This window comes from Oncorhynchus tshawytscha, linkage group LG25, assembly GCF_018296145.1.
Source record: "Oncorhynchus tshawytscha isolate Ot180627B linkage group LG25, Otsh_v2.0, whole genome shotgun sequence".
NCBI lineage: Eukaryota > Metazoa > Chordata > Actinopteri > Salmoniformes > Salmonidae > Oncorhynchus > Oncorhynchus tshawytscha.
The window spans coordinates 6,135,124-6,207,212 of NC_056453.1; the positions used below are offsets into that span (position 1 = coordinate 6,135,124).

Genomic DNA, 72,089 nt, shown 5'->3' on the forward strand with positions numbered 1-72,089 from the left:
AACAAATCAGTTCGTCAAATTTCTGCACTGCTTGAGCTGCCCCTGTTAACTGTAAATGCTGTTATTGTGTATTGGAAATGTCTAGGAGCAACAACGGCTCAGCCGCAAAGTGGTAGGCCACACAAACTCACAGTACAGGACTGCCGAGCACGTAAAAATGGTCTGTCCTTGGTTGCAACACTCACTACTGAGTTTCAAACTGCCTCTGGAAGCAACATCAGTGCAAGTCCATGGCTGGGCAGCCATACACAAGCCTAAGATCACCACGCGCAATGCCAAGCGTCAGCTGGAGGGGTGTACAACTCGCCGCCATTGAACTCTGGAGCAGTGGAAACGCATTCTCTGGACTGATGATTCACACTTCACCATCTGGCAGTCCGACGGACTAATCTGGGTTTGGCGGATGCCAGGAGAACGCTACCAGCCCGAATGCATAGTGCCAACTGTAAAGTTCGGTGGAGGAGGAGTAATGGTCTGGGGTTGTTTTTCATGGTTCTGGCTAGGCCACTTAATTCCAGTGAATGGAAATCTTTCAACTGTGCTTCCAACTTCGTGGCAACAGTTTGGGGAAGGCCCTTTCCTGTTTCAGCATGACAATGCCCCCAATGCACAAAGCAAGGTCCATACAGAAATGGTTTGTCGAGATCGGTGTGGAAGAACTTGACTGGCCTGCACAGAGCCCTGACCTCACGCCTAATCAGTGCCCAACCTCACTAATGCTCTTGTGGCTGAATGGAAGCAAGTCCCTGCAGCAATGTTTCAACATACTGTATATTGGAAAGCCTTCCCAGAAGAGTGTAGGCTGTTATAGCAGCAAAGGGGGAACCAACTCCATATTAATGCCCATGATTTTGGAATGAGATGCTCAACGAGCAGGTGTCCACATACTTTTGGTCATGAAGTGTAATAGAGGGTAAATGCTTTTTACATGTGAAGCCCTTCAATTCTCATTGAGTTCAGACATACTTTCATCAAACCCGTTCTCTTTGTAGAATTATGCAATGATGATTGGATTGCATCATCTCCATTGAGTTTCTGTCTCCTGATAACATTAATGATGTGCATAGATTTGTTGTAAAGAGAATAATCAAAATAATGATGAAATGTAATGATATTTTCCATATCAGCAACTTAGTAGTTTCAAACTTCATTGAGGTCAGAATAATCCTGTGTTATTTTAATGTTTTAAGCAAGGGGTATCAAAATGAACAATAAAATGTATTGCCCGTTCTAAAATTAATTTATTGCATTAGTATAGGGCCTACTCTTAAGTTCTGCTTATAGTGCAAATGATATCTATTCATCACAACGGGTTAAAATTAAGTCCACGTTGTGAAACTATGTTGTGCATCAGTGGCTTGTGGATGGTTAGATCATTTAGCATGGCTCATTGCTTCTGAATGTTGCAGTGCACTTTTACAGGAATTTTCAATGTGTCATCGAACTCATTTCCAGCGATTGTGAATTCCAGCAATATGGGAAGCTTATATGTAGCTTTAAACTGTAACGCTGCCATTTGTGCCCAATAGCAACTTGAAATAGCTAAAAATCCTTTTTTAAGATGTTTTTTAAAATAATACTCCACATGAAACATAACTTATCTAAGCAATAATATTTACACCTAGGTCCTGAATATTAGGTATTGTCATTATACCTGTTCGATGCATCATTAAACACTCTCAACTCAAATGAAAAATGAAGATTCAAGTTTCCATGAAGGAATAATGTCCTTCGCTGGCCTTTTCCTTTTGTTGTGGTCCTGTGGACATTCTTTACCACAGTTTTGCATGCTGCATACGTTTGCTAGCATCCACTTTTTCCAGTGTCCCGCTTGCCCTTTCACTGTCCCCTCATTTACTTGACATCCTATTACAGTAGACAGCTTTTCCTATGGCACTGCGCATTGTTCTGCATTTTTACCCTTGGAAGGAAAGACAATGTATCGAAGTTGACCCCAGGTAGTGCAGAGGTCATATCTCCGACTCCCTGCGGTACGACCTTTGGTCCAGTCCCCTGGTGGTCTGTAGCCGCTCAAACTCATGTCGATTGTTCCGGTCCGGACTGTTCAGGTTGGCCAACGCTCTGAACGAACCACTGCCCATGCCCATGCCCACCACCTCCTCTTCCTCATCCTCATCCCGGCTGAGAAAGGCCAGCTCGTTCTCGTAACAGAAGGAGTTGGAGGTGGGCACCAGGAACTTGTTCTCCACCATGTCCTTGGCACTGCAGCACGGGGTGGACGGTACCTCGTAGGTCTTGTGAAAGTGAGAGTAATCCACCTTGTACAGGTTCTTCTCCTCGAAGAGCACTGGCTCGAACCGGTAACCCCACAGTACCTCCGTGGCCAGGTAGGAGCTGCGGGCCTGCGTGGTCATGGCGGTTGCCTCGACCATCCCTTCCAGTATGACCACGATCTCAAAATCCGCCGTATCCAGGTCATTTTTCCTGATCCCATAGAGTGGACTATCCTCATTGATCTCATGGATAATCGTAATGGGAGAAACCAAGAAAATCCTGTCCAGGCCTTTGTCAAAGCCCACATTGATGTCTACTTGGTCCAGGGGGATGTACTCCCCTTCGTCAGTGATCCGTGGTTTGATGAGCTGAGCTCTGACATGGGCCTCTACGATGTGACTCTTCCTTAGGTTCCCCACCCTCCACATGAGGCACAGCTTGCTGTCGCGCAAAGAGATCACTGCGTTGTGGCTGAACAGTAGTGTCCGCGCACGTTTCTTGGGCCTTGCCATCTTGGCCATGATGGCGCCGATCATGAAGCAGTCGATGATGCAGCTAATGATGGACTGGAAGACCACCATGAACACGGCGACCGGACACTCCTCTGTCACACAGCGGTAGCCGTAGCCGATGGTTGACTGGGTCTCGATGGAGAACAGGAAGGCGGCCACGAAGCCGTTGACCTGCAGGACGCAAGGTGTGAAGTTGTCGTCTCCGGCCGGGTTGTCCAGGTCGCCGTGGAGCAATGCTATAACCCAGAAGGCCAGGCCAAAGGCCAGCCAGGACAGCACGAACACCAGTGTGAACAGCACCAGCATGTAGCGCCAACGGATGTCCACGCACGTGGTGAAAAGGTCAGCCATGTAGCGAGATGACTTGTCCTCCATGTTGGCGAACTGCACGTTGCACTGGCCATTCTTCTTGACAAAGCGGTTGCGGACCTTACGGCGTGTGTGGATCTTGCCGTTGCCGAAGCCGTTCATGCCGCCACCGCTGCTGCTGTGCATATTGGTGAGGCGCAGTGCCTCCTCCTCGGACGACACGATGCTGTAACGGTTGATCCGCCCAACGCTCATGCTGGCCACGTAGGCCGGGCTGCAGTGTCGGAGTAAGTGGGAAATCCTTGAGTCCCAATGTGTGATCACTCAAAGGCCCTTCCCAGGTGTATCACTGCCAGAGCCCCATCTCAGAAGGTGAAGGTGGAGGTGTGCTTTTGGGTGTTGTACTCTTGGCAGACCCCTGCCTGAGGAAAGAGGAAAGGGATACGGATGTCAGTATATCACAGCATGTCAGTATCAACATACCCCACCATGAAGACTCTGGGAAACTACACTACAAAGGCTACGTTAAGACAGGCAGACAAATTCTGATATTTTTTCCACTAATTGGTCTTTTGACAAATCACATCAGATCTTTTCACATCAGATCTTTTCGGAGCTTATATGATTGGTCAAAAGTCCAATTAATGAAAAGTCTTCACAAGTATGTAGTACATTTGAACAAAAATCTAAACAGATCATCAAAATTGCTAATTTATCAATACTCTAAGTACATTTTCAATTGACTGAGGATAACAAACAAATTTGTTCACTGCACAAAATCACTCTTTCAATTTGGATACATGTTCAATCTAGTATCTGCTTTTAAAAATAAAATATTCACCTTACTTTTGATTAGATTTTCTTGTCATTTGTTAACAATACAATTAATTATCACTTAATCAAACTTCTCAAAACCCGAAAACTACTGAACCAAAATTGTGGAGTGCCTAGTAAATGTATATAGTTTGATAACCACGGAACACTGTAAAATACTATATTATTACCTCATAAATGTATCAATTTGACATAAATGTATGTTTATGTGCTGTGAATACTACGTCAATATTCTCCATCAGTCAGTGTTCTTCAATAGGATAACGTGGTAAGACTCACTCTATATGTGCTACCATTTAGAATAATAGTGTAGAGTAAAATGCACTGCTGAAATACTTGGATTGTTTATAACAATATATTCCGCTCATTATATGAATTTCGTTGATACACTGTAAGCTGATGAATTTTGAAGCAGAGAGACAGGCGATACTGTATCACTTGACATGTCACGTAGAAATGGGGATCTTGTTACGTTTTTACAATAACCAACTGCTTTACAATACAACGCGGAGTGCTTGGCCATATACCACAAACCCCTGAGGTGCCTTATTGCTACTATAAACTGGCTACCAATGTAATTAGAGCACTAAAATGAAATATTTTGTCATACCTGTGGTATACTGTCTGAAACACCAAGGTGGTCAGCCAATCAGCATTCAGGGCTCGAACCACCCAGTTTATAAAAGTAAATTATCCAGTTCAAACTATATGTTTATAAAACATGCACCTGTAGGCTTCCCCCAAAAAAAAAAAAAGAGTAAGAAATACATACAGTAAGAAATACATACAGAGTTTAAGTGATATTATAAACTGGGTGGTTGGAGCGCTGAATGCTGATTGGCTGACAGCCATGGTATATCAGACCGTACCACGGGTATGACTTTGGTCAGGTGATAGGATGGTATTGGTCAGGTGATGAGCGGTGCCTGGTTTCCTCCAGACGTGACACTTGGCATTCAGGTCAAAGAGTTCAATCTCAGTTTCATCAGGCCAGAGAATCTTGTTCTCTTGGTCTGAGAGTACTTTAGGTGCCTTCTGGCAAACTCCAAGTGGGCTGTCATGTGCCTTTTACTGAGGAGTGGCATCCGTCTGGCCACTCTGCCATAAAGGCCTGATTGGTGGAGGACTGCAGAGATGGTTGTCCATCTCCACATAGACTCTGGAGCTCTGTCAGAGTGACCATTTGGTTCTTGGTCACCTCCCTGACCAAGGTCCTTCTCCCCCGATTGCTCAGTTTGGCTGTGCAGACAGCTCCAGGAAGAGTCTTGGTGGTTCCAAACTTCTTCCATTTAAGAATGATAGAGGCCACTGTGTTCTTGGGGACCTTCAGTGCTTTAGTAACCTTCCTCAGATTTTTGCCTCGACACAATCCTGTCTCGTAGCTCTACGGACAATTCCTTCGACCTCATAGCTTGGTTTTTGCTCTGACATGCACTGTCAACTGTGCGACCTTATATAGATAGCGTGTGTTCCAAATCATGTCCAATCAATTTAATTTACCACAGGTGGACTGCAATCAAGTTGTAGAAACATTTCAAGGATGCTCAATGGAAACAGGATGCACCCGAGCTCAATTTCAAGTTTCATCACAAAGGGTCTGAATACTTATGTAAATAAGGTAAATCAGTTTTTTATTTGGAATACATTTGCAAAAATATCAAAAAACCTATTTTCACTTTGTCATTATGGTGTATTGTGTGTAAATTGATGAGGGTAAAAAAAATGATTTAATCCATTTTAGAATAAGGCTGTAGCATAACAAAATGTAGAAAAAGGCAGGGGTTTGAATAATGATGTAAATAAGGTATTTATATTTGCCATTTTTTTATCCATTTGCAAACATTTCTAAAAACCTGTTTCAATTTGTCATGATGGTGTATTGTGTGTAGATGGATGAAGAAAAATAAATAATTTAATCCGTTTTAGAATAAGGCTGTAACATAACAAAATGTGTAAAAAGTCAGGGGTCTGAATACTTTCCAAATGCACTATATACACTTTATTCTCGACATAGCTCATTCTAATATGTATATTGCTGTACATTTCATTCCTAGTATATCTTGTGAAATTAATTCTGTGTAGATGCATATAGATTGCATTTGGTTGGTATTTGGATTTGTTCTGACATTTCTTTTACTATTTAGATTATGTGTGTATGTTTTTGCACCGTTGGAGCTAGAAACACAAACATCTGCAAATCTATGTACAGTACGTGACAAATAAACTTGCAGTAGATTTGATTTGGATATTGATGTATGCATGATAGCTTCAGAAGCTTGTGCATTCACCACATTTTTCGTGCTTGTTTGGAGATGTATTCTTCAGACTTAAAAGGAAACAATTGTTGATATCTTGAAAATGATGTGTTCTAGCTAAGATTCTCTTAGAAAATATATTATAAAATGCATTTATCATACATTACATTGCAGTACTGTTGTTTAGAAAGAAAGATGAGAGGAGTGTTGATCAACAATGTATGAATTGTCCAGTAGTGTCTTTTTCCAATGAAAGCCCCCCAAAATATAGTGACTTCATGCAGTGTCCAGAAAAGCGGAGCGGGCATGTGTATATAGCCTAATTTACACATTTTGTTACATGTTACAATGTTTCAGAAAAGTTGTAATACAAAAAAGCCATTATATTTGTCTTGTAATGATATTTATAACGATTGTTTTTTAAATACCCTATTAGGGTGAGGTGCTTGTATACTATTCAGGCTGTAAATATGCAATCCTAAGGTACTATGCCTTCTGCAGAATTTTTAAAAACAGATTTTAATAGATTTTGATCAAGAAACCTTTAAGATTTCACTGTATATTTCAGACTCTGTAACATCCTTTAAAGGAGGGTGTAAAAACCATTATGGCTCTCTAAAGTAAAAATGGAAATTAGAATATTTTCAAAATTATAATTTTTGTATTCAGCCCAGCCTTTCCCTGCATTTTCCTACTGCAACCTACGGTATATAGGTATACTGCATTTTCCCACTGCACCCTACGGTATATAGGTATACTGCATTTTCCCACTGCACCCTACGGTATATAGGTATACTGCATTTTCCCACTGCACCCTACGGTATATAGGTATACTGCATTTTCCCACTGCACCCTACAGTATATAGGTATACTGCATTTTCCCACTGCACCCTACAGTATATAGGTATACTGCATTTTCCCACTGCACCCTACGGTATATAGGTATACTGCATTTTCCCACTGCACCCTACGGTATATAGGTATACTGCATTTTCCCACTGCACCCTACGGTATATAGGTATACTGCATTTTCCCACTGCACCCTACGGTATATAGGTATACTGCATTTTCCCACTGCACCCTACGGTATATAGGTATACTGCATTTTCCCACTGCACCCTACGGTATATAGGTATACTGCATTTTCCCACTGCACCCTACAGTATATAGGTATACTGCATTTTCCCACTGCACCCTACGGTATATAGGTATACTGCATTTTCCCACTGCACCCTACGGTATATAGGTATACTGCATTTTCCCACTGCACCCTACGGTATATAGGTATACTGCATTTTCCCACTGCACCCTACGGTATATAGGTATACTGCATTTTCCCACTGCACCCTACGGTATATAGGTATACTGTCACGAACCTCGCTGAAGAGGGTGCCTCTTCCTGTTCGGGCGGGGCTCGGCGGTCGTCGTCACCGGCCTATTAGCTGCCATCGATTCCTTTTTCCGTTTGTGTTGGTTATTGGTTAATTGGGTACACCTGTTTTGTATTAGGGTTTGTTTGTAGGGTATTTAAGGGCACTAGGCCCGCTGGGTATTTGTGCGGGCTTGTTAATTGTTACTCTATGTTTGATGGTGTGATTTGTTTTCTTATCTTTATTCTCCGGTCTATTTTTGTCCTGTTGTTTTGGACTGGCAACTTATATACGCCCTGTGTGTTGGCGTGATCGTTTTGGTTGCACCGGTGAAATAAATTTGATAAACGACAGAACCCTGCTCTCTGCGCCTGATTCCACCCACCACTCATAGTTATTCGTAACATATACTGCATTTTCCCACTGCACCCTACGGTATATAGGTATACTGCATTTTCCCACTGCACCCTACGGTATATAGGTATACTGCATTTTCCCACTGCACCCTACAGTATATAGGTATACTGCATTTTCCCACTGCACCCTACAGTATATAGGTATACTGCATTTTCCCACTGCACCCTACGGTATATAGGTATACTGCATTTTCCCACTGCACCCTACGGTATATAGGTTTACTGCATTTTCCCACTGCACCCTACGGTATATAGGTATACTGCATTTTCCCACTGCACCCTACGGTATATAGGTATACTGCATTTTCCCACTGCACCCTACGGTATATAGGTATACTGCATTTTCCCACTGCAACCTACGGTATATAGGTATACAGTATTTTCCCACTGCACCCTACGGTATATAGGTATACTGCATTTTCCCACTGCACCCTACGGTATATAGGTATACTGCATTTTCCCACTGCAACCTACGGTATATAGGTATACAGCATTTTTCCATTCTCTGCTTGTGTGCATGTCCAATACTAGAGTGAAACCTTTCTGGTTAAGGGATCAATCATTCATATTTCATTTGTATATATCGTTCAAAAGTTTGGGGTCACTTAGAAATGTCCTTGTTTTTTGAAAGACAAGCTAATTTCTTGTCCATCAAAATATCATCACATTGATCAGAAATACAGTGTAGACATTGGTAATGTTGTAAATGACTATTGTAGTTGGAAATGGCAGATTTTTAATGGAATGTCTACATAGGCGTACAGAGGCCCACTATCAGCAATCATCACTCCTGTGTTCCAATGGCACGTTGTGTAAGCTAGTCCAAGTTTATAATTTTAAAAGGCTAATTGATCATTAGAAAACCCTTTTGCAATTATGTTAGTACAGCTGAAAACTGTTGTGCTGATTAAAGAAGCAGATTGGTTGAAGAGAATGCACTTAGTTTTGCTAGCGCTTAAGAGCAGTTGGAGGCCATGGAAGGAGTGTTGTATGGCATTGAAGCTCGTTTGGAGGTTTGTTAACACAGTGTCCAAAGAAGGGCCAGAAGTATACAGAATGGTGTCGTCTGCGTAGAGGTGGATCAAGGAATCACCCGCAGCAAAAGGGACATTGTTGATATATACAGAGAAAAGAGTCGGCAGAGAATTGAACCCTGTGGTACCCCCATAGAGACTGCCAGAGGTCCGGACAACAGGCCCTCCGATTTGACACACTGAACTATCTGAGAAGTAGTTGGTGAACCAGGCGAGGCAGTCATTTGAGAAATCACGGCTGTTGAGTCTGCCGATAAGAATACGGTCATTGACAGGTTCGGAAGCTTTGGCCAGGTCGGCTGCACAGTACTCTCTTTTATTGATGGTGGCTATGATATCGTTTAATACCTTGAGCGTGGCTGAGGTGCACCTGTGACCAGCTCGGAAACCGGATTGCACAGTGGAGAAAGTATGGTGGATTCAAAATGGACATACTTTGGTGGCGCCTCTGGACTGGGGACCCTCGCTGCAGGCCCCGGACTGGGGACCCTCGCTGCAGACCCCGGACTGGGGATCCTCGCTGCAGGCAGGCCCCGGACTGGGGATCCTCGCTGCAGGCCCCGGGGAACTGGGGACTCTCGCTGCAGGCCCCGGACTGGGGACCCTCGCTGCAGGCCCCGGACTGGGGACCCTCGCTGCAGGCCCCAGACTGGGGACCCTCTCTGCAGGCCCCGGACATGGGACCCTTGTTGCAGGCCCCTGGCTGGGGACCCTCGCTGCAGGCCCCGGACTGGGGATTGTTGCTGGAGGCTCCGGACTGGGGATTGTCGCTGGAGTCTTCGTTCCATGGATCATCACTGGAGGCTTCATGCCATGGATCATCACTGGAGTGAGGAGACGTATGGGCAGCCTTGTGCGTGGAGCTGCCACAGGGCTAGGGAGACATACAGGAGGCCTGGTTCTGGGAGCAGGCACAGGACTCACCAGGCTGGGGAGACATACAGGAGGCCTGGTTCTTGGAGCAGGCACAGGACTCACCAGTCTGGGGAGACATACTGGAGGCTTGGTTCTTGGCATAGGCACCGGATACACTGGGCCGTGGAGACGCACTGGAGGTCTCCAGCATAGAGCTGGCACAACCCGTCCTGGCTGGATGGTTATTTTCGCCCGGAAAATGCGGGGCGCTGGCACAGGACTGTGCAGACGCACCGGAGACACAGTGCGCAGAGCCGGCGCAGGATATCCTGGGCCGTAGAGATGCACTGGCGGCCAGATGCGCTGAGCCGGCACAATCCGTCCTGGCTGGATGCCCACTTTAGCCCTGCCAATGCAGGGAGCTGGAATGTAGCGCACCGGGCTGTGAACGCGCACTGTCGTCATCAGGGTGGAAATGACTGGACCAAGGTGCAGCGTGTTGAGACTACTTTTTTTTTTAGCGTCGCCAACAAAAACAAGGAATAAGGGAACTGCTGTGATGCTTACTAGGGCCATACAGGGCACTAACAAAGTCAACTACCCACAACTAAGGTGGCAAAACATGCTGCCTAAGTATGATTCCCAATCAGAGACAACGATAGACGGCTGTCCCTGATTGAGAACCATACCCGGCCAAAACATAGAAACAGAAAACATAGGAATAAAGAAACTAGAATGCCCACCCTAGTCACGCCCTGGCCATAGAGAGGCTTTTATTCTCTATTTTTGTTAGGCCAGGGTGTGACTAGGGTGACACGTACCCTCAGTGCAGTGGGCAGCTGGGAGGAGGTGCTCTTATTCTCCATGGACTTTACAGTGTCCCAAAACTGTTTGGAGTTAGAACTACAAGATGCACATTTCTGTTTGACAAAGCTAGCCTTTGACTATGCAGTCAGTATCGCTGGGACTATTCGATGCTAGTGCAGTCTGCCACAGGATTTTTTTGTGCTGGTCGAGGACATCAGATCTGGAGTGAACCAAGGGCTATATCTGTTCTTAGTTCTACATTTTTTGAAAGGGGCATGCTTATTTAAGATGGTGAGGAAATTACTTTTAAAGAACGACCAGGCATCCTCTACTGACGGGTGCCAATGTTTACGGATTTAGGGTTGTACCTGGTGGGTTCCTTGATAATTTGTGTGATATTAAGGGCATCTAGCTTAGATTGTAGGACTGCTGGGGTGTTAAGCATATCCAGGTTTAGGTCACCTAACAGAACAAACTCTGAAGATAGATGTGGGGGCAATCAATTCACATATGGTGTCCAGGGCACAGCTGGGAGCTGAGGGGGGTCTATAACAGGTGGCAACAGTGAGAGACTTATACATTTTTTAAATTAGAAGCTCGAACTGTTTGGGCATGGACCTGGAAAGTATGACAGAACATTGCAGGCTATCTCTGCAGTAGATTGCAATTCCTCCCCCTTCGGCAGTTCTATCTTGACGGAAACTGTTGTAGTTGGGGATGGACATCTTTTAATTTTTGGTGGCCTTCCTAAGCCAGGATTCAGACACGGCAAAGACTTCAGGGTTGGAGGAGTGTGCTAAAGCAGTGAGTAAAACAAACTTAAGGAGGCGGCTTCTGATGTTAACATGCATGAGACCAAGGCTTTTACGGTTACAGAAGTCAACATATGAGAGCGCCTGGGGACACACAGGGCCTGGGTTAACCTCTACATCACCCGAGGAACAGAGGAGGTGTAGGATGTGGGTACGGCTAAAGGCTATCAAAACTGGTCGTCTAGTGCGTTGGGGACAGAGAATAAAAGGAGCAGATTTCTGGGCGTGGTAGGATAGATTTAGGGCATAATGTACAGACATGGGTATGGTAGGGTGCGGGTACAGTGGAGGTAACCTAGGCATTGAGTGACGATAAGAGAGGTTGCATCTCTGGACGCACTAGTTATGCTGGTTGAGGTCACCGCATGTGTGGGTGGTGGGACAAAAGAGGTATCTGAGGCATGTTGAGTGGGACTAGGGGCTCCGCAGTAAACTAAAACAATTATAACTATCCTAAACAACAGTATACAAGGCATGTTGCAATCACAGGTGTTGATTGGGAGAGCTAGCTAAGACAACAATGGGTAAGACAACAACAGCGAATCAGCTAAGACAACAACAACAGAGATGAGTTAGCTTATACACTAACTTTCACACATCTAGATGGCTGGGCGAGATGGGTGTGGAGCCAGAGACAGCAGGGTTTCAAACTGTAGAACCCAGTTCCTACATTTAAAATTATTATTATTATTTTTTATTTTACCCCATTTTCTCCCCAATTTCGTGGTATCCAATTGTTTAGTAGCTACTATCTTGTCTCCCGTATGGGCTTGGGAGAGACGAAGGATGAAAATCATGCGTCCTCCGATACACAACCCAACCAAGCCGCACTGCTTCTTAACACAGCGCGCATCCAACCCGGAAGCCAGCCGCACCAATGTGTCGGAGGAAAGACCGTGCAGCTGGCAACCTTGGTTAGTGCGCACTGCGCCCGGCCTGCCACAGGAGTCGCTTGTGTCCGATGAGACAAGGATATCCCTACCAGCCAACCCCTCCCTAACCCGGACGACGCTAGTCCAATTGTGCGCCGCCCCACAGACCTCCCGGTCGTGTTCGGTTACGACAGAGCCGTCGCCCTTAACCACTGCGCCACCCGGGAGGCCTCAGTTCCTACATTTGAATATAAAACTAGATTTTATCAAACAAAACTGTGCTACATTTTATCTCTGAGACCCTCAGGATGACAAGTCAGAGCAAGATAACTGAATGTCAGTACATTATTTACCTTCAGAGGTGAATGTATCAAACCAGTTTCCGTGTTGTTGTGCACTCTCCTCAAGCAATAGCATGGTATTTTTTCACTGTAATAGCTACTATATTTGGACAGTGCAGTTAGATTAACAAACATTGAAGCTTTCTGCCCATAGAAGACATGTCTATGTCTTGGAAAGTTTGCTGTTACTTACAATGTCATTCTAGCCACATTAGCACATGTTAGCATCAACCGTCCCGGTATAGGGACACCAATCCCGTAGAGGTTTTAAAGTGATAAGCAGTAATTAGCAGTCACTACCATCATGGGACTTGTATTATTATTTACTACTTTGAACAATTGACACAGAACATTTCACAAAAACACATTTAATTGAAAAACTGTGCAGATGCAAAGTTTGGTTGCAGAATAAAATCTCCCTCAGTTTTTTATGTGACCACATTTTCCAAAAACGATTGGAGATTCAAGGATGTCATGTGCCCCTGATCTGTACTATACAGAAATGCATAATTATGGATTTGAATATCATTCTCTTCATGGTGGTGTAACCTGAATACACAAAGGTAACAATATGCAATATCCTTCTTTTGCATATTTGGGTATAATTCTAAACTCGGGCTATTATTGTAATGAGCTCCACCACTAAACAATACCTATGAAATAATCATAAACGTCAATGGTTCACAAGTTTGGACATCACAGTACAGCACAGTAGAGCAGAGTAGATTTGCCTTGATCTATAATAGGTCGGACAAAACCAAACATGGCGGTGTTTACTTTAGCGATCTCACTGGAATAAAGACTTCCTCCATTCCTGTCATAAATGAAAGAGTTTGTGATAACACCTCAAATCTCGAAATGGGACTACTAAATGTTAAATCGCTCACTTCCAAGGCAGTCATAATCAATTAACTAATTACTGATCATTAACTTGATATGATTGGCCTGACTGAATCCTGGCTTAAGCCAGAAGAATTTATTGCTCTAAATGAGGCCTCTCCTTCTGGTTACACAGGTGACCTTTTCACTTGAAGCAAACTGAAATCCCACCCAATGGGCCAATGGATGCCGAGACTGCCCTCGGAAACCCCGCCTACCTATAATACTGGGCTATTCACAACTGTACGTTCCCTTTGAGTCGGTCACTCTGTATAACATACTATGGGGACATACAATCACGCCCCAATCACGCCCCAAAAAATGGATTACAGAAGCCACCTTTTTCCCTAATACTTACCTGAGAAGCCTGAACTGTCACAGCCTCATGAGGCCTGAACTGTCACAGCCCCACATAGGGAACCAGAACCTGCTGCAACTTGGCTATGCGTACTGAACCGACAAGAGTTGTTGAACCATGGCAGCCTGAGGCTCAAACCTACAGAAAACCTGCAGTAACACGGAAACGGTGTACTCGCACGCTGCCACACATCAAAGCAGCCCAAGGCTCAAACACACAGGAAAACTGTGGTACTCTGGACAAAAAGCTGGGTAATATTGTCAACGGCAGGCCTAGTCCGTAGATCCTACTGGTTTCAAAAAGGCTAACATAGAGTACTGAGGAGTCTGGAATGCCAGAACTCACACAAGGAACCGCAAGTCCAAAACAACAGGGCATCTGCTGTGACTTGATAATGTGCATTCACGTGCAGCCTCATCAACGAACCACAGCAGTCCAAGGCTCAAACCAGCAGGGTAACTGTGGTAACCTGGATAAATGCACAATATGCAGGGCAGTCTTTTAGGAAAGGACCTTCAGGTCCACAGACTCCAATGTTTCAAACAGAGGCTCACACAGAGCGTCCAGGACCAAAGCCTGAGCAACAGAAAATGTGCATTGCTCCATACGAGCAGATAACGGGCCAGGTTAAGGAGAGTTAGAGACGATATCCCACCCTGTCTGTTGGTGCATACCACCACCATCCTGTCGTCGACAATCACCCAGCGCTGAAACAGACACATCAACAAAAGTCACAGAGGCACCACAGCTTTCATAAACTCAGCAAAAATAGAAACGTCCTCTCACTGTAAACTGCGTTTATTTTCAGCAAATTTAACATGTGTAAATATTTGTATGAACATAACAAGATTCAACAACTGAGACATAAAATGAACAAGTTCCACAGACATGTGACTAACAGAAATGGAATAATGTGTTCCTGAACAAAGGGGGGAAGGGGGGGGTCAAAATCAAAAGTAACAGTCAGTATTTGGTGTGGCCACCAGCTGCATTAAGTACTGCAGTGCATCTCCTCCTCATGGACTGCACCAGATGTGCCAGTTCTTGCAGTGAGATGTTACCCTACTCTTCCACCAAGGCACCTGCAATTTCCCAGACATTTCTGGGGGGAATGGCCCTAGCCCTCACTCCAACAGGTCCCAGATGTGCTCAATGGGGTTGAGATCCGGGCTCTTTGCTTGCCATGTCAGAACACTGACAATCCTGTCTTGCAGGAAATCACGCACAGAAAGAGCAGTATGGCTGGTGGCATTGTCATACTGGAGGGTCATGTCACGATGAGTGAATACGCTGAGCCGGAGTCAAACAACTTTTCTTGTGATTCACTATGAACCCCAGAGAAAACCAGAGTGGCAGTGTGGAGCTCCACCTGTTCCCTCGACTCCGCTATGACCAGTCAATCATCCAGATAAATAAAATACTCTGATCCCCTGACACTGCACCGGTGCCAAAACTGCCTCCACCACCATAGAATATGTGCGGGCAATAGGGAGATGGGGAGGATGTATAGCACTTGAAAATATGCATCCTTCAGATCTATGAATGTGAACCAATCGCTGGAGCGCACAGACTGCAAAAGCTGGTGAAGGGTGAGTAAGACCAGGATGGAACCCAACTTTCCATCGCTCTCGGGTAACTAAGAAGTACAGGCTTTACCAACCGCTCTGTACCTCTGACACGGGATCCACACGAACAGCCTGCGTTTGAAGGAGAGAGGAAATCTCCTCTCAAAAGACAGGTGCTAGGACCTCGGGGACCATTGATGTAATGAAGCCAAAAAAGGAGGAGGATGCAGAGCGATTTGTAGACTGTACCCTCTCGCCACCGTCGTCATCACCCATGGTGAGACTGCCAGTCTCCCATAAATTATCTCCTGAAGGGGCAGCGCTCTACCCTGAGGACTGGGATAATTATTGTTTTCATATCCACCACTCTTGACAACCGTGTGTCTGAACGTGGAGAAGGAACTGTGCGTTCTGATATCCAGTCCACACCAGGTTCGGGGACTTCGGCAACCAGTAACTTGACCCCATTGAACAAGCCACTTGGGAGAACTGTTGCCACAGTAAATGCTTGGGGAGGAGGTTCCAGACCCACACAATCTTGCGGAAGAATTTGGCTCATCCAAATACATCCACCTGCCCCTCTCAGGAATCCCGAGAACCTGCGCTGTTTATTCGGAGGCGGTGTGCAAGGATTAGCCCCCTTGTTATCAAATTAAATAAAATGTTATTGGTCACATACACATGGCTAGCAGATGCTATTGTGAGTGTTGCTTCTAGATCCAACGGTGCAGCAGTATCCAACAGGTAATATCCAACAACTCCAGAAACAAAATCTAATTTCAAACAAATTCTACAACAAAACCTAACACACAATCTAGTAAAGTAATGGGATAAGAATATAGAAGTATAAAATATATGGATGAGCAGTGTCAGAGTGGCTAAGATGCAATAGATAGTAAAGAATAGATAGGGAAGGACAAAGTATACAGTATATACACAATCTCAATCGCACTACACACTGCCCTTTCTCACCTTGACAAAAGGAACACCTATTTGAGAATGCTGTTAATAGACTACAGCTCAGCATTCAACACCATAGTGCCCACGAAGCTCATCACTAAGCTAAGGACTATGGGACTAAACACTCCCTCTGCAACTGGATCCTGGACTTCCTGACGGGCCCACCCAGGTGGTAAGAGTAGGCAACAACATGTCTGCCACGCTGATCCTTAACACTGGGTGTGTACTTAGTCCCCTCCTGTATTCCCTATTCACCCACGACTGCGTGGCCAAACACGACTCCAACACCATCATCAAGTTTGCTGACAACACAACAGCCTGATCACTGACAACAATGAGACGGCCTATAGGGAAGAGGTCAAAGAACTGGCTGTGTGGTGCCAGAACAACAACCTCTCCCTCAATGTGAGCAAGACAAAGGAGCTGATCGTGGACTACAGGAAAAGGCGAGCCAAACAGGCCTCATTAACATCGACGGGGCTGTAGTGGAGCGGGTCGAGAGTTCCAAGTTCCTTGGTGTCCACATCACCAATGAACTATCATGGTCCAAACATACCAAGACAGGGCACGACAAAACCTTTTCCCCCCTCAGGAGACTGAAAAGATTTTGCACTGTCTCCAGATCCTCAAAAGGTCATACAAGTGCACCATCGAGAGCATCCTGACCGGTTGCATCACCGCCTAGTATGACAACTGCTCGGCATCTGGAATGACGGCCGTGTGGTCCCATGGTGTTTATACTTGCATACTATTGTTTGTACAAATGAACGTGGTACCTTCAGGCGTTTGGAAATTTCTCCCAAGGATGAAACAGATTTGTGAAGATCTACAATTTATTTTCTGTGGTCTTGACTGATTTTATTTTGATTTTCCCATGATGCCAAGCAAAGAGGCACTGAGTTTGAAGGTAGGCCTTGAAATGCATCCACAGGTACACCTCCAATTGACTCAAATGATGTCAATTAGCCATTTAGCTCATAAAGTCATGACAGCATTTTCTGGTATTTTTAAACTTTTTAAAGGCACAGTCAACTTAGTGTATGTAAACATCTGACCCACTGGAATTGTGATACAGTGAACTGTAAGTAAAATAATCTGTATGTAAACAATTGTTGGAAAAATGACTGGTGTCATGCACAAAGTAGATGTCCTAACCGACTTGTCAAAACTATAGTTTGTTAACAAGAAATTTGTGGAGTGGGTTAGGGTTAGGGTTAGCGTTAGAGAAAAGCTAATCCTTGCTTTTGTCACTTCAAGATTAGACTACTGCTATTGTCTACTCTCCGGCTACCCGGATAAGGCACTAAATAAACTTCAGCTAGTGCAAAATACGGCTACTAGAATCTTGACTAGAACCCTTCAAAATTATCATATTACTCCAGTGCTAGCCTCTATTGGCTTCCTGTTAAGGCTAGGGCTGATTTGAAGATTTACTGTAAACCTACAAAGCATTACATGGACTTGCTTCTACGTATCGCTCGAATATGGTTCTGCCATATATACCCACACATACGCTATGGTCACAAGACGCAGGCCTCCTAATTGTTCCTAGAATTTCTAAGTAAACAGCTGGAGTCAGGGCTTTCTCCTATAGAGCTCCATTTTTATGGAATGGTCTGCCGATCCATGTGAGAGATGCTGACTCGGTGTCAACCTTTAAGTTTTTACTGAAAACTCATCTCTTCACGTCCTATCATAGTACGTCCTATGATTGAGTGTAGTCTGGCCCAGTGGTGCAAAGGTGAACGGCAAGGCACTGAAGTGAGGAATCACCCTTGATGTCTTTTCCCTGGCCGGCTCCACTCTCTCCACTGGGATTCTCTGCCACCGACCCTATTACAGGGACTGAGTCACTAGCTTGATCACGCTCTCCCATGCTGTCCCTAGGAGGGGTGCATCACGTCATTCCAGGATTTTTTCACTATTCTCGACTTGAGTGGGTTGAGTCACAGATGTGATCTTCCTGTCCAGTTTTGCGCCCCCTTGTACGGTGGGGAAGATCTGTGTGCACTATACTGGACCTTGTCTCAGGGTAGTAAGTTAGTGGTCTGTTGATATTCCTTTGGTGGTGTGGGGGCTGTGCTTTGGCAAAATGGGTGGGGTTATATCCTAACTGGTTGGCCCTGCCTGGGTGTAAATTTGGGTGGGGCCACAGGGTCACCCACGTCCCCTCTCTCAGTCCCCAGTATCTATGCTGCAATAATCTATGTGCCGGTGGGCTATTGTCAGACCCTGCTGGTCATTTATGAACATTTGAAGAATGATCTGTACCTTAATTGCCATGTACTCTTATAATCTCCACTGGCACAGCCAGAAGAGGACTGGTCACCCCTCAGAGCCTGGTTCCTCTCTATGTTTCTTCCTAGGTTCCTGTCTTTCTAGGGAGTTTTTCCTAGCCACAGTGCTTCTACTCTGCATTGTTTGTTCTTTGGGGTTTTAGGCTGAGTATCTGTATAAGCACTTTTGACATCTGCTGATGTAAAAATGGCTTCATTGATTGATAGAGAACAGAACAGCACAGAAATGTGGAAGTAGAATTTAGTACAGTACAGTAGAGTAGATATGTTCAGTACAGTACAATACAATACATTAAACTGTACTTTACTCTACTGTGCTAAACTGTACTGTTCCGTGTTGTCCAAACTTGTGAAACATACAGTAGATGTCTATGATTGACACAAATCTGGTCCTACCAGGGCGTGACTGACCAAATTTCAACTACTTTTCAACATCCATGAACGTCTGATGTTGGTCGGTGCTCAGTGGTTGAGGATGCTTGTTACAAGCAAAGAGGGTAGGTGGTAGATGTCATGGTAGGTATCAGTAAGATCCGGGAAAGGTAACATTAACTGGAGAGAGAGAGAGAGAGCAGCAGAGAGAGAGAGCGAGAGGGAGAGGGAGGGGTTGTCCAGACTGTTTTCACAGTCTTGCTTTCACTAACAGACAACAGAAAGATTTTTAACAAGTCTTATGAGCTGAACATAACAGTATGCAAGTGGAAGGGAGGACAGTAGCAAGTGACCCACCTGTGGTTTGTGGCTACTATGATTTCCCATTGTAGCCTATTCAATTGCAGTAATTCTGTTACAGAGGTTTCTGTAATTACGTTACCAATTAATACACTATAACTAACTGGTAGGTGTAACGTTACTTGCTGCTTCTGTAATCTTTCATTACTGTCCCTCACGAGGGTGAGGAATCCTAAAACGTATTAAAGACATGGGTTTTTGGTCACAGAATTACAAGTCACAAGTTTCTTCAACTTACAGAAGGCAAATCATTTCTCCAAAACAAAGTATAAGTGTTGATATTAGTTGGCAAGGGTCTTTACTTCAAAATTATTGTGTTTTGATGTATTTCTAATAACTTTTAAGACTTTTTCTGGTAGATGTTGTCTAAGACCCCTTTTCCATCTGTTTGGCCAGAAATCAAAGCCTTTGCGTATTCCCAATTTTTAGGATGGAAAATGGTTGAATAATATATGTATGCCTTCATTTAAAATAAATATAGACTCTTAGCTTTCATTTGATATCCAATTTGGCATGCTCCTATAAACTTCACATGTTGTTGTTCATGTGTCCTTTTAGATGGAAATGATCTCCCACTGATCAACACTCGGAAGGCTTGACTGATGGTGTACAACCGCCCACTGACGTGCTCTATCAAATACCTCTGGTCCTTCCCTCTCTCTACCACAGCCTCTTAGTCTCGTTCCATTCACTATGAACACACAGTAGTCTGCTGTGCTCTACAGCCATGTCCAACAGAGCCCTTTCTCAGTTGCTATAATATATTATGACCGCCATGTCCTCTTCCAAAGGATTTAATTGTCCCCTGATAATGTCTCACACTTCCCCACTAGTGTTACTGCAGAAATACAATACAGTGCATTCGAAAAGTATTCAGACCCCTTGATTTTTCCCACATTATCTTACGTTACAGCCTTATTCTAAAACTACACACAATACCCCATAATGACAAAGCAAAGCCTTGGTGGTTTCAAACTTCTTCCATTTACAAATGATTTAGGCCACTGTGTTCTTGGGGACTTTCAATGCTGCAGAAATGTTTTTGCCTCGACACAATCCTGTCTCGGAGCTCTACGGACAATTCCATTCGACCTCATGGCTTGGTTTTTGCTCTGACATGCACTGTCAACTGTAAGACCTCATGTAGACAGGTGTGCCTTTCCAAATCATGTCCAATCAATTGAATTTACCACAGGTGGACTCCAATCAAGTTGTAGAAACCTCTCAAGGATGATCAATGGAAACAGGACGCACCTGAGCACAATTTCGAGTCTCATAGCAAAGGGTCTGAATACTTATGTAAATAAGGTCTTTCTGTTTTTTATTTTTAATACATTTGCAAAAAAATGCTAAATACATTTTTTTCGCTTTGTCATAATGGGGTATTGTGTGTAGATTGATGAGGAATTTAAAAAAAAATCCATTTTAGGCTGTTACGTAACAAAATGTGGAAAAGGGCAAGAGGTCTGAATACTTTCCGAATGCACTGTAAATCACTTGAACCAATCACAAATATCACAAAAAATGCATAGTATACAGATGGTTTCAGCATTTCAGTATGTTTTTACCCTGTGTCATCTTTTGCAGTACATGCACGACCAGGCTGGCCTCTTATCCCCTTTAGACTACCAACGCCCATATCATACTGTAGTAGTATATCAGGTAACACATGAATTGTTCAAATGAAAGTAAAACTGCCTGTGTGTGTTTCAAGTCATTAGATAAGTGCCTCCAGGTCTCTGCTAAAGAAAGCATTTAGCAACGTGCTGCATGAATAGGTTGTCAGGCAATGGACTTTGATTTGGAATTCGCTCAGAAATATCAGAGAATGTATGCCTTGTTAAAATGCCAAGGTTTTTCAGAATCGACAGTTTTTGTGACGTCTTTATAACACAGCTGAGAATAGAGTAGATTAGGCCTATGAAGTATATTGTCACCAATCCCCTTGTCTTATGTTGTAAATGGAACACATGCATGAGTAGACAAACTATTAGTTATGACTTTGGCCCTATTTGTCGCATATTTATGTGTTATAGCTGTTATTGAGATATTGACGTTAAAATTCAGTGTTTCGGTTTGTGTGGGGGGGTATGACGGTGTGTGTGAGTGAGGTTCCCTTATGTTTCTGTTTGTGTGGGGGGTAGTGTGTGTGTGAGGTTCCCTTATGTTTCTGTTTGTGTGGGGGTATGAGGTTCCCTTATGTTTCTGTTTGTGTGGGGGTGTGTGTGTGAGTTTCTGTTTGTGTGGTTCCCTTATGTTTCTGTTTGTGGGGGGGTATGACAGTGTGTGTGAGTGAGATTCCCTTATGTTTCTGTTTGTGTGTGTGTGAGTGAGATTCCCTTATGTTTCTGTTTGTGTGGGGGGGTATGACGTTGTGTGTGAGTGAGAATTAACAGGTCTGCAGAGGCAATGCCAAAAATACCACGGCACGTGACGGAAGTCGCACCTTGTGTGACACCATTTTGCTGCATTTCTATTTACGGTAAGTTGTTCATTGTCATTCCTTTCCCTTTAAAATAACTTGACTTCGGGATGACTTTGTTGCGTCTGAAATAACAACCAAATGATAGAACTCATGAGGGCGTCTATATAGAACGTATGATGTTGGGTATTACTCACATATAACTTTCGTACAGTTGCTTCCAGGAGCACACACACACGCGCCAAGTATGGAGGTGAATTGAGGGTGCAGGTAAGGTGTATTGCTTTGAATGATCCTAAGAAGTTTAGGCCTAGGGGAAAGGGGGGCACTCCATCTCAAGGAGGTAGGAAATTGAACCGGCGACTGCGATCGAGGCCACTATCCACATCCATTGTCGAGGATGAGATCAGGTTCAGATGTCAGTGTATTTTCCTATACACCCTCTTCACTAGTGTAGTCTCAAGTGACCTACAGGTACTTTCCTATAGAGTAGCTCCCATCTTAACCGTGGTACAGTACAGTACAGTATCTGCCATGGGCAGTAAACATGGGAAGTTTGTTACCACATTGTATGCTTTGGACAATATAATAATGTCGTGAACATAAAAATAGAAATACTATTATTCATTCTATTTCTATCACAGTGATCCTTATTCAACATGAACAGTTTGACAGGATTTGACCAAGGCAATGGAAAGGTCACCTCTGATAAAGTCTGTTCTTTTCTTTCTCGGTATGTGTCTCTCCAGATAAAAGACAGGTTGATGAGTCACACTCTATCGTCCCGTGGACTGGGATAACATTTTGTGTTTCAGACGCCATCTGAAGTTACTGTTCAGCTGGAACCAAAGAGATAAGCGTGCGTGTGTTTGTGTGAGCATTTGCATGTTTGTGTTTGTGCATTTTGTATCATAGTCATTCATTGCTTCAGGACAGATCTGTGTTCTTTTTTGTCACTGTTTAATTTGATTTAATGATCCTCCATCGTCTCTTCTATTTATGTATTACTGGACAAGACAAGCTGGCTGAATATCTCCTGTGGTCCGTTTTTCATCCACCTCTTGATCAATTAAGTGATGACAGGTCAATCCCACTAGGGGGCACTTGCACGTAGTATTTTACTTACTGTTCTACTCACAGAGAACCACTGAGTACTTTTTAAAATATACATTTTATTGTGCATCTTCTCTCATATAGATGTACATCTGTATTGCACTTAGTGCAACATGCTGCGCAGGTCAGGAGAAATAATAGAACTCTGAAATGTCCTGAAGTATTCTGCATTTAAGTGCCATTTAAAATGAGTTTTTAATATCTGAACACATGTTCAAATATGAGTTCAAGTATGTATAATGACTTCATTCTTTTAATACATTTTAATGGCGTCATGTATGAATGCAACATGAAGATAATGTTTGTGGTGTGCTGGTGTGCTATTGAGATAACAGGCAGGCAGGATGTGGTCATTTATCCATCTGGGAAACAGAGCACGACTGTACATCAACTTGAATCCTCTTGGTATTTTAAACTCTTTAGTTGTATCTTGAGTACAGTACTTTTGGGAGATGCACTCAGATCATACAGCATTCCTATGGATTTAATTCATGACAGCTGTCAGCTGGACAAAGCTCTATACATTATCAAGGGTACAATGTATGTATCCAAAATATCCAAAATGAAATGCTTTCATTTTCGTAATTATACAAATGTCTGTCTTATATTCAGTGTAACATTCAAGTATACAATTGAAGTCGGAAATTTACATACACCTTAGCCAAATACATCAAAACTCAGTTTTTCAGAATTCCTGTCACAATTGTCCTGTCTTAGGTCAGTTAGGATCACCACTTTATTTTAAGAATGTGAAATGTCAGTATAATAGTAGAGAGAATGATTTATTTCAGCTTTTATTTCTTTCATCACATTCGCCGTGGGTCAGACGTTTACATACACTCAATTAGTATTTGGTAGCATTGCCTTTACATTGTTTAACTTGGGTCAATTGTTTCGGGTAGCCTTCCACAAGCTTCCCACAATAAGTTGGATGCATTTTGGCCCATTCCTCCTGACAGAGCTGGTGTAACTGAGTCAGGTTTGTAGGCCTCCTTGTTCGCACACGCTTTTTCAGTTCTGCCCATACATGTTCTACTGATTGAGGTCAGGACTTTGTGATGGCCACTCCAATACCTTGACTTTGTTGTCCTTAAGCCATTTTGCCACAACTTTGGAAGTATGCTTGGGGTCATTGTCCATTTGGAAGATCCATTTGCGACCAAGCTTTAACTTCCTGACTGACGTCTTGAGATGTTGCTTCAATATATCCACATCATTTTCTTACCTCATGATGCCATCTATTTTGTGAATTGCACCAGTCCCTCCTGCAGCAAAGCACCCCCACAACATGATACGCTCACCTCCGTGCTTCACGGTTGGGATGGTGTTCCTCGGCTTGCAAGCCTCCCCCTTATTTTCTCCAAACATAACGATGGTCATTATGGCCAAACAGTTCTATTTTTGTTTCATCCGACTAGAGGACATTTCTCCAAAAAGTACGATCTTTGTCCCCATGTGCATTTGCAAACCGTAGTCTGGCTTTTTTATGCGGTTTTGGAACCGTGGCTTCTTCCTTGCTGAGCAGCTTTTCAGGTTACGTCGATATAGGACTCGTTTTACTGTGGATATAGATACTTTTGTACATGTTTCCTCCAGCATCTTCACAAGGTCCTTTGCTGTTGTTCTAGGATTGATTTGCCCTTTTCGCACCAAAGTACGTTCCTCTCTAGACAGAACGCATCTCCTTCCTGAGCGGTATGACGGCTGCGTGGACCCATGGTGTTTATACCTGCATACTATTGTTTGTACAGATGAACGTGGTACTTTCAGGCATTTGGAAATTGCTCCCAAGGATGAACCAGACTTGTGGAGGTCTACAATTTTTTTTCTGAGGTCTTGGCTGATTTCTTTTGATTGTCTCATGATGTCAAGCCAAGAGGCACTGAGTTTGAAGGTAGGCCTTGAAATACATCCACAGGTACACTTCCAATTGACTAAAATGATCAGAAGCTTCTAAAGCCATGACATCATTTTCTAGAATTTTCCAAGCTGTTTAAAGGCACAGTCAACTTAGTGTATGTAAACTTCTGACCCACTGGAATTGTGAAACAATACATTTTAAGTGAAATAATCTGCCTGTAAACAATTGTTGGAAAAATGACTTGTGTCATGCACAAAGAAGATGTCCTAACCGACATTCCAAAACTATAGTTTGTTGACAAGAAATTTGTGGAGTGGTTGAAAAACAAGTTATAATGACTCCAACATAAGTGTATGTAAACTTCCGACTTCAACTCTATCTACTTTTATCCGTTCAGAAAATCTGAAGTGCAAATCATGCCAAAAACTACTGTCACAAATGCAACTAGTGGTCCTCAATCATTATGTTCTGTTAATGGATTTACCTCAGAGAATTATGTATAGTCAGTGGACTTAGACATTTACTTATAATTATGAGTGTAGAATGTGTATCATGTTTGAGACTACAACATATTTTTTTTATGTAGTACTGTCTGGAACAGGTACAAGCTAAGCATCATACAGTCCTATCTCATACCAGCTGAAGGTGTGAAGTGATACTGTATGCAAGTGTCAGGAGGATCATATACACAACTCATATTCTGTGATGTTAATGAGGAAAGCGTCACTATATCGACTCGAAGAGTTGCCTTCTCTCTTACAGAGCAACATACCTGTACTATATGAACTTAGATTGGAGAAGATAAGGGACATTGTATTTACAATTACACTAAACCCAATAACGCTATTGCTGTTCCAACCAATATTACAGCAATGATGAGGAAAAGGATTTGTTAAAAGAGCAGCATCAAACTTGATGTGAAGTTTGATTAGTTCCTTTCTTACCTTATATAATCCGCCTGGTCTTTTCTTCCCCCACTTTGGAGCTGAAATACAGTATCCTCTTAGCTCATATACCAGCTAGCCAAACTGAAGCATCATTCTTCCCTCTGAGTTTAAGCCACCAGAGCTGGTCTCTCTCTCTCTCTGTGATTCCTAAGGGTAGAACCACTCCATCCTTTTGAGCCACAGGCACAGAAACCCTTTGAATTTCTTCATTGTTGATCTCTATTTCTGCTTTCTATCCTTCCTCTGTTGGTTTCAGTCAGGGAGTTTCCCCGACATACATCACACATACAATAAATGCACCAGGTGTCAGTCAGTCCCCACAAAGATAAAAACTATGAAAAACTGGTGACTTTTCTTTTTCTGCCTGAATCACTCCGTCCTCAGTTTGTCCTCTGCTGCTGGGCGTAAAAAAGGTATCTGAGAACTTCCAAATGTGAAAAAAGGCTTTGTATCCCCATCTTGTGAACTCCTTCAGCACTTCTATTCAGTCACAATATTTAGACACATTTAAGTCCCTTGTCACATTTCCCATAAAACTGGAGAATTAAAGAGAGAAAATTAACTCTGCTTATTAGCTGAACAGCCCCTCTATCAATCTTTGCAATCTGATCTAGTTCTCCTGGCTGCAGTTCTCTCTCTTTTTCTCTCACTCTCTCACTGTTTCTTGCTCACTCACTCGCTCCCTGCCTCTCTTCTCTCACTCCCCCTCTTCTGTTGTGTCACAGATGCTGCCATTTGCAGCCACGATGTGGTCTCCTCACCTCCCTCCCTCCCTCCCTCCCTCCCCCTCTCTCTCTCTCCCTTCCTCCCACAGCACGGCACAGTCAGTGGACAGCAACTTGATGTATATATGCATCATTCAAATGCCCAGAACAGTGTAGTAGTGTACAGTCGTGGCCAAATGTTTTGAGAATGACACAAATATTAATTTTCACAAAGTCTGCTGCCTCAGTTTGTATGATGGCAACTTGCATATACTCCAGAATGTTATGAAGAGTGATCAGATGAATTGCAATTCATTGCAACGACCCTCTTTGCCATACAAATGAACTGAATCGCCCCCCCCACCCCAAACATTTATACTGCATTTCAGCCCTGCCACAAAAGGACATCATGTCAGTAATTCTCTCGTTAACACAGGTGTGAGTGTTGATGAGCACAAGGCTGGAGATCACTCTGTCATGCTGAATGAGTTCAAATAACAGACTGGAAGCTTCAAAAGGAGGGTGGTGCTTGGAATCATTGTTCTTCCTCTGTCAACCATGGTTACCTGCAAGGAAACACGTGCCATCGTCATTGCTTTGCACAAAAAGGGCTTCACGGGAAAAGATATTGCTGCCGATAAGATTGCACCTAAATCAACCATTTATCGGATCATCAAGAACTTCAAGGAGAGCGGTTCAATTGTTGTGAAGAAGGTTTCAGGGCGCCCAAGAAAGTCCAGCAAATGCCAGGACCGTCTCCTAAAGTTGATTCAGCTGCGGGATCGGGGCACCACCAGAACAGAGCTTGCTCAGGAATGGCAGCAGGCAGGTGTGAGTGCATCTGCATGCACAGTGAGGCTAAGACTTTTGGAGGATGGCCTTGTGTCAAGGTGTTCCATCATGCTGGAAAAGGCATTGTTCATCACCAAACTGTTCCTGGATGGTTGGGAGAAGTTGCACTCGGAGGAAGTATTGGTATGATTCTTGAGTCATGGCTGTGTTCTTAGGCAAAATTGTGAGCCCACTCCCTTGGCTGAGAAGCAACCCCACACATGAATGGTCTCAGGAAGGTTTACAGTTGGCATGGCACAGGACTGATGGTAGCGCTCACCTTGTCTTCTCCGGACAAGCTTTTTTCCGGATGCCCCAAACAATCAGAAAGGGGATTCATCAGAGAAAATGACTTTTCCAATCCATGTACCTTTTGCAGATTGTCAGTCTGTCCCTGGTGTTTTTCCTGGAGAGAAGTGGCTTCTTTGCTGCCCTTCTTGACATAAGGCAAAAGTAATAACTAAGTGGCTCGGGGAACAAAACATTGATATTTTGGGTCCATGGCCAGGAAACTCTCCAGACCTTAATCCCATTGAGAATTTGTGTTCAATCCTCAAGAGGCGGGTGGACAAACAAAAAAAAACAAAAAAAACAAACCCAAACCCAAATTCTGACAAACTCCAAGCATTGACTATGCAAGAATGGGCTGCCATCAGTCAGGATGTGGCCCAGAAGTTAATTGACAGCATGCCAGGGCGGATTGCAGAGGTCTTGAAAAATAAGGGTCAACACTGCAAATATTGACTCTTTTGCATCATTCATGTAATTGTCAATAAATGCATTTGACACTTGTGAAATGCTTGTAATTATACTTCAGTATTCCAGAGTAACATCTGACAAAAATGTTGTGTCATTCTCAAAACTTTTGGCCACGGCTGTTTACATAATTGTTTCTGATCATTTTTTTAAATAATCTGATCATTTTTGGTGGGGTAAATGACAGAACTGTAAACAGAGTGTTACTGTCAGAGCACTCACATTGCTACACACTGACTGTCCAATCCACATTACAGTACCAACTTATAGTAACAACCTCTTGCCTCTTTATGTCCTCTCAATGGCCTAATTTCAAGACTAACTACAACATCATCATATCAGATACAGGCAACTGCCAAAATGAAGGTATCAGTTGAGTAAACGAGGGATACAAAGTATATTGAAAGCCGATGCCTCCACACAGGTTTGGTTCCTGAGTTAATTGAGCAGTTAACATCCCGTCATACTTAGAGTCATGCATAAAAATGCCCAGCTGTCTATTATTTTGACTATGGCTAAAAGAAGAGATCTTGGTGACTTTAAAACAGGGGTCCCAAAGGAGCATAAGGGGTTAAGGGGGTGTGTGTATATGTGTGTCAGTGGAGGCTGCTGAGGGGAGGATGGCTCATAATAATGGCCAGAATGAAGTGTAATGGGTGGAATGGAGTGAATGGAATGGTATCAAAGATGAATGAATGGAATGGTATCAAGCACAAACACTCCATTCTGGCCATTATTATGAACCGCCTCCACTGCTGTGTGTGTGTTTGTCTCAGTCGTCAGATCTCAACCCAATTGAACACTTATGGGAGATTCTGGAGCAACATCTGCGACAGGATTTTCCACCACAGTCAATAAAACACCAAATTCTGGAATTTCTTGTGGAAGGATGGTGTCGCATCCCTCCAATAGAGTTCCAGACACTTGTAAGATCTATTCCAAGGCGCATTGATGCTGTTCTTGCGGCTCGTGGTTGCCTAACTCCCTATTGACGTTATATGTTGGTGTTTCCTTTATTTTGGCAGTTACCTGTAGGTCTACATTCATCATGGTCATATCAGTTTAGTTTATTTTGATGCTTTATGACAGTTGTATATTTTTGTGTGTGAAGGGTTGAGGAGGGTGAGGATGTTGACTGTTTTCAACATGCATGCCTGCCTTAAATATATCTCATGCATTATTTGGTGCTCTGTGGGAGTATGTCGCTCTGCCGATGGACTGGATACAGTATATTGATAGACCACGTTGCTGAGCTGGGTGACTTAGTGTGGAGAGACACCATTCACACTTTTATGCTGCAGTAGTTTATGTGTCGGGGGGCTAGGGTCAGTTTGTTATATCTGGAGTACTTCTCCTTGTAACTGGATTCTTCCTGTGAAGGAGAGGCAGACCAAAATTCAACGTGGTTATAATTCATGGTTCTTTAATAGTGAAACTATACATGAATAAACTACAAAACAAGAAATGTGAAAACCCGAAACAGTCCCGTGTGGTACAAACACTGACACAGGAGACAACCACCCACAAAACCCAACACAAGACAGGCTACCTAAATATGGCTCCCAATCAGAGACAATGACTAACACTTGCCTCTGATTGAGAACCATATCAGGCCCAAACACAGAAACAGACAAACAAGACATCCAACATAGAATGCCCACTCAGATCACACCCTGACCAAACAAAACATAGAAACATACAAAGCAAACTATGGTCAGGGTGTGACACTCCTGTCCTATCCGGTGTCCTGTGTGAATTTAAGTATGCTCTCTCTAATTCTCTCTTTCTCTCTTTCTTTCTCTCTCTCGGAGGACCTGAGCCCTAGGACCTTGCCTCAGGACTACCTGACATGATGACTCCTTGCTGTCCCCAGTCCACCTGACTGTGCTGCTGCTCCAGTTTCAACTGTTCTGCCTGTGATTATTATTATTTGACCATGCTGGTCATTTATGAACATTTGAACATCTTGGCCATGTTCTGTTATAATCTCCACCCGGCACAGCCAGAAGAGGACTGGCCACCCCACATAGCCTGGTTCCTCTCTATGTTTCCTCCTAGGTTTTGGCCTTTCTAGGGAGTTTTTCCTAGCCACCGTGCTTCTACACCTGCATTGCTTGCTGTTTGGGGTTTTAGGCTGGGTTTCTGTACAGCACTTTGAGATATCAGCTGATGTACGAAGGGCTTTATAAATAAATTTGATTTGATTTTGATGATCCAGTGTGTAATCAGTATTGACCCGGGGTGTGTGTGTGTGTGTGTGTGTGTGTGTGTGTGTGTGTGTGTGTGTGTGTGTGTGTGTGTGTGTGTGTGTGTGTGTGTGTGTGTTTGTGTGTGTTTTTTGCGGACAGCATGAAGGTTTTTGCATCCTCGCAACAGGTATGGCATCCTAGCTGTACCAGTACTCTCCTGAAAGTGGAATTTAAGAAAAAACATGTCAGTCATTTCCTTCTGTGTTGAACTCTATTTATTATGTTTTACAAGGAGATCAATAGGTAGCCTAATTTCCTGTTTGCTTCTCTTCTGTATCCAGAATAAAGAAAAACATTGAGTCATCAGTAAGAGCCTTTCAATTTCAAATGCCTCTATCAAAGTACTCTTTCTGAGGTCTGTCTGGAGGTTACATACTTTACCATAAATCATTTTCTATCCTTAATCGAAATCTGAAGAATGAAGCATCGCCTTGTTTGCCTCAAGGTGTGAACCATTTCAACAAATGACGTAATGCAGTTTGTGGGGCCACCCGCAAGGTCCCCATGGGGCTGAGAGAAAAATGTGCACTATTATAGCAAATCTCATGCTATTTCACACATTTTGCGATGAGGTTGAGAGAAAATGTTGTTGATTTAGAACTCATGGATTCTTGAAAGACGGGACAATCTCAACTTTTTTTCCCACAAATATTTGTCTTAATTATAACAAATTTGAAATATTTATTTTCAAATTTATCAGCTATCACACCATGTAAAGGAAAACCATTTTAATCGCCATAAAAGGCCTTTCATACAGTTATTGGCCAACAAATGCCAACAAATGTCTTGATTGTTTAATTCTAACAAGAGATTATTCAAATATGTGTACTTCTTTTTGTTTTGTTTTACATACTGTAATTATTAAATGCTCCAGGGCTAATTTCATTAGCATATAGCACAGCAAATATTTCAATTGTTTAAGCATATGTTGCAGAACAGGGATTAGAATATTGACAAAAAAAGATTGACTCCATCAGTGACTGAGTTGACAAGCCACTGACGGAGTTCAGAAAATTAAATTACATTTTTGCCTCTAAAAATATTCAAGTTCAAAACAAATATGGGAAATTACTAATTTGAAAATCCACAACAAAACACAACCATTTTGTCAGATCTTACAGCACTCTGATGGAGTTGACAAAAATGTTTATTTTTCATTCAAGTGTTATTGTCACGACTTCTGCCGAAGTCGGTCCCTCTCCTTGTCTGGCGGTGTTCGGCGGTCGACGTCACCGACCTTCTAGCCATCACTGATCCATTTTTCATTTTCCATTGTTTTTTTCCCCTTCACACCTGGTTCCAATCCCAACAATTACATATTGTGTATTTAACCCTCTGTTTCCCCTCATGTCCTTGTCGGAGATTGTTTTATTGTATGTGATTGTGCTAGTATGTGTTGGTGTGCGACAGGTTTTGTACCCACTTTGTTATTTTTATACATTTTGGTTTTTGGAGTTTTGTCAGCACTTATTAAGCGACTCCATTTATACCAAGTTCGTTCTCCTGCGCCTGTTCGTACTTCCCTGCCACCAACACGCATCCATTACAGAATCTCTGACCACAAATATGGAGTCAGCAGGAGAAGGTACCCCGGCCATTGAGGTGGAGGAGCGCGTCCAGGAGCATGCAGTTATGCTTCAACATCTTGGCGTCACCATGGATCGCGTTGTCAGACAATGGACCGCTGGGAGAGACAGGGTGTTCTTCCAGCACCTCCACCAGCACAACCGGGGTCTGTCTTGAGCGCCCCTTTCCCGCCTGAACCCAGTGGGATCCGTCTCGCCTTGCCCCAGGAGTACGACGGGAGGGCTGCAAACTGCCAGGGATTCTTGTTACAATTGAACCTTTATCTGGCCACCGTCCACCCGGCTCCATCTGGACCGTGAGAGGGTGTCCGCATCGGGACCATGAGAGGGTGTCCACACTCGTCTCGTGCCTCACCGGGATATCCCTGGAGTGGGCCAACACCGTGTGGAGAGAGGGAGATGCGGCGTAAGGGGTACATTCGGTCCTCCACTTCACCCGCCTCCTCAAGTTGATTTTTTTGTGAAGAAGAAGGGAGGTCTACGCCCGTGTATTGACTATCGGGGTCTGAATCAGATCATTGTGAGGTATAGCTACCCGCTACCGCTCATAGCCACAGCGATACAGTAAATGCACGGGCGTGCTTCTTCACTAAACTAGATCTCAGGAGTGCTTACAATCTGGTGCGTATCCGAGAGAGAGATGAGTGGAAGACGGCTTTCAGGACCACCTCTGGGCACTATGAGTACCTTGTCATGCCGTACGGGTTGATGAATGTGCCATCAGTCTTCCAATCCTTTGTAGATGAGATTTTCAGGGACCTGCATGGGCAGGGTGTAGTGGTGTATATTGATGACATTTTGATATACTTCGCTACACGCGCTGAGCATGTGTCCCTGGCACGCAGAGTGCTTGGTCGCCTGTTGGAGCATGACCTGTACGTCAAGGCTGAGAAATGCCTATTCTTTCAACAGTCCGTCTCCTTTCTAGGGTATTGCATTTTCACTTTAGGGGTGAAGATGTAGAGTCACCGCATTGCAGCCGTGTGTAATTGGCCGACTCCCACCACGGTAAAGGAGGTGCAGCGGTTCTTAGGGTTTGCCAACTCCTACCGGAGGTTTAACCTGGGGTTTTGGTCAAGTGGAGGCTCCCATTACCTCACTGCTGAAGGGGGGCCCGGTACGCTTGCAGTGGTCAGCTGAGGCAGACAGGGCTTTCAGTCACCTGAGGGCTCTATTTACCTCGGTTCCCATGTTGGCCCATCAGGATCCCTCTTTGGCGTTCATAGTGGAGGTGGACGCGTCCGTGGCTGGGATAGAAGCGGTGCTCTCTCAGCACCCCCTGAGGTGGGGGACCGGGAGCTGTTGGCTGTCGTCAAGGCCTTGAAGGTGTGGAGACATTGGCTTGAGGGGGCTAAACACCCTTTTCTCATCTGGACTGACCACCGCAATCTGGAGTACTTCCGGGAAGCATCCGAGACTGAACCCTCGCCAGGCAAGGTGGGCCATGTTTTTCATCCGTTTTGTGTTTACCCTTTCCTAACGACCAGGCTCTCAGAATGTTAGGGCAGGCGCATTGTCCCAGCTATATGACACAGAGGAGTGGCCCACGGATCCCACTCCCATACTCCCAACCTTTTGCCTGGTGGCACCGGTAGTGTGGGAGCTGGACGCGGACATTGAGCAGGCGTTGCATACCGAGCCCGCTCCCCTTCAGTGTCCGGCTGGGCGTCTACGTTCCGTGTGCTGTCCTCGACCGGCTGATCCATTGGGCCCATACGTCACCCTCCTCTGGTCATCCTGGTATCGGTCGGACAGTGCACTGTCTTAGTGGGAAGTACTGGTGGCCCACTTTAGCTAAGGACGTGAGGGTTTGTGTTTCCTCGTGCTCGGTGTGCGCCCAGTGCAAGGCTCCTAGACACCTGCCCAGAGGTAAGTTACAACCCTTACCCGTTCCACAACGGCCATGGATGCACCTGTCGGTGGATTTCCTGACTGATCTTCCTCCCTTACAGGGTAACACCACGATCCTGGTCATTGTGGATTGTTTTTCGTCCTGTCGTCTCCTCCTGTTGCTCGGTCTCCCAAAGGCCCTACGGACTGCGGAGGCCGTATTTACACACGTCTTCCAGCATCTCCGGGCACGTCTTTTAGGAATCACAATTTTGAGAGAAATATTCTCACAGAGGGCTATTGCAAGAAACTACATTATATCATTTTTCTGTTGATATCCATTATTGCCCGTCTTTAGAATTCTAAACACTTTTTTGGAGAGTTTGAAATTGAGATCATTTTCTCTGGACAAGGGAATGTCCAGGCATAGAGCCGAGATGGAAATTAATAATGTTGAAAGAATTTGGAAAATTCCCCCCCCAAAATCTTTTCACTTCTAGAATTCGGCTAAACCATAAAAATCAAGTTTCAGCAGTGTCCTACTTTCAGGATCTAAGAGCTAATTTCCTGTAATGCATTTATTTCATGGCTCATGATTTGTTTATGTACTATCTTGGGGGGCTCCAAAGCTCGTGCCCACCCCCCTTGAAGGGGCTGCAGGGGGTGGGTGTGCTATGCCAACGGTTTCAACCTGTAGCTCTTCTGGCTACTGATGTTGTGAAATATATTTCTTGCTTACCCTTGACAACTCCAAGCAGGGACATTATTATCTTTGATGATACTCTGCAAGACTAGCACGCTCTCACATTGATCAGTCAAATACTAAAGGAGATGACAATTACTCAGGGGGAGGAGAGTGAGAAGATTCTGAATACAGCCTGACTGGGCTCCCGCCCACCTTTATCACTTATGAATCATCAGCACAGTGACACTTTTTTTGGGTGCTCGTTCACTCTCTTTTCTTTATTTAAAAAAAATGTTTCTCTTTTTTGGGGGTGCTCTTTCTTTTCCCCCAAACTCGTTGTTGTCAGGAAAAGCCTGCTTCTTCTTAATGGTCATCTAGTGTCATTGCATTGAGATTATGCTGTAAATTAGCTAGAGGTCTAGAGGACATAGGGTTCTTCAATGTGCCGTTGCGTTAGTTTGCATTAGACTTCACAGTATTGTTGCTTCAATGCCTCAGTATGAAGTGTGAGTAAAGAAACAAGAAAAACAGCAATAAAAGACAGGTGGTATATCCACTCCTCACACATCCTTTGCATGATGGGGTTTGGTGTCCTAAGGAGAGGTGTGAGTATATATATATAAGCCATGTTATTCTTCCTGGTGTCAAACTTGAAAATATCACCACAGTGAAAAAAAAGAGTGCTACAGCCAACCCGCACTAACCTAAGCAGAGACCCACTGTGACCATGACTCATCATCGGTGAGAGAAGAGAGAGAGAGAGAGAGAGAGAGAGGACAGGAGAAGAGAGACAGAGAAAAGGGGGGAGAGAGAGCACAAGATACAAGACAGAGACTATGAGAGAGGGAGAACACAAGGAATGAAAGAGAGATACACACTCCTGTCAGCCAACTGTACTCAGCAGCCAAGTCTAATTTGCATTAATCACCAGGCTCCTTTGAATAAACATTGTATAATAATAATGAAGATATTGATTGTGTCATGTCATCATTTTACCCAGAGTCAACAGTCTGTCTACATTCCAAATGGCACCCTATTCCATTAATAGTCTAGTACTTTTGACCAGGGCCCTTAGGGCTCTTGTCAAAGTAGTGCACTATATAATAAGATGCCATTTGGGACACAAACTCTGTCTGTCATTCTACTAAGGGCTATTCATTTATTATGGCTAATGGATCTATTCCACTCCATCATAGTCAGGGAATCTCATTTAGGACCTTTGACACAGACATGGAAAGGTGGACAATTTAGCCCTTCTAATAAACATGTAATCAGTATTTATTTGTCCATCCAGGTGTAGGTGTACTGTAATTGTGATGTAAATTGTCTATTGTAGCCATTTTATTTTGACTTTATTTTTGCTCCAATAACTGCTTTATGCAGTACAGAAGACTCCTACAGGGAAGTAATCAGTCCCCCTTAAAATAAAAAATAGAAAAAATATTTAGAAGTCCTCCTTGTAAATTAAACTATACATCTTTTACACAACCCAATGACCGAAACCTGGTTGTATCATCGTTGTTTCCACATCATAAAAAAATCTAATATACACTGCTCAAAAAAATTAAGGGAACACTTAAACAACACAATGTAACTCCAAGTCAATCACACTTCTGTGAAATCAAACTGTCCACTTAGGAAGCAACACTGATTGACAATACATTTCACATGCTGTTGTGCAAATGGGATAGACAACAGGTGGAAATGATAGGCAATTAGCAAGACACCCCCAATAAATGAGTGTTTCTGCAGGTGGTGACCACAGACCACTTCTCAGTTCCAATGCTTCCTGGCTGATGTTTTGGTCACTTTTGAATGCTGGCGGTGCTTTCACTCTAGTGGTAGCATGAGACAGAGTCTACAACCCACACAAGTGGCTCAGGTAGTGCAGCTCATCCAGGATGGAACATCAATGCGAGCTGTGGCAAGAAGGTTTGCTGTGTCTGTCAGCGTAGTGTCCAGAGCATGGAGGCGCTACCAGGAGACAGGCCAGTACATCAGGAGACGCGGAGGAGGCCGTAGGAGGGCAACAACCCAGCAGCAGGACCTCTGCCTTTGTGCAAGGAGGAGCAGGAGGAGCACTGCAAAATGACCTCCAGCAGGCCACAAATGTGCATGTGTCTGCTCAAACGGTCAGAAACAGACTCCATGAGGGTGGTATGAGGGCCCGACATCCACAGGTGGGGGTTGTGCTTACAGCCCAACACCGTGCAGGACGTTTGGCATTTGCCAGAGAACACCAAGATTGACAAATTCGCCACTGGCGTCCTGTGCTCTTCACAGATGAAAGCAGGTTCACACTGAGCACGTGACAGACGTGACAGAGTCTGGAGACGCCGTGGAGAACGTTCTGCTGCCTGCAACATCCTCCAGCATGACCGGTTTGGTGGTGGGTCAGTCATGGTGTGGGGTGGCATTTCTTTGGTGGGGGGGGCGCACATCCCTCCATGTGCTCGCCAGAGGTAGCCTGACTGCCATTAGGTACCGAGATGAGATCCTCAGATCCCTTGTGAGACCATATGCTGGTGCAGTTGGCCCTGGGTTCCTCCTAATGCAAGACAGTGCTAGACCTCATGTGGCTGGAGTGTGTCAGCAGTTCCTGCAAGAGGAAGGCATTGATGCTATGGACTGGCCCGGCCGTTCCCCAGACCTGAATCCAATTGAGAACATCTGGGACATCATGTCTCGCTCCATCCACCAACACCACGTTGCACCACAGACTGTCCAGGAGTTGGCGGATGCTTTAGTCCAGGTCTGGGAGGAGATCCCTCAGGAGATTATCCGCCACCTCATCAGGAGCATGCCCAGGCATTGTAGGGAGATCATACAGGCACGTGGAGGCCACACACACTGCTGAGCCTCATTTTGACTTGTTTAAAGGACATTACATCAAAGTTGGATCAGCCTGTAGTGTGGTGTGACTCCAAATCCAGACCTCCATGGGTTGATCAATTCGATTTCCATTGATCATTTTTGTGTGATTTTGTTGTCAGCACATTCAACTATGTATTTAAAAAGAATACTTCATTCATTCAGATCTAGGATGTGTTATTTTAGTGTTCCCTTTATTTGTTTGAGCAGTGTATATACAGCGGGGCAAAAAAGTATTTAGTCAGCCACCAATTGTGCAAGTTCTCCCACTTAAAAAGATGAGATAGGCCTGTAATTTTCATCATAGATACACTTCAACTATGACAGACAAATTGAGAACAGATCGAGGGAGATTATCAGTGGTCTTGTATGTCTTCCATTACCTAATAATTGCTCCCACAGTTGATTTCTTCAAACCAAGCTGCTTAGCTATTGCAGATTCAGTCTTCCCAGCCTGGTGCAGGTCTACAATTTTGTTTCTGGTGTCCTTTGACAGCTCTTTGGTCTTGGCCATAGTGGAGTTTGGAGTTGTGGACAGGTGTCTTTTATACTGATAACAAGTTCAAACAGGTGTCATTAATGCAGGTAACGAGTGGGGGACAAGAGAGGCCTCTTAAAGAAGAAGTTGCAGGTCTGTGAGAGCCAGAAATCTTGCTTGTTTGTAGGTGACCAAATACTTATTTTCCACCATAATTTGCAAATAAATTCATAAAAAATCCTACAATGTGTTTTTTGTCTGTCATAGTTGAAGTGTATCTATGATGAAAATTACAGGCCTCTCTCATCTTATTAAGTGGGTAAACTTGCACAATTGGTGGCTGACTAAATACTTTTTTGCCCCACTGTATATACAGTGCCTTGCGAAAGTATTCGGCCCCCTTGAACTTTGCGACCTTTTGCCACATTTCAGGCTTCAAACATAAAGATATAAAACTGTATTTTTTTGTGAAGAATCAACAACAAGTGGGACACAATCATGAAGTGGAACGACATTTATTGGATATTTCAAACTTTTTTAACAAATCAAAAACTGAAAAATTGGGCGTGCAAAATTATTCATCCCCCTTAAGTTAATACTTTGTAGCGCCACCTTTTGCTGCGATTACAGCTGTAAGTCGCTTGGGGTATGTCTCTATCAGTTTTGCACATCGAGAGACTGAAGTTTTTTCCCATTCCTCCTTGCAAAACAGCTCAAGCTCAGTGAGGTTGGATGGAGAGCATTTGTGAACAGCATTTGTGAACTTCTGGAGAGAGTTTGCTGCACTGAAAGTAAAGGGGCTGAATAATTTTGCACGCCCAATTTTTCAGTTTTTGATTTGTTAAAAAAGTTTGAAATATCGAATAAATGTCGTTCCACTTCATGATTGTGTCCCACTTGTTGTTGATTCTTCACAAAAAAATACAGTTTTATAACTTTATGTTTGAAGCCTGAAATGTGGCAAAAGGTCGCAAAGTTCAAGGGGGCTGAATACTTTTGCAAGGCACTGTATATATATATTGATTTTTTTACGACGTGGGAACAATGTTGATTCAACCAGGTTTTGGTTAGTGAGATGTGTAAAAGATGTATAGTTTCATTTACAAGGAGGACTTCTGAATATTTGTTATAGTTTTTAGATGTCATTCCAACGTCTATTCTTGAATTACATTTGTTTGAGTTGTCAGAGAATGTGAATTCAATGTGAAATCAACCATGACATTGAAAGGTTAAAATTCCCTGACTTTTTGCAAATCCATTCAGTTTTGACGTTGATTCAACATCATCACGAATATATACAGTGGGGAGAACCAGTATTTGAAACACTGACGATTTTGCAGGTTCTCCTACTTACAAAGCATGTAGAGGTCTGTAATTTTTATCATATGTACACTTTAACTGTGAGAGATGGAATCTAAAACAAAAATCCAGAAAATCACATTGTATGATTTTTAAGTAATTAATTAGCATTTTATTGTGTACCTATGATAAAAAATTACAGACCTCTACATGCTTTGTAAGTAGGAAAACCTGCAAAATCGGCAGTGTATCAAATACTTGTTCTCCCCACTGTATATATACGTTATAAATTATTTCCAATTCATATATACGCTATAAATTATTTCCAAATCATAAGTAAACAAAGGAACAAAAGTTTGTGACCACAATGGAAGCCATGGAGGTGTGTGTAGACATCAGAACTCTTTAACCACTAAGGGGTGTCCTCGGTTTGGAATTGTGGATGACTATACACTAATACTGTGTCTTCCTTCCTTATCTCGCCTTCTCTTCCTCTTCCACTCCTCAACAGTTCCACTGCTGAACTCTTACAATACCAACACTGCCCCCTTTACCTCTCATCTGAGCTGAGTAACCTGCTACAAATGACGAAAGGAAAGACAAAAAAACAGTTAACCTCCTCTTCCCACACCCGGATATAGCTCTATTATGTAAAAGCCCAGGAGAGTGCTGAACTGTCCCCTCCTTCCCTCTCCTCCCCTGCTCTGGCTGTCTCTAAGCACCCCAATTACATTACTCTCCATGCCTCCTGTCTGACAGCGCTATTTCAGGCTTGGAGGGCCATTTAATTTCTACTCCCTTCATTTCATTTCAGCCATTATTGTATTATGGCTGTGTGAATTAAGTGATTAGTGATGTGATTTCAACGCTGTTATCGTTCATGGTACTGCCAGGATCCATCTACTGCTGAGAGAATCTATTTACCAAACTTTGGAGTTTTGATGACAAGTGCCAGGATTAACCTTGTGTATAGTGTGCTGTACTCTGCCTTATTAAAGTCAGACGAGCCATGCAAGTGAGGCTAGAGACGGTTAAAGCTATTGCATAATGACATCAAGCCTTCTCATTCTCTCCTCCCCACCTCCCTCTCTCTCTCTGTTTGCTCTACTTTGTGTCCAAAAAGAGGATAATGATCAAGGTTTGATCCGATAGTCATTTATCTGCTATAACTAACCCTTGCACATCACTCGCCCCTCACTGGCACGGCCATTGGATTTTCACTGACCTCTTATGCAATCTCTTCCCATTCAACTCTAAATTATGTCTAAAAGATATTATCTTGCTTCGTCAACTCCATAAACACTGATCTGAATCCTGCCCAGGACTAATACTGCAGCCACGATAGAATCTTCCATCCAACTAATTGTGTCTCTTTGTTACGGCATTTGAATTTATATGGCAGCTCTTAATGTACCACAGTTTCTAAATGTACGAGCTGAAAAAGTATTTCTCAATTCAAATAAAGTTATAGCAGAGAATGTTCCCATTAGATTACATTTGAAGGAAATTGAGTGTCTGGTTTGGTTGGGTTGACGCCTGCGTAGTGAATTTGATTATTTCTCAACAATACTCATAGATGACAACTGCAGTAAGTTTTCACTGTTCAGTCATAACAATAACTGTTGTTACTGTGTATTATCTTTTAGTCCTTTCACTGTTCATTGAAAAAGTCTGTCAACAATTTATGCACTATGTTCAAGCAGTTAGCTTGCTTTGAGATTGTGAATTCATCACATCTGTGTAAACTTGATGTATTGACTAAAGCTTGACAATGAAAAAAGGACTGAAATATGTTTATTAGATGAAAAGACACTAAAGCTGTCTTTAGTGATATGAAAATAGTATGTGCTTCAAAATGTGCTACAAAATATCATATTATTAAACTTATTGGAAGCGATGTCATTGACTTAGTAGGATTGATTATTATTAAACCAGTATGGGACCATTATGAGACATAATGATTGTATTTTCAGATCAATGTGGGAAGATGGGGAAGGAAACTTTCCCTTGGTGATGGATTAGCCACTTTTCATAAAAGGACCTCAAGACATTTTTCGCCAGAAAAACTAGCCTCATCAAGCTGAACATTGTGACTGAAATGCTCAAATAGACAGGATACAGCCTAAGGTTCACCTCTTCTGCACACAATTAGTTATACCTAGCATACTGTAAACAACCAACTCAAAGTGTTGTTATCGTAGCATTTAGTACTTTCATAGTTCCTAGCATATAAACAGGCTGAACGTTTAGTTACTTTAGCATTAGCATAGTCCTTGGCTCTTTCTGACCTCTACCAACCTGTGATACAAACAATGTAGCTTCCATGTTAATTCTATGGCGTCTGAGCTGGCGAGGCGAGAGGGGGAGATGTTATTTAGGAAGTTGCTGTGGTGGGAAAAAGCCTAGAGTGCTCTCATGATGAGAAGCGTGGCTCTGCTACCGCGCATTCCTGTGTTCTGGCCAGTCTTGAATGGACCAGGGATGGGGAATTGTGATAATGTATTGTCCGTTGGGGCAGAAAGACAACCCTATTTTAACACGCAGTTAGAGTCACCAGTGAAAGTCTACACACCCCTTGCAGTCTTCACATTTTGCCTTCAAATTACATCTCAAAAGGGAATACTTTAGTTTTTTTCAACCTACTCCACATTTTGTGAAATAAACATTATATAACATTTCCCAAATTAATAAACAATAAAAAAAACATGTCTTGAGTGTGTATATCTTCACATCCCAGAGTTAATGTACGGTGGAAAGACCTTTGTCAGAAATTACAGCTGTGAATCATTTTGAATAAGATTCTACCAACTTTGCACAACTTTTAGGGCAACATTTATTCACTGTTTTTATTCTCCAAAAATTGCTCAAGCTCAGTAAATTTGGTTGGGAGACAATGATGGACAGCAATGTTCATAAATACAACTATCCCAGGGTAAGGTATTTCGAAGACTGAGGCAGGGTTTAATTGAACTTTTTACCTGGGCTTTGCTCCTTTCATATTTATTTTGAGATTTACAAACTCCACAGTCCCTGTTGGTAAAACACTCTGTATTTTCAAGTATTGTGGTAGTAGCATCATGTTATGGGTATGCTTGTCAACGGCAGGGACAGGGGAGTTTGTCCGGATCAAAAGAAATGAAAGCCCAGATAAAACGTTAGAGGAAACCCTGCCTCAGTCTTCTGAATCCCTAACCTTGGGATAGAGTTGTATTTTTCAGCAGGACAATTACACACATTTTAAGGATAAAGACACACCAGAATGTCTTTCCAATGGGCGCTGAGTATTCCTGAATGGTCCAGTTTCATTCCTGACTTAAATTGGCCTGAAAATCAGAAGCAAGGTAAATTGCTGTCCATGACTCCCCACCAAATGTATGAGCTTGAGCAATTTTGGCAAAAACCTGTTGTGCAAAGTTGGTTGAATGTTATGTGAAATGATTCAAAGTGTCACACCTGACCTTAGAGATTATTTTTATGTCTCTATTTGGTTTGGTCAGGGTGTGATTTGGGGTGGGTATTCTATGTTCTACTATTTGTATTTCTATGTTTTGGCCAGGTAGGGTTCTCAATCAGGGACAGCTGTCTATCGTTGTCTCTGATTGAGAACCATACTTAGGTAGCCCTTTTCCCACCTGTCTTTGTGGGAAGTTGACTTTGTTTAGGACACATAGCCTTTAGCTTCATGGTTTGTATTTGTAGTGTTTATTGTTTTGTTCGGCGTCATTTTCCAAATAAACAGAAAATGTACTCTCACCACTCTGCACCTTGGTCCTCTTCTTTTAACATTCGTGACAGAACTTCCCACCACAAACAGACCAAGCAGCGTGGTAAGGAGGAGCAGCATGTTCAGGAGGACTGGACATGGGAGGACATCCTAAATGGCAAAGGATCCTGGATGTGGGAGACGATCCTGGCCGGGAAGGATCGCCTGCCCTGGGAGCAGGTAGAAGCAGAGAGGAAGGCGAAGGCAGCAGCTAAAGCAGAGAGGCAGCGTTATGAGGGAACACGGCTAGCAAGGAAGCCCGAGAGGCAGCCCCCAAAATATGTTTGGGGAAGGCACACGGGGAGTGTGGCAGAGTCAGGATTCAGACCTGAGCCAACTCCCCATGCTTACCGTGGCGAGCATGTGACTGGTCAGGCACCGTGCTATGGGGTGATGCGCACGTGTCCCGGTTGAGCACTCACAGGCCGGTGTGCTCTGTGCCAGCGTCCCGCATTTCCCGGGGCGAAGTGGGCATCCAGCCAGAACGGGTTGTGCTAGCTCTGCGCTCGAGACCACCAGTGCGCCTCCACGGCCCAGTGTATCCGGTGCCTCGGCCAAAGAACTAAGCCTCTTGTATGTCTCCCCAGCCTGGTGAGTCCTGTGCCTGCTCCCAGAGCCAGGCCTCCTGTGTGTCTCTCCACTCCAGTGATGATCCATGGCATGAAGCCTCCAGTGATTATCCATGGCACGAAGCCTCCAGTGATGATCCATGGCACGAAGCCTCCAGTGATGATCCATGGCAAGAAGCCTCCAGTGATGATCCATGGTACGAAGCCTCCAGTGATGATCCATGGCAAGAAGCCTCCAGTGATGATCCATGGCACGAAGCCTCCAGTGATTATCCATGGCAAGAAGCCTCCAGTGATGATCCATGGCAAGAAGCCTCCAGTGATGATCCATGGCAAGAAGCCCCCAGTGATGATCCATGGCAAGAAGCCTCCAGTGAGGAGTCATGGCACGAAGCCTCCAGCGACGGTCTCCGGTCCGGGGCCCGCAGCGAGGGTCCCCTGTCCGGGGCCCGCAGCAAGGGTCCTCGGTCTGGGGTCGGCGACGAGGGTTCCCGCACCAGAGGTGCCACCAAAGTGGGGTGAACCAGTGGTGGAGCGGGGTTTGCGTCCCGCACCTGAGCCGCCACCGTGGATAGATGCCCACCCAGACCCTCCCATATAGGTTCAGGTTTTGCGGTCAGAGTCCGCACCTTTGGGCGGGGGAGTACTGTCACGCCCTGACCTTAGAGATCCTTTTTATGTCTCTATTTGGTTTGGTCAGGGTGTGATTTGGGGTGGGTATTCTATATTCTATTATTTATATTTATATGTTTTGGCCAGGTAGTGTTCTCAATCAGGGACAGCTGTCTATTGTTGTCTCTGATTGAGAACCATACTTAGCTAACCCTTTTCCCACCTGTCTTTGTGGGAAGTTGACTTTGTTTAGGGCACATAGCCTTTAGCTTCACGGTTTGTTTTTGTAGTGTTTATTGTTTTGTTCTGCGTCATCTTCCAAATAAAGAGAAAATGTACGCTCACCACGCTGCACCTTGGTCCTCTTCTTTAAACGGCCGTGATACAAAGCTGTTATAGATACAAAAGGTGGTTCCAGTATTAACTCTGGTGTGTGAAGACATACACAATCTTCGTTCTAGTTTTTTATTCATTTGGAAAAAATAATTTCATTCATATCATTTTTTCTTTACTTTAGAAATGTGGAGTAGGTTGTGTAAGTCCCTTGGACAAAAATCAAATTTAATAAACGTTTTGATTTAATTTTAAGGCAGCAAAATGTGAAGACTGTGCAAGGGGTGTTTAGACTTTCACTAGGCACTGTATGCAAGCTGGACGCTATTTGTGGCTCATTATAACTTAGTGGAGGGTCTGAGTACACTCTATTACACAGGATGAATGGGAGCTTTCACACTCCAGTGATGTCCAAGAGCTTGGCTCACTGTCACAGCTTCGCATGCCACCGGGGCGGGGGTGTGAGGGACGATAGGCTACCGACCGCAGGCCTTTTTCTCGACTCAAACAGAAAAAAAAGAATGAGTGCCCAACAACAACTGGATGCTCAACTTTAGTTCTTTCTTGACCCCACTTAAAACTCTGTGTTAGTCCTTCAACTACAATATAAATTCAAATAGCTTTCGCGAGACTCACCAGTTTCATTTGTAGGATATGAATTTGTCTCAGTACAATAGCACTGTATAATTTCCATTCATTGCGATAACATATGGGTAAAGTTGCAGTAGCGTTCTGCTGACCATTTTGTCTAACCCTAAACCGAAATGTGTCGTCCACGTTTAGCCCAACACCTCTGAATCACAGTGGTGTGGGGGCTGCCTTAATCCCCGTCCATGGGTTAACTGTCTTAACGGTCTTGCTCAAGGGCAGAATTGCAGATTAACCACTAGGCTACCCGCCATCCCAATATCAGACCCACTCTAAAAGGCTTTCGGAGCCATCATCGACTCAGTGGGTTTTGTCCAACATGTCTCTGGACCTACTCACTGTCCCAGTCATACTCTGGACCTAGTTTTGTCCCGTAGAATAAATGTTGTGGATCTTAATGTTTTTCCTCATAATCCTGGACTATCGGACCACCATTTTATTAAATTTGCAATTGCAACAAATAATCTGCTCAGACTCCAACCAAGGAGCATCAAAAGTCGTGCTAGATATTCTCAGACAACACAAAAAATCAAATCAAATCAAATGTATTTATATAGCCCTTCGTACATCAGCTGATATCTCAAAGTGCTGTACAGAAACCCAGCCTAAAACCCCAAACAGCAAGCAATGCAGGTGTAGAAGCACGGTGGCTAGGAAAAACTCCCTAGAAAGGCCAAAACCTAGGAAGAAACCTAGAGAGGAAGCAGGCTATGTGGGGTGGCCAGTCCTCTTCTGGCTGTGCCGGGTGGAGATTATAACAGAACATGGCCAAGATGTTCAAATGTTCATAAATGACCAGCATGGTCCAATAATAATAAGGCAGAACAGTTGAAACTGGAGCAGCAGCACGGCCAGGTGGACTGGCGACAGCAAGGAGTCATCATGTCAGGTAGTCCTGAGGCATGGTCCTAGGGCTCAGGTCCTCTGAGAGAGAGAGAGAAAGAAAGAGAGAAAGAGAGAATTAGAGAGAGCACACTTAAATTCACACAGGACACCGAATAGGACAGGAGAAGTACTCCAGATATAACAAACTGACCCTAGCCCCCCGACACATAAACTACTGCAGCATAAATACTGGAGGCTGAGACAGAAGAGGTCAGGAGACACTGTGGCCCCATCCGAGGACACCCCCGGACAGGGCCAAACATGAAGGATATAACCCCACCCACTTTGCCAAAGCACAGCCCCCACACCACTAGAGGGATATCTTCAACCACCAACTTACTATCCTGAGACAAGGCTGAGTATAGCCCACGAAGATCTCCGCCACGGCACAACCTAAGCGGGGGCGCCAACCCAGACAGGTTGATCACATCAGTGACTCAACCCACTCAGGTGACGCACCCCTCCCAGGGACGGTATGAGAGAGCCCCAGTAAGCCAGTGACTCAGCCCCTGTAATAGGGTTAGAGGCAGAGAATCCCAGTGGAAAGAGGGGAACCGGCCAGGCAGAGACAGCAAGGGCGGTTCTTTGCTCCAGAGCCTTGCCGTTCACCTTCCCACTCCTGGGCCAGACTACACTCAATCGTATGACCCACTGAAGAGATGAGTCTTCAGTAAAGACTTAAAGGTTGAGACCGAGTTTGCGTCTCTGACATGGGTAGGCAGACCGTTCCATAAAAATGGAGCTCTATAGGAGAAAGCCCTGCCTCCAGCTGTTTGCTTAGAAATTCTAGGGACAATTAGGAGGCCTGCGTCTTGTGACCATAGCGTACGTGTAGGTATGTACGGCAGGACCAAATCAGAGAGATAGGTAGGAGCAAGCCCATGTAATGCTTTGTAGGTTAGCAGTAAAACCTTGAAATCAGCCCTTGCTTTGACAGGAAGCCAGTGTAGGGAGACTAGCACTGGAGTAAAATGATCAAATTTTTTGGTTCTAGTCAGGATTCTAGCAGCCGTATTTTGCACTAACTGAAGTTTATTCAGTGCTTTATCCGGGTAGCCGGAAAGTAGAGCATTGCAGTAGTCTAACCTAGAAGTGACAAAAGCATGGATTAATTTTTCTGCATCATTTTTGGACAGAAAGTTTCTGATTTTTGCAATGTTACGTAGATGGAAAAAAGCTGTCCTTGAAATGGTCTTGATATGTTCTTCAAAAGAGAGATCGGGGTCCAGAGTAACGCCGAGGTCCTTCACAGTTTTATTTGAGACGACTGTACAACCATTAAGATTAATTGTCATATTCAACAGAAGATCTCTTTGTTTCTTGGGACCTAGAACAAGCATCTCTGTTTTGTCCGAGTTTAAAAGTAGAAAGTTTGCAGCCATCCACTTCCTTATGTCTGAAACACATGCTTCTAGCGAGGGCAATTTTGGGGCTTCACCATGTTTCATTGAAATGTACAGCTGTGTGTCATCCGCATAGCAGTGAAAGTTAACATTATGTTTTCGAATGACATCCCCAAGAGGTAAAATATATAGTGAAAACAATGGTGGTCCTAAAACGGAACCTTGAGGAACACCGAAATTTACAGTTGATTTGTCAGAGGACAAACCATTCACAGAGACAAACTGATATCTTTCCGACAGATAAGATCTAAACCAGGCCAGAACTTGTCCGTGTAGACCAATTTGGGTTTCCAATCTCTCCAAAAGAATGTGGTGATCGATGGTATCAAAAGCAGCACTAAGGTCTAGGAGCACGAGGACAGATGCAGAGCCTCGGTCTGATGCCATTAAAAGGTCATTTACCGAGAGAGAAAGAAAGAGAGAAAGAGAGAATTAGAGAGAGCATACTTAAATTCAAACAGGACACTGGATAAGACAGGAAAAGTACTCCAGATATAACAAAGCCAGAAGAGGACTGGCCACCCCTCATAGCCTGGTTCCTCTCTCGGTTTCTTCTTAGGTTTTGGCCTTTCTAGGGAGTTTTTCCTAGCCACCGTGCTTCTACACCTGCATTGCTTGCTGTTTGGGGTTTTATGCTGGGTTTCTGTACAGCACTTTGAGATATCAGCTGATATAAGAAGGGCCATATGAATAAATTTGATTTGATTTGTATTTAGGGCTTCCTAATTATCTAATGGGCTGTAATGTGATAGGTTGTGTCTAGGGTTCACTCTGGCCCTCAGGGACCCGATACTGACACCCAAGATTGAGAGAAAAGCTCCCGCCTGTCTGTCCACAGACAGCCGCCCCCGGGTGTGTGAAAAATAATAGTCTCAGGATCCTGTGTCCCCTCTAGCACCCTTCAACCCTGGTGCCTCTCCTTCTCTCTTGACCCTGACCTCTGACCCTGACTGGCTGGAAGGATGCATTTTCTTCCTCCTAATCTTAAATCGTCCAGATAGAACTGATGCTTTAAAAGTCTCAGTTGAACAACAGTAGATGAGTTGTGTTGTATGTATGGAACTGGATTACATCAATCACTGTTCAAATATTTTGCCCCACATACAGCAGGGACATTACCAGGACTTGACAAGTCTTTTGCATTGCTGTGATGGTGTAAAACAAATTGTGTCGACTATCTGCATCACTTAGTTCATAGACATGTGGTTACATTAAACTCCTGAAATCATCCAACCGTTATAATCGGGGGTAGTGCTGCCAGTGCACAGCGGAGCGACTCTCTGATACTTCTCAAAATGTTGCTCGCAAGATTGCTTAATGATTCATTACTATTCTACATAACAAACTAAATATAATAGAATCGATAATGTTAGGCTACTGCTATACAAAAAACTCCATAAAGTTTCTCTTGACTATTTAGGATGATTGTGATGAAATGCTGAACTTTTTTCTCATGCAGACAGAAGTATAAACAGTAGTTAGGCTACTTAACCCACATCATCCAAAAAGATCAAAATGCGTATTTCCATTAAACTGATTGGGATCAAATGGTTGGTAGGCATTCCGTATGGACGATTCACCTGTAAAATGTGAAGACTTATCATTCACCATTGACAGTGATGATGGCCTAATTTATAATAAGGAAGGCCTAATTTGGTGTTTTAGGATTAAAAAAACATTTTCATTTAGGCACATGTGTAGGCATGATTTGGATGATGCTTTTATGTAACTATCAGGAATCAAGGTAAGACCCAAATGCAGACACGTCGAATTGACAATGGTTTAATATTCCCACAGGGGCAGGCAATAGACAGGTCAAGGCAGGCCGGGGTCAGTAAACCAGAGGTGGTGCAAAGGTACAGGTCGGCAGGCAGTTCAGGGTCAGGGGCAGGCAGAGTGGTCAGGCAGGCGTGCTCAGAGTCAGGACAGGCAAGGGTCAAAACCAGGAGGGCGAGAAAAAGAGCCGATAACAAGGAGCCGATAACAAAAACGCTGGTTGACTTGACAAACAAGACGCTAATAAGCTGTAGAAAGAATATATCAATTTCTAAGACTTGTTCATAAATGAAAGAAATAATTGTTTGTAAGAAGGGCCTGAGATCAAAGTCAATATTCAGACCACTAGGGGTCAATGTTTTTAGATAAGATATCCAGTAAACCCCCCTTTGTAGTTGTAGGATCTCGATGTTACCTTTCTCTCCTTGGTAGAGCAACATTCTCAATGCCTGTGTATTTGAGAGAGGAGACTGGATGGTTAGATTCAACAAAGTGAGCTGCTACTGGATAGTCAATGTTCTTACACCTGATTGAGCTGCGGTGTTCAGCTATTTGTTGTTTTAATTGTCTTTCCGTTTGTCCTACGTAGGCTTTTCCACAAGAACAGGTGATGAGATAGATTACTTCCTCGGTCTTTCATGAGATGATACCCTGAAGAAGGTGTCTGAAGAAGGATGTTTTGATAGTGCTATTGCACTGTGCGCTTTTGACACGTGTCAAGAGTGTCTGAGTGGGTTCAGGGGGCATGTCAGATCTCACCAAGTTATCTCCAATATTGCGACCACGCTTATAGACCACCCGTGGGGGTTCCTTGAAGAGGTGTGCAATTTTTTTTGTCTGATTGCAGAATATGCCAGTGATTTTTCAGGATTGCTTTCATTTTCTCTGAATACTTGGTGTACTTGTTGCAAAAGACGGTTGTGTTGTTTTTCTTCTTTGGTTGAATTTTTAGTAATTCCTCTCTTGGTTTTTAAGATATTTTCATCATTGCAGCATGAAGAGTTTTGTCTTTGTAGCCTCTCATTTTTAATTTACCTTTCATTTTTTTAGCATTACGGTCAAAATCTGTCTGGTGGCCACAGATTAATTTAACCCTGCATAACTGGCTATATGGTAGACCATTCTTGAGGGGAAGGGGATGCATATTATCCGCACATAGCAAGGTATTGTGGTCTGTGGGCTTTGTGTATAAGTCTGTGTGTAATGCATCATTGTCTTTGAGTCCAGGTAGTCATCAGTCTGCATGGTGAATGTGAGGTATTCAGACCTCTCTTTTAGTAGAGTTTGGAATTAATTTCAATCCTGCTGACTTCCTTCCCAGAGCACAAAGACATCATCTATGTATCTCTTCCATAGGAGGATTTTTGAAAGTAGCGGGTGTGTCTCTGTTTTGAAAAGGAGTGCTTCCTCAAATTGTCCCACATACTGTACAGGTTTGCATAGTTGGGGGAAAAGGGGGAGCCCATGGCTACACCCCGAATTTTAAGGAAAAAATCTGACTCAAGATGAAGTAGTTATTGGATAATACCAGATCAGTAAGATATTATGTAAGATGCAATCATTGGATGGAGCAAGGGTAGAGTCTCTCTGTTGAAGGAAGTGTTGCAGCGCCTGCAAGCCTCCAGTGTGTGGGATGTTAGTGTACAAACCCTCCACAGCAAAACAAATTTAGAAATGTTGGATGTCAGATTGCTGACACAATGGGTCTACCTGGAGGAGGAGACACTTGTTTGTGTAATTTAGTGACTGTATAGAAAGTTGGTATCTTTGGAAATTTCACACATAGAAATTCTACTTATTTTTTGGTGATATGTCCTGATTCCAAACAGCTTTCCACTGTGCTTGAGATATTATGCTGGAATTCTAGGGTAGGGTCATAATTCAGTTTGTGACAGAAGTCACCTTTAGATAGTTGTCGGTGACATTCATTCACATAGTCACATTTGTTTTGTATACAAATTCCTCCTTCTTTGTCAATTTTTTTTATGATAACTGAAGGATCTGACTTTAAGTCCTTAAGAGCCATTCTCTTGTCTCAGGTGATCATTGGATTTGTGTTTATGTTTGTCTTTCAGTAGGTCACCTACATCATTTTCAGCAATCCTACAGAAGGTTTCTATGGACGCATTGCGTTTGGGGGGAGGTACGAATGAACTTTTGCTCTAAATTGGTTCTCTCAGAGTTCTCAGGTACCTCAGCTGGGTTAATGGCTTCATCTCCTCCTCGACTCACAGTAGGACAGGTAAGTCTATTGATTAGCATGGTAGACCTGTGTATACATCTCACTGAGGATGACATTTCAAGTGGAGTCATGTAAGTTTCACTCTTATCAAAGAACTCATCAGATTACGGAAAAATTTGAATAGATCTATCTGGACGTCAAAGTCATTAATCTTTATGTACTACATGTATCACTAGCCACTTTAAACTATGCCACTTTGTTTACATACTCATCTCATATGTATATACTGTACTCGATACCATCTACTGCATTTTGCCTATGCCGCTCTGTACCATCACTCATTCATATATCTTTATGTACATATTCTTTATCCCTTTACACTTGTGTGTATAAGGTAGTAGTGATACATGTATTACATAAGGATGCAGTCGATGATATAGAGTACAGTATCAACGTATGCATATGAGATGAACAATGTAGGGTAAGTAACATTATATAAGGTAGCATTGTTTAAAGTGGCTAGTGATATATTTACAACCTCCTGCCCAATGTATGACCATATTAGAGAGACATATTTCCCTCAGATTACACAGATCCACAAAGAATTCGAAAACAAATCCAATTTTGATAAACTCCCATATCTACTGGGTGAAATTCCACAGTGTGCCATCACAGCAGCAAGATTTGTGACCTGTTGCCACGAGAAAAGGGCAACCAGTGAAGAACACACACCATTGTAAATACAGCCCATATTTATGCTTATTTATTTTATCTTGTGTCCTTTACCATTTGTACATTGTTAAAACACTGTATATATATAATATGACATTTGTAATGTCTTTATTGTTTGGAAACTTCTGTATGTGTAATGTTTACTGTTAATTTGTATTGTTTATTTCCCTTTATATATTCATTATTATATATTATTATATATTCAATCATTATCTACCTCACTTGCTTTGGCAATGTTAACACATGTTTCCCATGCCAATAAAGCCCTTGAATTTAATTGAATTTAATTGATATTGGAGATCAAGTTTATAAATTGCTTGGCTGGGCTGATGAGACAGTGGATTGCGTAGTCAGATGGAACAGAATAAATTGCAATGTCATAGATTTAGCCAGTGGTAACTTGTGGAATAGACACCGGCTGGAATGTGGTTTTAACAAATCAACATTCAGGATTAGACCCACCCGTTGTATAATTAAGAAATAAGGGACGAAAGGGAGTATTCATAGGTTGCACCTCCATCACTCGGTCGCGGCATGCCACTGTTATGAATGTTCTCAAGCCGCTATAGTGGTTCCCTAAAGTGGTGATAAGCCCAGTCATTCTGGATGGAGGCTAACTACTGTTGAGGCTAAATTAGACCCTGGAAATATGATGACGTTGCTAAATTAGTCAAATATTTAGTAGAAAATAACTTTGCTAGCATTATTATTTTGTCAAATTTACTTTAGACAGGTGGCAATGTTGTCATTAACTGGCAAAGTTAGTCAAAAATAGCTAGCAGTTTTAAAGTTAAAATGTAGAGGCCTCCCCTTAATCTTAGTTAGCTAACGTTATACAGCATCTAAAGTCAATCTAGCAACTTCAAAATGATGACAAAAAGTTGTTCTAGTAATTATTTGCCTCCTTTTGAATGTCATTGTATTTCCAAGCCACTGAAATGCACTTTTGATGAAATCTTCATCAGTTGTCATTGATGATAGATTGAGTACGAATGTTCAAAACAATATTGTGATGAAACATGTATGAATCCATGAATCCATGAACATCCATGAATTTGGCCAATATACCAATGCTAAGAGCAAACCATGAAACAAGCAAAGCGTCAATACACGATTAAGATTGAATCCTACTACAATGACTCAGACGCTCGTCGGATGTGGCACGGCTTGAAAACTATTATGGACCAAAAAGGGAAAAACAGACGCGAGCCTACCAGACGAGCAAAATGCCTTTTATGCTCGCTTCGAGGCAAGCAACACTGAAGCATGCATGAGAGCACCAGCTGTTCTGGATGACAACGCTTTCGGTAGCCAATGTGAGCAAGACCTTTAAACAGGTCAACATTTACGAATCCGCGGGGCCAGACGGATTACCAGGACGTGTACTCAAAGCATGCACGGACCAACTGGCAAGTGTCTTCACTGACATTTTCAACCTCTCCCTGACCGAGTCTGTAATACCTACATGTTTCAAGAAAACCACCATAGTCCCTGTGCCCAAGGAAGCGAAAGTAACCTGCCTAAATGATTTCTGCCCCATAGCACTCATGTCGGTAGCTATGAAGTGCTTTGAAAGGCTGGTCAAGGCTCACATCAACAGCGTCCTCCTTGATACCCTAGACCCACTCCAATTTGCATACCGCCCCAACAGATCCACAGATGACGCAATCTCAATCGCACTCCACACTGCTCTTCCCCACCTGGACAGAAGGAACACCCATGTGAGAATGTTGTTCATTGACTTCAGCTCAGCATTCCACACCATAGTGCCCACAAAGCTCATCACTAAGCTAAGGACCCTGGAACTAAACAGCTCCCTCTGCAACTGGATCCTGAATTTCCTGATGGGATCTGGGGCCCCTCAGGGGTGTGTACTTAGACCACTCCTGTATTCCCTGTTCACCCACGACTGTGTGGCCAAACACGACTCCAACACCATCGTTAAGTTTGCTGACGACACAACAGTGGTAGGCCTGATCATTGACAACGCTGAGACCAAACCAGAAACCGTGGATTGATGGCAGTATTCGCGCGAAACTGAAAGCGTGAACCACTGCTTTTAACCAGGGCAAGGTGACCGGTGTTACATTCTGACCATAGTTCTTCTGTGTTTTCCTTGTTTTAGTGTTGGTCAGGACGTGAGCTGGGTGGGCATTCTATGTTGTGTGTCTGGTTTGTCTATTTCTATGTTTGGCCTGATATGGTTCTCAATCAGAGGCAGGTGTAAGTCATTGTCTCTGATTGAGAACCATATTTAGGTAGCCTGTTTTTGTGTTGGGTTTTGTGGGTGGTTGTTTCCTGTCTTTGTGTTTTCTGCACCAGATAGGGCTGTTTCGGTTTTCACGTTTATTGTTTTGTATCCTGTTCATGTTTGAGTTACCTTATTAAATTACCATGAACTATGAAACACTGCATTTTGGTCCGCCTCTCCTTCCCAGGAAGAAAGCCGTTACAACCAGAAACATGACCAAATACAAACAGTGTAGCTATTCCCTCCACAAGGCAATCAAACAAGTGTCAGTATAGAGACAAAGTAGAGTCGAAATTCAATGGCTCAGACACAAGAGGTATGTGGCCTGGTCTACAGTCAATCACAGATTACAAAAAGAAAACTAGCCCCATCGCGGACCAGGATGTCTTGCTCCCAGACAGACTAAATAACTTTTTTGCTCGCTTTGAGGACAATACAGTGCCACTGACACGGCCCGCTACCAAACCTGCAGGCTCTCCTTCATTGCAGCCGACGTGAGTAAAACATTTAAACGTGTTAATCCTCGCAAGGCTGCAGGCCCAGACGGCATCCCCAGCCGCATCCTCAGAGCATGCGCAGACCAGCTGGCTGCTGTGTTTACGGACAAATTCAATCAATCCTTATCCCAGTCTGCTGTTACCACATGCTTCAAGAGGGCCACCTTTGTTCCTGTTCCCAAGAAAGCTAAGGCTACTGAGCTAAACGACTACCGCCCCGTAGCACTCACTTCCGTCATCATGAAGTGCTTTGAGAGACTTGTCAAGGACCATATCACCTCCACCCTACCTGACACCCTATACCCACTCTCATTTGCTTACCGCCCCAATAGGTCCACAGACGACGCATTCGCAACCACACTGCACACTGCCCTAACCCATCTGGACGAGAGGAATACCTATGTGAGAATGCTGTTCATCGACTACAGCTCAGCATTTAACACCATAGTGCCCTCCAAGCTCGTCATCAAGCTCGAGACCCTGGGTCTCGACCCCGCCCTGTGCAACTGGGTACTGGACTTCCTGACGGGCCGCCCCAAGGTGGTGAGGGTAGGTAGCAACATCTCCACCTCGCTGATCCTCAACACTGGGGCCCCACAAGTGTGCGTTCTGAGCCCTCTCCTGTACTCCCTGTTCACCCACGACTGCGTGGCCATGCACGCCTCCAACTCAATCATCATGTTTGCGGACGACACAACAGTGGTAGGCTTGATTACCAACAACGACGAGGTGGCCTACAGGGAGGAGGAGGGCCCTCAGATTGTGGTGTCAGGAAAATAACCTCACACTCAACATCAACAAAACAAAGGAGATGATTGTGGACTTCAGGAAACATCAGAGGGAGCACCCCCCTATCCACATCGACGGGACAGTAGTGGAGAGGGTAGTAAGTTTTAAGTTCCTCGGCGTACACATCACGGACAAACTGAATTGGTCCACCCACACAGACAGCATTGTGAAGAAGGCGCAGCAGCGCCTCATCAACCTCAGGAGGCTGAAGAAATTTGGCTTGTCACCAAAAGCACTCACAAACTTCTACAGATGCACAATCGAGAGCATCCTGTCGGGCTGTATCACCGTACGGCAACTGCTCCGCCCACAACCGTAAGGCTCTGCAGAGGGTAGTGAGGTCTGCACAACGCATCACCGGGGGCAAACTACCTGCCCTCCAGGACACCTACACCACCCGATGTTACAGGAAGGCCATAAAGATCATCAAGGACAACCACCACCCGAGCCACTGCCTGTTTACCCCACTGTCATCCAGAAGGCGAGGTCAGTACAGGTGCATCAAAGCAGGGACCGAGAGACTGAAAACAGCTCCTATCTCAAGGCCATCAGACTGTTAAACAGCCACCACTAACATTGAGTGGCTGCTGCCAACACACTGACTCAACTCCAGCTACGTTAAAAATGGAAATGGATGGAAATTGATGTAAAAATATATCACTTGCCACTTTAAACAATGCTACTTAATATAATGTTTACATACCCTACATTACTCATCTCATATGTATATGTACAGTGGGGCAAAAAAGTTTTTAGTCAGCCACCAATTGTGCAAGTTTGTCCCGTAGAATAAATGTTGTGGATCTTAATGTTTTTCCTCATAATCCTGGACTATCGGACCACCATTTTATTAAATTTGCAATTGCAACAAATAATCTGCTCAGACTCCAACCAAGGAGCATCAAAAGTCGTGCTAGATATTCTCAGACAACACAAAATCAAATCAAATCAAATCAAATGTATTTATATAGCCCTTCGTACATCAGCTGATATCTCAAAGTGCTGTACAGAAACCCAGCCTAAAACCCCAAACAGCAAGCAATGCAGGTGTAGAAGCACGGTGGCTAGGAAAAACTCCCTAGAAAGGCCAAAACCTAGGAAGAAACCTAGAGAGGAAGCAGGCTATGTGGGGTGGCCAGTCCTCTTCTGGCTGTGCCGGGTGGAGATTATAACAGAACATGGCCAAGATGTTCAAATGTTCATAAATGACCAGCATGGTCGTATAATAATAAGGCAGAACAGTTGAAACTGGAGCAGCAGCACGGCCAGGTGGACTGGGGACAGCAAGGAGTCATCATGTCAGGTAATCCTTGGGCATGGTCCTAGGGCTCAGGTCCTCGAGAGAGAGGAGAGAATTAGAGAACGCACACTTAGATTCACACAGGACAACGAATAGGACAGGAGAAGTACTCCAGATATAACAAACTGACACTAGCCCCCCGACACATAAACTACTGCAGCATAAATACTGGAGGCTGAGACAGGAGGGGTCAGGAGACACTGTGGCCCCATCCGAGGACACCCCCGGACAGGGCCAAACAGGAAGGATATAACCCCACCCACTTTGCCAAAGCACAGCCCCCACACCACTAGAGGGATATCTTCAACCACCAACTTACCATCCTGAGACAGGGCCGAGTATACAGTGCCTTGCGAAAGTATTCGGCCCCCTTGAACTTTGCGACCTTTTGCCACATTTCAGGCTTCAAAAATAAAGATATAAAACTGTATTTTTTGTGAAGAATCAACAACAAGTGGGACACAATCATGAAGTGGAACGACATTTATTGGATATTTCAAACTTTTTTAACAATCAAAAACTGAAAAATTGGGCGTGCAAAATTATTCAGCCCCTTTACTTTCAGTGCAGCAAACTCTCTCCAGAAGTTCAGTGAGGATCTCTGAATGATCCAATGTTGACCTAAATGGCTAATGATGATGAATACAATCCACCTGTGTGTAATCAAGTCTCCGTATAAATGCACCTGCACTGTGATAGTCTCAGAGGTCCGTTAAAAGCGCAAATCTGGCCATTATGGAAGAGTGGCAAGAAGAAAGCCATTTCTTAAAGATGTCCATAAAAAGTGTCGTTTAAAGTTTGCCACAAGCCACCTGGGAGACACACCAAACATGTGGAAGAAGGTGCTCTGGTCAGATGAAACCAAAATTGAACTTTTTGGCAACAATGCAAAACGTTATGTTTGGCGTAAAAGCAACACAGCCCATCACCCTGAACACACCATCCCCACTGTCAAACATGGTGGTGGCAGCATCATGGTTTGGGCCTGCTTTTCTTCAGCAGGGACAGGGAAGATGGTTACAATTGATGGGAAGATGGATGGAGCCAAATACAGGACCATTCTGGAAGAACCTGATGGAGTCTGCAAAAGACCTGACACTGGGACGGAGATTTGTCTTCCAACAAGACAATGATCCAAAACATAAAGCAAAATCTACAATGGAATGGTTCAAAAATAAACATATCCAGGTGTTAGAATGGCGAAGTCAAAGTCCAGACCTGAATCCAATCGAGAATCTGTGGAAAGAACTGAAAACTGCTGTTCACAAATGCTCTCCATCCAACCTCACTGGGCTCAAGCTGTTTTGCAAGGAGGAATGGGAAAAAATTTCAGTCTCTCGATGTGCAAAACTGATAGAGAAATACACCAAGCAACTTACAGCTGTAATCGCAGCAAAAGGTGACGCTACAAAGTATTAACTTAAGGGGGCTGAATAATTTTGCAGGCCCAATTTTTCAGTTTTTGATTTGTTAAAAAAGTTTGAAATATCCAATAAATGTCGTTCCACTTCATGATTGTGTCCCACTTGTTGTTGATTCTTCACAAAAAAATACAGTTTCATATCTTTATGTTTGAAGCCTGAAATGTGGCAAAAGGTCGCAAAGTTCAAGGGGGCCGAATACTTTCGCAAGGCACTGTAGCCCACAAAGATCTCCGCCATGGCACAACCCAAGGGGGGGCGCCAACCCAGACAGGATGACCACATCAGTGAATCAACCCACTCAGGTGACGCACCCCTTCCAGGGACGGCATGAGAGAGCCCCAGTAAGCCAGTGACTCAGCCCCTGTAATAGGGTTAGAGGCAGAGAATCCCAGTGGAAAGAGGGGAACCGGCCAGGCAGAGACAGCAAGGGCGGTTCGTTGCTCCAGAGCCTTTCCGTTCACCTTCCCACTCCTGGGCCAGACTACACTCAATCATATGACCCACTGAAGAGATGAGTCTTCAGTAAAGACTTAAAGGTTGAGACCGAGTTTGCGTCTCTGACATGGGTAGGCAGACCGTTCCATAAAAATGGAGCTCCATAGGAGAAAGCCCTGCCTCCAGCTGTTTGCTTACAAATTCTAGGGACAATTAGGAGGCCTGCGTCTTGTGACCGTAGCGTACGTGTAGGTATGTACGGCAGGACCAAATCAGAGAGATAGGTAGGAGCAAGCCCATGTAATGCTTTGTAGGTTAGCAGTAAAACCTTGAAATCAGCCCTTGCTTTGACAGGAAGCCAGTGTAGAGAGGCTAGCACTGGAGTAATATGATCACATTTTTGGTTCTAGTCAGGATTCTAGCAGCAGTATTTAGCACCAACTGAAGTTTATTTAGTGCTTTATTCGGGTAGCCAGAAAGTAGAGCATTGCAGTAGTCTAACCTAGAAGTGACAAAAGCATGGATGAATTTTTCTGCATCATTTTTGGACAGAAAGTTTCTGATTTTTGCAATGTTACGTAGATGGAAAAAAGCTGTCCTTGAAATGGTCTTGATATGTTCTTCAAAAGAGAGATCAGGGTCCAGAGTACTGCCGAAAAGATGAGAGAGGCCTGTTCTTTTCATCATAGGTACACTATGACAGACAAAATTAGAAAAAAATCCAGAAAATCACATTAAGATTTTTAAATTAATTTATTTGCAAATTATGGTGGAAAATAATTATTTGGTCAATAACAAAAGTTTATCTTAATACTTTGTTATATACCCTTTGTTGGCAATGACAGAGGTCAAACATTTTCTGTAAGTCTTCACAAGTTTTTCACACACTGTTGCTGGTATTTTGGCCCACTCCTCCTTGCAGCTCTCCTCTAGAGCAGTGATGTTTTGGGGCTGTTGCTGGGCAACACGGACTTTCAACTCCCTCCAAAGATTTTCTATGGGGTTGAGAGCTGGAGACTGGCTAGGCCACTCCAGGACCTTGAAATGCTTCTTACGAAGCCACTCCTTCGTTGCCCGGGCGATGTGTTTGGGATCATTGTCATGCTGAAAGACCCAGCCACGTTTCACGTTCCACGTTTTCACTCAAAATCTCACGATACATGGCCCCATTCATTCTTTCCTTTACACGGATCAGTCGTCCTGGTCCCTTTGCAGAAAAACAGCCCCAAAGCATGATGTTTCCAACCCCATGCTTCACAGTAGGTATGGTGTTCTTTGGATGCAACTCAGCATTCTTTGTCCTCCAAACACGACGAGTTGAGTTTTTACCAAAAAGTTATATTTTGGTTTCATCTGACCATATGACATTCTCCCAATCTTCTTCTGGATCATCCAAATGCTCTCTAGCAATCTTCAGACGGGCCTGGACATCTACTGGCTTAAGCAGGGGGACACGTCTGGCACTGCAGGATTTGAGTCCCTGGCGGCGTAGTATGTTACTGATGGTAGGCTTTCTTACTTTGGTCCCAGCTCTCTGCAGGTCATTCACTAGGTCCTCCCGTGTGGTTCTGGGATTTTTGCTCACTGTTCTTGTGATCATTTTGACCCCACGGGGTGAGATCTTGCATGGAGCCCCAGATCGAGTGAGATTATCAGTGGTCTTGTATGTCTTCCATTTCCTAATAATTGCTCCCACAGTTGATTTCTTCAAACCAAGCTGCTTACCTATTGCAGATTCAGTCTTCCCAGCCTGGTGCAGGTCTACAATTTTGTTTCTGGTGTCCTTTGACAGCTCTTTGACCTTGGCCATAGTGGAGTTTGGAGTGTGACTGTTTGAGGCTGTGGACAGGTGTCCACAAGTTCAAACAGGTGCCATTAATACAGGTAATGAGTGGAGGACAGAGGAGCCTCTTAAAGAAGAAGTGACAGGTCTGTGAGAGCCAGAAATCTTGCTTGTTTGTAGGTGACCAAATACTTATTTTCCACCATAATTGGCAAATAAATTCATTAAGAATCCTACAATGTGATTTTTGGATTTTTTGTTGAAGTGTACCTATGATGAAAATTACAGGCCTCTCTCATCTTTTTAAGTGGGAGAACTTGCACAATTGGTGGCTGACTAAATACTTTTTTGCCCCACTGTACATACTGTACTCTATCATCTACTGCATCTTGCCATCTTTATGTAATACATGTATCACTAGCCATTTTAAACTATGCCACTTTATGTTTATATACCGTACATTACTCATCTCACATGTATATACTGTACTCTATACCATCTACTGCATTTTGCCTATAACGTTCTGTACCATCACTCATTCATATACCTTTATGTACATATTCTTTATCACTTTACACTTGTGTGTATGAGGTAGTAGTTGTGGAATTGTTAGGTTACTCGTTGGTTATTACTGCATTGTCGGAACTAGAAGTACAAGCATTTTGCTACACTCGCATTAACATCTGCTAACCATGTGTATATGTCAAATAACATTTGATTTGATTTATTATTAATGATGTGTGTAGTCTTGTTAAAATAAAATAAAATTAGATGTGTAGTTTTAGTCAGAATTAGGGTAAAACTATATAACTATACAATATGTCTCTATGGTTTCTTAAACACAGACAGTCTTTGCAGAATTCAGTGCCACCCTGGCTAGGGGCCTCTGAAAGATTGAGGAAAGGACGGCCTCCCCTAATCTTTGTCGGCTGGGTAGTGGGACAGTGTGTGCGTAGGATACCTAAGGTTTGTGTGTATGTATGTGCGTATGATATCTACTGTTTGTGTGCAAAAGTATGTGCATAAGGGGCTAGTATAAAATGAATGGTTTTGTACAATGAACCAACGCTCTTGTAAATAAACTTTCTAAATCAAATCAAATTTTATTTGTCACATACACATGGTTAGCAGATGTTAATGCGAGCGTAGCGAAATGCTTGTGCTTCTAGTTCCGACAATGCAGTAATAACCAACAAGTAATCTAGCTAACAATTCTAGAACTACTACCTTATAGACACAAGTGTAAGGGGATAAAGAATATGTACATAAAGATATATGAATGAGTGATGGTACAGAGCGGCATAGGCAAGATACAGTAGATGGTATTGAGTACAGTATATACATATGAGATGAGTATGTAAACAAAGTGGCATAGTTAAAGTGGCTAGTGATACATGTATTACATAAAGATGCAGTAGATGATATAGAGTACAGTATATATGTATACATATGAGATGAATAATGTAGGGTATGTAAACATTATATTAGGTAGCATTGTTTAAAGTGGCTAGTGATATATTTTACATCATTTCCCATCAATTCCCATTATTAAAGTGGCTGGAGTTGAGTCAGTGTGTTGGCAGCAGCCACTCAATGTTAGTGGTGGCTGTTTAACAGTCTGATGGCCTTGAGATAGAAGCTGTTTTTCAGTCTCTCGGTCCCAGCTTTGATGCACCTGTACTGACCTCGCCTTCTGGATGATAGCGGGGTGAACAGGCAGTGGCTCGGGTGGTTGTTGTCCTTGATGGTCTTTATGGCCTTCCTGTGACATCGGGTGGTGTAGGTGTCCTGGAGGGCAGGTAGTTTGCCCCCGGTGATGCGTTGTGCAGACCTCACTACCCTCTGGAGAGCCTTACGGTTGTGGGCGGAGCAGTTGCCCTACCAGGCGGTGATACAGCCCAACAGGATGCTCTCGATTGTGCATCTGTAGAAGTTTGTGAGTGCTTTTGGTGACAAGCCAAATTTCTTCAGCCTCCTGAGGTTGAAGAGGCGCTGCTGCGCCTTCTTCACAATGCTGTCTGTGTGGGTGGACCAATTCAGTTTGTCTGTGATGTGTACGCCGAGGAACTTAAAACTTACTACCCTCTCCACTACTGTTCCATCGATGTGGATAGGGGGGTGTTCCCTCTGCTGTTTCCTGAAGTCCACAATCATCTCCTTAGTTTTGTTGACGTTGAGTGTGAGGTTATTTTCCTGACACTACACTCCGAGGGCCCTCACCTCCTCCCTGTAGGCCGTCTCGCCGTTGTTGGTAATCAAGCTTACCACTGTTGTGTCGTCCGCAAACTTGATGATTGAGTTGGAGGCGTGCGTGGCCACGCAGTCGTGGGTGAACAGGGAGTACAGGAGAGGGCTCAGAACGCACCCTTGTGGGGCCCCAGTGTTGAGGATCAGCGGGGTGGAGATGTTGTTGCCTACCCTCACCACCTGGGGGCGGCCCGTCAGGAAGTCCAGTACCCAGTTGCACAGGGCGGGGTCGAGACCCAGGGTCTCGAGCTTGATGACGAGCTTGGACGGCACTATGGTGTTCAATGCTGAGCTGTAGTCGATGAACAGCATTCTCACATAGGTATTCCTCTTGTCCAGATGGGCTAGGGCAGTGTGCAGTGTGGTTGAGATTGCATCGTCTGTGGACCTATTTTGGCGGTAAGCAAATTGGAGTGGTTCTAGGGTGTCAGGTAGGGTGGAGGTGATATGGTCCTTGACTAGTCTCTCAAAGCACTTCATGATGACGGAAGTGAGTGCTACGGGGCGGTAGTTGTTTAGCTCAGTTACCTTAGCTTTCTTGGGAACAGGAACAATGGTGGCCCTCTTGAAGCATGTGGGAACAACAGACTGGGATAGGGATTGATTGAATATGTCCGTAAACACACCAGCCAGCTGGTCTGCGCATGCTCTGAGGGCGTGGCTGGGGATGCCGTCTGGGCCTGCAGCCTTGCGAGGGTTAACACGTTTAAATGTTTTACTCACCTCGGCTGCAGTGAAGGAGAGGCTGCATGTTTTGGTTGCAGGCTGTGTCAGTGGCACTGTATTGTCCTCAAAGCGGGCAAAAAAGTAATTTAGTCTGCCTGGGAGCAAGACATCCTGGTCCGTGACGGGGCTGGTTTTCTTTTTGTAATCCGTGATTGACTGTAGACCCTGCCACATACCTCTTGTGTCTGAGCCGTTGAATTGAGATTCTACTTTGTCTCTATACTGACGCTTAGCTTGTTTGATTGCCTTGCGGAGGGAATAGCTACACTGTTTGTATTCGGTCATGTTTCCGGTCACCTTGCCCTGATTAAAAGCAGTGGTTCGCGCTTTCAGTTTCACGCGAATGCTGCCATCAATGCACGGTTTCTGGTTTGGGAATGTTTTAATCGTTGCTATGGGAACGACATCTTCAACGCACGTTCTAATGAACTCGCTCACCGAATCAGCGTATTCGTCAATGTTGTTGTTTGATGCAATACGAAACATATCCCAGTCCACGTGATGGAAGCAGTCTTGGAGTGTGGAATCAGATTGGTCGGACCAGCGTTGAACAGACCTCAGCGCGGGAGCTTCTTGTTTTAGTTTCTGTCTGTAGGCAGGGATCAACAAAATGGAGTCGTGGTCAGCTTTTACGAAAGGAGAGCGGGGCAGGGCCTTATATGCGTCGCGGAAGTTAGAATAGCAATGATCCAAGGTTTTTCCAGCCCTGGTTGCGCAGTCGATATGCTGATACAATTTAGGGAGTCTTGTTTTCAGATTAGCCTTGTTAAAATCCCCAGCTACAATGAATGCAGCATCAGGATATATGGATTCCAGTTTGCAAAGAGTCAAATAAAGTTCGTTCAGAGCCATCGATGTGTCTGCTTGGGGGGGAATATATATGGCTGTGATTATAATCGAAGAGAATTCCCTTGGTAGATAATGCGGTCGACATTTGATTGTGAGGAATTCTAAATCAGGTGAACAGAAGGACTTGAGTTCCTGTATGTTGTTGTGGCCCCACCACGTCTCGTTAACCATGAAGCATAAGCCCCCGCCCCTCTTCTTACCAGAAAGATGTTTGTTTCTGTCGGCGCAATGCGTGGAGAAACCAGCTGGCTGCACCGACTCCGATAGCGTCTCTCCAGTGAGCCATGTTTCCGTGGAGCAAAGAACTATCGTAGCTGGGCATCCGTCTGTTTCATTCAACCAGTAACTTACATATTCTGGGTTGCAGACTGAGTAGTTTAATTGAATTGGGTTATGAACACTGAGAGCATAATTCTCATAACACACCCCTACATCCATGAACAAATTACCTCAACTAACCTGTACCCCCGCACATTGACGCGGTACCGGTACCCCCTGTATATAGCATCGCTATTGTTATTTTATTGTGTTACTTTTAGTTATTTTTTACTTTAGTTTATTTGCTAAATATTTGCTTAATTAATTCTTGAACTGCACTGTTGGTTAATGGCTTGTAAGTAAGCATTTCACGGTAAGGTCTACACTTGTATTAGGCGCATGTGACAAATAAAGTTTGATTTGTTATTACGCACGACCCAACGCAGAATGCCTGGATACAGCCATTAGCCGTGGTATATTGGCCATACACCACCAACCCCAGATGTTCCTTATTGCTGTTATAAACTGGCTGCAAACGTAATTAGAACAGTAAAAATAAATGCTTTTTCATACCCGTAGTACACAGTCTGATATACCAAGGCCTTCAGCCAATCAGTATTCAGGGCTCGAACCACCCAATTTATAATCTAAAATAACTTTATACAATAGGCTACACATCGGTAGCAACTCTTCTCCAGAAATGATGACATAATAATGATTACAAAAATTGCTCCAGTAGGCTACGTAAAAAAATAGCACAACACCACTGGTTATAATAGACGTAAAGCAATTGCCATGTGTGGTCAACAGATAATTCCAGCACCATTTTAATTGGGACAGCATCATTGTGCCGCTTTGAGACTAGCATGGGAACTCGTCTTTACAAATCAATCAATGTCCGATTTTTGTTTTGACATTTGGATATTTGGTTACAATTAGGCTGTGTTAGCTAGAAATGTTAGCTAAGTTGAGGTGAGTGCTCATGATCATTAGTCTAGCAATTGAAAGCAATGCAGATCTTCTGTACACACACACATTAGGCCTATTGTCACGTGTGCTCCCTCTCCAGTCTCTAGGTCACCAGGCTGCTCATTATGGCGCACACCTGTCACCATCGTTACGGGCATCAGCACATTATGACACTCTGACCTGGACTCCATCACCTCCTTGATTACCTGCCCTATATATGTCACTCCCTTTTGTTCCTTCCCCAGACATCATTGTTTCTGTTTCATGTCTGTCTGCTGTTCGAGTTTCTTGTTTTGTATTATGTTCCGTTTATTTATTAAAACACTCACTCCCTGAACTTGCTTCCCGACTCTCAGTGCACATCGTTACACATATAGCCTACCTGATGAGCTTCCCTGATCTTTTCTTGAACTTTCCAATACTGTTCTGATGCATTTCAGTCCCTTAGCCTACTGATGCAAATACACATTTGTACACTTTTCCCATAAGCTATTCAACTAATTTCCTATATTTTATAATTGGTTACAAAGGTCATAAGGCCTACATCATTTTAATAACCATATAGCTGAAACGACTAGCCTATTGGCTTCAGTGACTTATGAATGTATTTTCTAGTAACAATAGGCCTACCTCATACACAATTACCTCATATGGGGTTACGCACCATAATCCATTGAATTAATAATAAGGAGTGTTGATTATTTGGCCTTTTGGAGAGCACAGCACATAGAATAAAACATAGTGCCTCATGGCAAATATCAAACAGCTGATTTTTTTGTTGTGGCTGTCAATGTGGTTGTCATTGAACAGCAAGCCACAGGCAAGCCACAGATAAAAGGTCTTTCGCAATATTTCAAAATACAATTGTGGGAAAAAACTGTTTGGATAAGTGAGTGTCACTGGAAAGTTGGTTGACTATAATTTCCTCCTCATATTGTAGGCCTAAGATCTGTGTATCCACTCTTTTCATTGTGTCACGCCCTGACCGTAGAGAGCCTCTTAATGTCTCTATTTGGTTTGGTCAGGGTGTGATTTGGGGTGGGCATTCTATGTTTCGTTTTCTATGATTTGGTGTTTCTATGTTTTGGCCGGGTATGGTTCTCAATCAGGGACAGCTGTCTATCGTTGTCTCTGATTGGGAACCATACTTAGGTAGCCCTTTTTCCCTCCTTTCTTTGGGGGAAGTTGACTTTGTTTATGGCACATAGCCTTTAGCTTCAAGTTTGTTTTGTATTGTTTATCGTTTTGTTTGGCGTCTTTTCTAATAAATAGAATATGTACGCTCACCATGCTGCACCTTGGTCCAGTTCCTTAAACAGCCGTGACACATTGGCCTTTAGCTTCACGGTTTGTCCATGGTACGAAGCCTCCAGTGATGATCCATGGCAAGAAGCCTCCAGTAATGATCCATGGCACGAAGCCTCCAGTGATGATCCACGGCACGAAGCCTCCAGTGATGATCCATGGCACGAAGCCTCCAGTGATGATCCATGGCAAGAAGCCTCCAGTAATGATCCATGGAACGAAGCCTCCAGGGATGATCCACGTGCCACGCGAAGCCTCCAGTGATGATCCATGGCACGAAGCCTCCAGTGATGATCCATGGCAAGAAGCCTCCAGTAATGATCCATGGCACGAAGCCTCCAGTGATGATCCACGGCACGAAGCCTCCAGTGATGATCCATGGCACGAAGCCTCCAGTGATGATCCATGGCACGAAGTCTCCAGTGATGATCCATGGCAAGAAGCCTCCAGTGATGAGCCATGGCACGAAGCCTCCAGTGATGATCCATGGTAAGAAGCCTCCAGTGATGATCCATGGCAAGAAGCCTCCATTGATGATCCATGGCACGAAGCCTCCAGGGATGATCCATGGCACAAAGCCTCCAGTGATGATCCATGGCATGAAGCCTCCAGTGATGATCCATGGCACGAAGCCTCCAGTAATGATCCATGGCATGAAGCCTCCAGTGATGATCCATGGCACGAAGCCTCCAGTGAGTAGTCATGGCATGAAGCCTCCAGTGAGGAGTCATGGCACGAAGCCTCCAGCGACGGTCTCCAGTCCGGAGCCTCCAGCAACATCCTTCAGTCCAGAGCCTCCAGCGACGGTCTCCAGTCCCGAGCCTCCAGAGACGTCCTTCAGTCCGGAGCCTCCAGAGACGAGCCTCCAGAGACATCCTTCAGTCCGGAGCCTCCAGAGACGTCCTTCAGTCCGGAGCAGTCTGGGGCAGGCAGCCCTTACAGTACGTGTAATGCTCGTCGTTGTAAGGATGGTCGGACCAAGATGCAGCGTGGGGTAGGTTAATAATTTTTAATTAATGATAACCAGCAACAAAACAAGAAAGAGAAACCAACAAAACATACAGCCTTGTCGGGTTCAAAAGCAACAATACAAAAACAAGATCCCACAAACAACAGGTGGGAAAAGGCTGCCTAAATATGATCCCCAATCAGAGACAACGATATACAGCTGCCTCTGATTGGGAACCATACCAGGCCAACAAAGAAATAGAAAACGCAGATTGCCCACCCTAGTCATACCCTGACCTAACCAAATAGAGAATTAAAAGGATCTCTAAGGTCAGGGCGTGACAGTACATAAGGACAGAGACATTTACCTGAATGCTCACAATCATGACAGTATCATTTACAGTAATACAGTGTATAACCAGAAAGTATAAATACAGTACCAGTTGACCTTATTTCCCCTCTGTGGCTTGGTGGCTTCTCCTGTTCATTATATTAGATGTTGTCACTCATGGCATGCATTAAACCTTTCTCTACTGACTCTCCCTTTAGGCATTTCTGCATGCTATTATTGGAGCAGAATTCAACATAAACATGCTCATTTCAGTGTTTTATCACGCAAGCACGTGTTTCCCACCTCTTCCGATGAACAAGTGCTGTATCATTATTCTAAAACTGTCTCTGCCTACGACTGAGGAGTGAAGTGTGAAGGTGTGACAATGTACAATGTATTTCTGGACAAAATGTTAGGAACAAATTGATCCACTTATTCAATGGAAATTGCAAACAAACATACAACCGTAGGGCTTCAGGATATCAGCCCAATGTTTGTGTTATAACCAGGACAGGGGATTGAGTCGGAGTGTCGTGAGGCCGCCAGAGTTTTGTGTTCCTCCTGTCTCTCTGCCCTAACCTTGACGGCTTAGCTGTGATATGATTGGACAGCTCCTGTGGAGCCCCCAGAACTGGGCTCAGGAAGTGGGACTGTCACAGCGGCAGCCTCAGGAAATCAGGCAAAGCCAGACAAAACCAGGCCAGGTCTGTCTGAGAACCGGAGGTTATCTGATTCTGCTTTAAATTTGTATTAATAGTCAAGTCCCTAGCTGCCAATGGAAGCCGTGATAGTCAGATAACACACTGAGTTTGTGATTGTGACAGGATTGGCAGCTATAGACTACCTGCTGTCTTCTGCTTAGGTACCATTGTATGTATGTATGTATGTATGTGTGTGTGTGTGTGTGTGTGTGTGTGTGTGTGTGTGTGTGTGTGTGTGTGTGTGTGTGTGTGTGTGTGTGTGTGTGTGTGTGTGTGTGTGTGTGTGTGTGCATGTGTGTGGGTGCTTGAGTCTGTCTGTGTGTGTGCTTGCATGTGTGTAGAGCTATTTGTGGCGGTCTGGGCTCTCTGGGAACCATTTCTCCATCTGTCGGTTCCATAGAGCCTCGCCCAGTGCAGAGGACAGGCCTAATTTTACCAACAACTGACCCCGTTTCACACGGGCACTATGGAGTGCCTGCATACTATTGTGTGTTAGCATCTAACCGGCCCTTTCGCTCTCTCTATGACTCTCTCTCTCTTTCTCGCTCTCTCTCTTCCTCTCCATCTCATTCTATCTATCTTATAAGCACACACCACACACACAAGAATGCATGCACACGCAGGCACACACACACGGTCAGTAATGAGACCAGAGAAAGTGCAGGGGATTTAAAAATGTAATTACACAGGGCATTTTTATTTAATTAACCTTATGGATTTAGTGACATTGAGAGTCTCAAGAGAATGGAATATAACATTTATATTATGATTTATACAAGACAGGATTAAATTATAACTATTTTATCACAACTAACTGAGTTATACTGTTGTAGTCATGCACTGTTTAGTTTATTATGCACTGGTTTGACATTGTAAAAAATTGTGATATGATGAAAAAGAAAACCGACACAATGCCTAACAAGAATGAATTAACCAGTGAGGCATATGGCCGTTTTGTTCAGGCATATGGTGATGTGCCACACTCCACTCTTGCTCAGGGCCTTTCTGGAGCAGGAGAACAGGGGCCATTCATAAGGCTGGGCTAACAAGCCTTGGCACAGGACAGTCAGAGAACAACTGACAATGACTGGGAATGACCCGTTTCCTTCTCCAGGATAGGTCTACCAATGCAGAACTGAATAAAATATGATATATTTTTTTCTCACTTTTTCAACAGATCTTAATCACAGAACTAATGCTAAGATGCTAATGTTAAAACAATGGTACATACAAGGCATATAATTTTATCCAAAATAAATGAATCCATTATTTTACTAATTAACTCACAAATTGCTAAAACGCTCCAACATCAGGCCTGTATGAACCTCCTAAGTATAATATTATTTAATCAGTCCTTTTACCATACTATTACATCACATTCTCTCTATGTCCCCTCTAGATGACACCATACACTCATAACACTTATCCTCTCTTATCCTCTCCGTTACGTTATCTTTATCCTATAGCCATATGGATCCACAACAGGGGATCAGTGGAGAGGTGGTCGAGGGTTGGGTCGAGCCAGGTTGCGTGGCAGTTAGCTGAAACCACGGCAGGGGCCATAGCTGACCGTCGTGTCAGCCCTTTTCTCACAGAGGCTTTACACTAATTCACTGCATCCGATCCCGTAGCGGGGCCGCTCAATGGCTCCAATCATTAGCCCCAATGTCCAAATATGTCCCCCATTGTTCCAGGGAGAGAAGCCGGATTTAAAGGATGGTCCGGGAATAGGCGAGGATGCTCAGCAATTTTTTGGGCCTGCTAGTATTTACATGGAGGCGAAGAGGTGCAATTAACTTTTTTGTGAATTGCGTTTGCAGTGAGTTACTAATAATTGTCAGGTGTGCGTGTCAATGCTTTGTTAATGCACTAGTGTGCCACTAAAATCCAATCTAGATGCCAATGATCCAGGATAAACCCATAGATTCACTTTACAAGTCAGGACTTGAGTTCTAGCGGAACTGTCTTTAGCTCACTGCCTTCTGTTTGTGGATGTCACAGCATGAGGCAACAAAGTTTCAACATAAATGAACAGAAGGCAAAAACATGGGAGAGAAAAAAATATGCCTTGTCATTAATTTAACATCATTTATGTATCAAATCCAGTGCTCATCAAGATTAAATTATTAAAAGAGTCATCAGCTACCATTGTCTACTTGAACTAACTATCAAGACTCTGTAATCATGGGGGGGTGCTTAGCGGAATCTCTGAACTGCTGTCTGTGACTTTGGTAATTTAGTTGGTTTTTTTGCATTTTGTCTAGCTTATTTTTTTACTTATTGTGTACATAATGTTGCTGCTACTGTCTCTCATGCCCAAAAATAACTTCTGTACATCAGAAAAGTGATTACTCACCGCGGACTAGAAGAAACTTTAACGAGTCAGACGAGAAGGATATCCTGCTTTAACTGGAACAGGCCCAGATCCACGCTTTTTGCGTGAAGAAAATATGCCAGAAAATCACTGTATTCTTATCGGCAGACTCAGCAGCCTTGGTTTCTCAAATGACTGCCTCGCCTGGTTCACCAACTACTTCTCAGACAGAGTTCAGTGTGTCAAATCGGAGGGCCTGTTGTCCGGACCTTTGGCAGTCTCTATGGGGGTACCACAGGGTTCAATTCTCAGGCCGTCTCTTTTCTCTGTATATATCAACGATGTCGCTCTTGCCGAGGGTGATTCCCTGATCCACCTCTATGCAGATGACACCATTCTGTATACATCTGGCCCTTCGTTGGACACTGTGTTAACCTACAAATGAGCTTCAATGCCAGTATAACCAAATGCATGCTTTTCAACCGTTCGCTGCCTGCACCCGCCCGCCCAACTAGCATCACTACTCTGGATGGATCTGACTTAGAATATGTCGACAACTACAAATACCTAGGTGTCTGGCTAGACTGTAAACTCTCCTTCCAGACTCATATTCAACATATCCAACCCAAAATTAAATCTAGAATATGCTTCCTATTACGCAACAAAGCCTCCTTCACTCACGCCGCCAAACATACCCTCGTAAAACTGACTATCCTACCGATCCTCGACTTCGGCTATGTCATTTACAAAATAGGTTCCAAAACTCTACTCAGCAAACTGGATGCAGTCTATCACAGTGCCATCTGTTTTGTCACCAAAGCCCCTTATACCACCCGTCGGCTGGTTCTCGCTACATATTCCTCGCCAGACCCACTGGCTCCAGGTCATCTATAAGTCTCTGCTAGGTAAAGCTCCGCCTTATCTCAGCTCACTGGTCACGATAACAACACCCACCAGTAGCACACGCTCCAGCAGGTATATCTC

The 72,089-nt window shown here is 43.8% G+C and overlaps 1 protein-coding gene across 1 annotated transcript; it reads right to left on the minus strand.

Annotated features, from left to right (window-relative positions):
- Positions 1-824: 824 nt before the first annotated feature.
- On the minus strand, positions 825-26,472 carry LOC112224740 (ATP-sensitive inward rectifier potassium channel 12-like). Its single transcript, XM_042306165.1, has 2 exons — positions 25,784-26,472; positions 825-3,478 (listed from the first exon to the last, which is right to left on the minus strand). The coding sequence occupies exon 2, from the start codon at positions 3,309-3,311 to the stop codon at positions 1,971-1,973; it is 1,341 nt and encodes a 446-aa protein (XP_042162099.1). The 5' UTR covers positions 3,312-3,478; positions 25,784-26,472; the 3' UTR covers positions 825-1,970.
- Between the last annotated feature and the right edge of the window lie 45,617 nt (positions 26,473-72,089).

Excerpts from the sequence above, each read along its gene's own strand:
- LOC112224740 (XM_042306165.1), bottom strand. The coding sequence starts at position 3,311 with ATGAGCGTTGGGCGGATCAACCGTTACAGCATCGTGTCGTCCGAGGAG.